Here is a 55,337-nt window from a genome sequence, read left to right on the forward strand (position 1 = left end):
TTGGTCCAGCTTTTGTGATCACATGATCAATTTCTTCATCATCAAGATCATACAGACTTTCTGCATCAATTTCTTTATCTGCAGTTAAAGATAAAGTTGAAGAGATAAAGATTATTCTCAACTTGCTTCAGAAATTCTTGTTAAATGAATGAAAGAGATGAATGCTCTTCAGTTTTAATTTAACTCACTTTTATGTCTAAAAACATTTTGTGCAGTATGGACAAAAATCTCAAGAATCTATGTTATCAGATGTTGTTTCAGAGTCAACAGATCACATCAGTATCAATATCTGTACTCATTAGGGATTCACGTTAATACTTTACCTTTAAATTTCTCCACCCACTCACTTAGCCCCCATTCAAGCAGTTTGTTTCTTACAAAATCATCCATGACGAAGAAATGAAACTGAAATATACAATTTAATATTTAACCAGACAGCACTGCTTTACAGATTAGATCTTTGTGATCAACTTCTCCTTTAATGCACATATAATCAGTGACACTGATATTAAATTAAAATTAAAAGTTCAAACTGCTCACCTTTTGTCGAAAGTAATGCTGGAAAAGGCTGCTGAGGGAGATGTGAGGGAAGCAATGAGACACAAACAGGGAACAGGCGGGAAAAATAAAAATCAAGCAAAAAGCAAAGTCCACAAACAGATACGATTAAAAACAAACTGGAACTGTGTGGCTCAGACTGCACAATTGCAACTGCTTCTATTCATATAATAGAAAGGCAAATCCAACATGAGTAAAGTGCCTGCAGGGAAAAGCAGAACTGATAACAGAGAAAAGCAGGAAGAGGTGGTGTTTTTTTTTTTTTTTTTTTTTTTTTTTTTTTTCTAAATGACATCAGAAACAGCAGTATGCGACATTACGTGATGGCAGAGCTTCAGTTCATCCTTTGTCATTTTTTTTTTTTTTTTTTTTTTTTTTTTTTAATAAATAGGACAGGGGGAATGAATGAGAGAGAGAGGGGGAGAGAAAGAAAGAAAACCCAAAGGGGAGAAGAGACGGTGAGAAGGGGGGGGGAAGAGAGAGAGAAAAAAAAAAAACTCCTGGGTCACCTGTATGGAGAAAAAAAAAAAAAAAACAAACAAACAAAAACAAACAGAGGAGACAGCAAACAACAAAGAGCAACATAATAATAGAGAAAACAAAGCACCATCACAATAAACTAGCTAGTCATAGATATCAGTATTTACTAAGTAATAAACGATATTGTGCAGCACGCAAGATAGACAGCGCACAGTGTGCTTTGAGGCAGCAGCCAAGAAAGCTTTAGTCCGCGTCTGTGAATACCCATGTGTGCATACCTGTGTGGATCAGCATGCTTGCATTCCAAAGGTTTCTCCATGTAATGATCTGCTAGGGAGTGTGGGGGGGGGGCCACAGCCCCGTCCTCCAGGGTGTGAAGCGGGTATGGAGGAGATCAAAACTCCAGACATCCAGAGGCCCCCAGAACACAAGGGACCATGGAAGACCAACAGAGGGGCAGCCGCGCCACTGTCCCAGTAAGAGCTGAGGAGAGTCCCAGATGAGGGTTCGCCCAGCAGCCGCGGAGCAGAAGTCAGGGGGAGTTGCAGTGACGCGCCCGTGAGCTCCGCCGGCCCCCAGCTGCGCCTGAGTGACCGAGCCCTAGGCCGAGAGGCCGGGGGCACCCCACCTCCAAAGGGGCCCGAGCGAGCCCCAGGCCCCAGGCCCCGACAAGCAGCCGCCAAGGAGTGAGCCGGTGTGCACCCGGACACCCACCCCCAGACACAAAGAACCACCAACACACCGACACCTGAGGGAGTCCGCCACCGGCAGGGGAAGTGGTGGTGGGTGGAGATAGGCCTCCAAACCTTGGAGGGCCTGAGGTGTCCCCAGAGAGGTGGCGTCTGATACCCAGCCTGACATATAGACACAGACATACAGGCACACACAGACACAAACATCCATTCCCACCCTCATGCTCTCATATGCACTCACTCCACACTCAACCAACGTGGAGACAGACATAAAGAGACGCTGTACACACAATCACACTCCCCAAGCGTACTCTACAAACCGGGTCTAGGTACCCTTGCCCCTGGAGGGGGGAATTGCACCCAGACCCAGGTGGTGTTACCCTTTTCCCTGCGGTGGGGAGAGGCAGACCACCCCGACTCCGCAGCAGCAGGGAGGCCCCACACCCCAGACCGCAGTCGGACGGCCAACTCCTCCTACTAGCCCTCCCGCTCCAGCAGGCCGCAGAGAATGGGGGTGGGAGAAGACTCCAAACCTCCCTCCACCCGCTCATTGTAGTGTTGATGCATATGTGTTCTAAGGTGCAATTAAAACCCAGGAGGGCATGGAGCTACCTGCCAAGGAGCAGCAGGTAAGCGCATAGTCCCTCCTGCTAACCCTCAATGACTAAGTGTATTTAAAATTGAGAGGTGGGCAACGACGTCAGGGGTGAGGTATACACCCTGATGGTGATTTGGACTCCGTGATTGTGCCCACCCCCAAGATCCTATATGTATGTGTAATGAGAGTGTGAATAATGTGAATGTCTAAGTTGTGGGATAAAATTGAGGCAGAGGCAGCCAGAAGGGGACAGGGAGGGGGGGGTAGCCTCCTCTGCACCCTGGTGATATACCCCCACTCCAAGGCCCTGCATGTGTGGGTGGTTGTGGAGGAGCGGGAAGAGGGAGGCAGCTGGAGATGGGGAGGGAAGGAAGGGAGGGGCAGGTAACCCCTCCCTGGGGCCAGCTCCCCCGCTGACCCCAGTAGGCACTCCCACCCTCCGCGACCCGCCAGGGAAGGGGGGCCCAGGCCCATCAGACCGGGGCCCAGTGCAGTAGCGCCCCCCGGCTCCACAGAGCCCTGGACAGTCCACCCAACCCCACCACAGAGAAAACTGCACCCACCCCACCAACCACACATCTTCCAGACTACATAAGACGGTAAACGCCCAGGCTGAGATCTTCCTCCACCTCTCCTGTATCTCCCCCTCCTGCAGAGAGTTCCTGAGAGAAGAAAGCTCCTGCAAGATGTGACCATCCCCCCCACCAGTTGAAGAGCCCCCCAGGCGGCTCGATGCACCGGCGGCACCCTGCTCCAGGGCCGGGCCCCCATGCACCCACCCGCCCACAACCCCGGCAACACACCAACCAGGACCCGAGCCCCCGAGGCCCGGCCCGGGCCCCAGCCCAGAGACGGAGCGCCCCCAAAACCTCACGCCCATCCCGGACCCACCCAGGGGCAGCCAGGTTGCCAGGTCAGTAACCCACGTCCGTCAGCACAGACCCTCCCCTAGCCCCGCTGCACGCAGCCGCGAGGAAACAGTCACCTGAGAGCCAACAGAGCCCTCAACCGGACGTGACCGCTACCCCGGGTTGAGCCCCCCAAGGAAGATGCCTCCGGGGAACCCCCCGACGCCCTAAGCCTGTCCCTACCCCCTCACCAATCACAACAATGAAGGCGGGACCAAACTATGACCCCCCACCCCCACTAGGTGATGGAGCTGATAAAAGGGGCCCAGAGCAATTGATCTAATGTGGTGGCAGAGGCTGTGTCAAGACTAATGTAATCTAATAGATAATTTCTATATTGGTTAGAATTAAGATTATTTTTATTTTTCCAGTTCATGAGGACTGTTTTCTTGGCTATGCATAGGGCAGTGAAGATCATATGGGCTATATTCTTTTCTGAAGTGACATTATCTAAGCTGCCCAACAAACACACTAAGGGGGAGGTTGGAATGTTACATTTCAGACATTTTGATAAGTCTTCACATATCTCGCGCCAAAACTTTTGCACTGGTGGACAGAACCAAAGAGCGTGGATGTAATTGTCTGGTGTATTGCCTTGACAGTGTGAGCAGTTGTTGGAAGATGTAAAGCCCATCTTGAACATCCGATGACCTGTATAGTGCACTCTATGAAGTATTTTGTATTGTATTAATTGCAGACTGGGATTTTTAATTAATTTAAAAGTTTTTAAGCAAATCTGAGACCAGAAGTTTTGGTCTAGGTTGACTGATAAATCTGCTTCCCACTTTGCAGTAGGAAGGGATATTGATTCATCTAATTTAGAAAGTGTTCTGTATATTTTAGATAATAATTTGGGGGATTTAAGAGTAAGAAAATGTGCCGCACTTAGTGGTGTTTGTAATTCAACTTGACTGAGGTTAAATTTCTTTTTTACTATGGATTTAATTTGTTGATATTCTAAAAACCTTGTCTTGTTGATCCCATATTGTTCAACTAGTCTGTCAAATGGAATAAATTCTGTTCCCTCTAATATATGTTCTAAGTATTTAATTCCTTTATAACTCCATTCTGGGAAATTAATCATATTATTGTTTTGTAATATGTCAGGGTTATTCCAGATAGGTGTACGTTTGCATGGGATTAATGAAGACTCCGTTATTTTTAGAAACTCCCACCATGCTGTTAGAGAAAAGCTGATGTTGATACTTTTAAAGCATTCATGTCTTTTGATGTTTGAGCTAATAAATGGTAGGTCTGAAATCTCTAGATCCTTGCATAGTGCCTGTTCAACATCTAGCCAGGGCTCAACTAAGAAGGTATGTTTTAACCATTCTGAGATGAACTGAAGCCTGTTGGCTAAGAAGTATTGGTGAAAATTAGGCAGATCTAATCCTCCTCTATCCTTGGTTCTTTGTAGTGTTTTTAAGCTAATACACGGGGGTTTATCTTTCCAAAGGAATTTTGAAATATATGAATCCAGAGATCTGAACCAATCTTGTGATGGTTTGTTAGGGATCATCAAAAATAAGTAATTTATTTTTGGCAAGATCATCATTTTTATAGTGGCGACCCTTCCCATGAGTGATATGGGTAAAGATTTCCATCTAGTCAGATCGCCTTCTACTTTCTTTAGAAGTGGGATGTGGTTTAGTTTAGTTAAGTCTGAAAGCTTAGGAGAGATATTAATACCTAAATATTTAATATTTCCGGATTGCAGTGGGGCAGAGGAAGAATTATGGAAGGAGCAGTTAATGGGGAGAACTGTAGATTTTGGCCAGTTAATTGAATAATCTGAAACTCTTGAAAACCAGTTTATTAAAGTAATTACCTCAGAGAGGTTGGTTTGTGTGTTTTGCAGAAAAAGCAACACATCATCCGCATAGAGACTGATTTTATGTTCTATGTTCTTACATTTTATGCCCTTAATTGTTGTAGCCTGTCTAAATGCTGCTGCTAGAGGTTCGATAAAAATTGCAAAAAGTGAGGGGGAGAGTGGGCATCCCTGTCTGGTGCCCCTCAGGAGACAGAAGCTGGGGGATGTCTGGTCATTTGTTCTGATACGAGCCGTTGGGGAATTGTATAATATTCTTATCCAGTTTATGAAAGAGTTTCCAAAACCAAATTTGTGTAAAGTTGCGAATAAAAATTTCCAATTAACTCTGTCAAATGCTTTTTCTGCATCTAGAGATAATATTATGGCTTCGATGTTTTTATCGTATGAGTAGTCTATTAAATTAAGTAATCTACGAGTGTTTGTTGAGGAGTGCCGACCTTTTATGAAACCAGTTTGGTCAGGATGAATTAAGAGGGGGGTCATTTTCTCTAATCTCTTTGAGAGAGCTTTGCAGATTATTTTAAGGTCTACATTTAAAAGAGAAATTGGACGATAGCTTGAGGGAAATAAAGGGTCTTTGAGGTGGTGTTTGTGCAGAAGGGTGTGGCTGAAAGACAGGTAGCAACCTGCCAGACAGTGTTTTTTTTTTTTTTTTGTCTTACACAACCCAAAGGGATAAAAGTTTACAAATGTTATGGGTTAAAAACAAGACAAAAACACTGTTTTATGTATACTTACAGTAAACTGGAAAACAAAACATTAAAAAAGAAGAAAAAAAAGTGGTCAACACAACAGACAGCTCAACATGTTAGGAATCTGCTCACTTGGATTTATATAGCGCTTTTCAAGGCACCCAAAGCACTTTACAATACCACTATTCATTCACTCTCACATTCATACACTGGTGGAGGCAAGCTACAGTTGTAGCCACAGCTGCCCTGGGGCAGACTGACAGAAGCGAGGCTGCCATATCGCGCCATCGACCCCTCTGGCCAACACCAGTAGGCAAGTAGGGTAAAGTGTCTTGCCCAGGGACACAACGACCAGGACAGAGAGCCCAGGGATCGAACCGGCGACCATCCGGTTACAGATGTGATCCCCAACCCCCTGAGCCACGGTCATTATTTTATAATGATAAAAATAATAACTCGTCTAGTTGCAAAGAGAAAAATGTTGTACTTTTTAGTCTTTCCAGAAGCTGATGCTGTATGTCTAAGACCATGTCTGTAATATGGTGGCTCAGAGTTTCGTTTGAGAGTGGGATGGTCAGTAGCTTGTTTGCAGCAGCCTCTCCCATCAGCTTATGACACATATACAGTATACAGCAACGGGTAAAATCAGTTCAGTGCTTCGTTGCGTAGCATTAGTCCACACTTTGCACACTGGGCTCTCAGGTCCGCCTCGTTTCCTCCGTTCACAAACACATACTTCAGGAAGTCAGGGTTAAACTTGCACAAAAATGTTGCCTTGTGGACGGGGGGTTGTCACTTTTATGTTCATTTTTGCATTTTAAGAACTTCTCCATATATTTTGCTATTTATAAACAGCGGGCAGACTGTCTTCTTCTGGTTGCTTATTGAGGCTGATTAAACAACCCCCAACAAGTGGTGGGAAGCTGCATTGGAAGTGAAATTATTTTTAATGGACAGGGACACAGGTGTAAAATACCTTTTTTTTCCAGCCCTCAAAGTGTGGCTCATGGCCCAGTGGTTAAGAATCACAGACTTATGTGATGCAGTATCAGTTTATACTGTAAATAACTACAAGAGGGTGGACAGGGTATGCTTTGACACATTTGTGAATCATTCAGAAAAACTGAGAAAAAGGTTGATGAAAGATTGATATTTATTCTGGTTCTTTTTTCCCCCCTCAAAAAACAAAAAGAAAGCAAACAAACGAAAACAACAAAAAACAATTCAAATTCAGAAGGATTTCCATAAGAGTAATGGGAGTAAAGACTATTCAGAGACTTATTTCAATGACTTTAAGCATTGAAAAATGCCTTAGTGGAATAAAATAAACTTCTGGCTATAATATTATGAATACGGCTGAAAAACTGTAATGAAGAAGGTCAAATGTTTTTGTCAAATTTTTATAACTTATATTAACAACTGAACCTAAACAAAAATGATGGCATTTTAGGATACTCATACTGATAGGTTTGTAGCTTGAACCTATTCGCTGGAACGTTGAAGACAATATAATTACACAGCAAGCAAGACACGAAGTAGGCAAAGTTCATATTCCTCGTGCACGGGAGAGAACCGGACAAACGCCGTTCCTTCGCTTGACCCCAGTTGCTCTCTCCGCTCCCCCGTAACACTGCTCTTTTATTGAGGTTACATGAATATGCATAGGTTCATTAACATATGACGTCTATATACAAACAAAGAGTACCTTTCCTGTGCGTTGTGTAAGTGTGTGTGTGTGAGTGTGTGGGGTCAGAGTGTGACCCCATAAATGACTTCCCTTAACCTGCTGGTCTGGAAAATCCAACAATCCATCTATATGTAAAAAGCACTTAGACTAAAACTGACATAGCTACATTAATCCTACCGTAAAACATTAAAACAAGGTACGACCTCTTCCCATGCTCCCAGGATGTAGGTGTGCATTCCTGGAATGCATTCCAAGCCTTTGCAGCCTGCTAAAGATCACACATCCTATCACTACACAATTGATTATACACCTCTAAGCATATATGGTTAAATCTTTCTAAGCATAAATGACAATCAACAATACAAAACCTAACACATGCTAAAAAAAAAAAGAAAAGAAAATAATATTTCCTGAAATGTAGAATTTATTACAAAGGTAAATTGGGTGTAACATTTTAAGACAAGCTTTTAGAAATAATGTGATAATATATTTTTAATACAAAATATACTCAGTTCTTTTGTGGGGAAGGAGTTAGTGCCTCAAATGGCACCGAGTACTTGGAAAGACCTGCATAACAACAAAAATGGCTGTTAGGTGTGACAGAGGTCAAATTCTGTTAACAACACACAATGTTGTCAAAATATCACAACAGATTCTGCTAATACTACTGCCAAAACAATGTTTATGTAATATTTTTTGTGAAGAATAAACATAGATGACAAGTCAGAAATGTTGTTGGGAGCAAGAAACGTACAATTAAAGAGCATGACAAGAAGTATGAATGTGTCCTTGAAAAAAAACTTTTACAAATAAATCTATGACTATTGGTGTTTCTTATACACAAATCCATCTAATCCTAATTCAGATATTGTTTTCAAGAAAAACACCCTCTGCTGTGGCTCTAATGTATGAAAACCTGTCAAAAACACATATTTGAGTGTGAAAAGTTGAGATGAAAAACTACTTTTAATCTCATAATCAGACAATTAATTCCACAGTGAAAAGAACTCCTGAAATTGAGGGAAAAGATGGACACAATGTAGAGGGATAAAACTAGTCATGTAGCTACAGGACGGAGATGGAGCTACTTACCCTAACTGACCAATCCTGTCTCAAAGTTTACAAGATCAATTTTAGGATTCATTAGATTATAGTACTAAACATTTTAGAAGTATTTGTAGGTAAATACAATTACAATTTTAATTGTAATTTTAGATAAAATACATTGATATTCCATTTAATTACAGGGGAATTACGCATTAGTCGTGGGCTGTATTATAAAGTGTTGCCATGTTTTTATCTTCTGTGTTAAGTAGACTGATTTTACATGTACTGAAATGTGTTATATAAATGTCATTGGCATCTGAATGAGCCATAACTAAATTCATAAAATAAAAACATTAAAATAGATTTGAAATATATGTAGAGTGATGTAATGTAAATCTCTTTCAGTTTTTCCTCAAACTGCTCTGTCAGCCTCAAGATTTGAATCATTAAAGATACAGACATTCTCAAAATCAAAGTCAAATGTCACCAAACAACTTTTAAATAGACCAAACAAAAACAACTGAAAATGATTGAGACATTGATTGGTATTGACATTGGTGTTTTGGTTTCTGTTCTATATTTCTTAGCTTGTGTATTCCTTTGCCCCTGATATCACTCTGACCCTTGTACTGTGTTCCTCCTGTTCTTGGTCAGAGTTATCCGTGTTCAGTCTGTGGATTTCCTGTTTTACTTTGAAGGTTCATATCTTATGTCAGTGTTTCTAGTTTCGCTTCCTCTGTCTCGTTTAGTCTAATTTCTCCCGGCTGTGTTCCCACCTGTTCCTCGTTTCCTCATTTGCCTACCAGTGTATTTTAGTCCCTGTCAGTTAGTTCTTGTTGTCGCATTGTTAACGTCAGTTCACCCTCGTGCTGTGTCGATCTCCTTGTGTTTCCCGTGAGTTTATGTTTTTTCCCAGTTCAGTTTAGTTTCCTTTGTAAGCTTGTTTTCCTGTGCCAGCAAATAAAGCTGAGATAAAAGCTTTTGAGTTCATCCCTTGAGTCTGAGTCCTGCATTTTAGGTCCACCACTCCTGCTTGCCTGCCTGCCACACAGCCAAACATGACAAAAACAGAAAAAGAGGTTTAACAAAGAGCGATAACAAATGGAAACTTTGGTTTCCATTGGTTCCATTAAGGACAATTGTTTTAATTTAAAACATTTAATGTAATACTGATGATGACATTTAAGGACTTACCAAGTGATGTTTCATCATCTGGAGTGGCTGCAAGTTGATCATAATATTTCTTCACCATCTCAAGCTCTGTTGAAACATCTGAAAAACAAAACATTTTTTAATTGTTTCCCACCACAGTAACAGTGTCACTCAGTAATTTTTAAGTTAATTAAAAAATAGATAGACAAATAGGTAAACAGACTGTGCTATCAGGTGCAAGGCTGTAAAGATAAAGAGAAAAGGAAGAAAGCATTATCAAATGTAATTACAGCAAACTGTCCTGTTTACCTGGGAGTGAGCTCCCATCAGTTTTAAATGAACTTTCAATGGATTCCGTCATAATTTTCTCCAGAATCTCCAGGATGTTTACCTATTTTAGAAATTGTAATTACTTATCACAGATCAAAATGTGTTAAAGTCAAATACAATTACATTTAGAAGTTTCTCAAACTGGATTAAAAATATAAATTGAACATACATTTTTGTCTAAGTCTATTCCAGCTAAACATAGAAAAAGCCTTTGGGTGAATTATAACAAAATATGGTAATCATATGACAAACCTTCAAACTGTGCAACTTCTCCAACATGGTATTTTTTGCCTGCTCAAACATGTCCTTATTTGAGTGCACGTGGTCCTTAATAGTCTCTCTCATGTTGTACAGCGTGCCTTCTCCTTCAAATTCTGCAGCCTCTACAATAAGACAGAAAGCTCCAATTAGATTTCTCTTTCTGAATAATGATAAATATGTGTTTTAGTGCCAAGTTGTGAATCTCTGATTTTATCTCTTACTGCAGTAGCCTTCTTCCATAATGTCTTCAATTGTCTCTGTCAGACTGCTGTAGACTTTTTTCTTCTGTTTCCGCATCGTTCTGTTCAGTTTTGCCTCAATTTTTTCTTCCTTAGACACAAAACATGAAATAGGATGAAAATCACTTTAAATCATATAAAGTCATAAAACATTTTTTTTTTTTACTGTCCATTAGTTTAGACAGGAAAGTTTCATCTCTTACCTCTGTCCTGAGAAACCTGAACTGCAGTTCAGCATTTTTGTACTTTTCAATCAGAGAATCAGTGTTAAGAGAAAATTCATTGATGACTCCATTGAATGCTCCACGTTCTGAGTCATTTCTAAAACATGTAAACATTGTGGTTATTAATGGCAGAATTGGCAAGTTTATATGTTATAAATTATCTTGAATAATATTATGTGACTGTTTAGAACTTGTCTTTTCTTACGGGAAGGTCTTTCTGAATTCTTCATCAATGCTGTCAGTCAGACATGAAGCTAACTTCATGTTAAGGTTAATTAGGGTCCCATTCTTTAGTTTGTGGACGCCCCCATTCTCAACGACACACTTCAGTACCTTGTAAAAAGCACCACCCTTCTTTCCCTAAAACAAAAAAGAAAACAGAATTATTTAAATACACTCAACAAAAATATAAACGCAACACCTTTGTTACTGCTCCCATTCCCCATGGGATGGACGTAGAGACCTAAAATTCATTCCAGATACACAATATAACCATCCCTCCCAAACAGTGGTCACAAATCAGTCCAAATGTGTGGTAGTGGGCACATCTGCTATATTGAGATAATCCATCCCACCTCACAGGTGTGCCACATCAGGATGCTGATCTGACATCATGAGTAGTGCACAGGTGTACCTCAGACTGCCCACAACAAAAGGCCACCCTGGAATGTGCAGTTTTGTCTCACAGCAAAATGCCACAGATGCCACAAGCAATGAGGGAGCGTGCAATTGGCATGCTGACAGCAGGAATGTCAACCAGATCTGTTGCCCGTGCATTGAATGTTCATTTCTCAACCATAAGCCGTCTCCACAGGCGTTTCAGGGAATATGGCAGCACATCCAACCGGCCTCACAACCGCAGACCTCGTGTAACCACACCAGCCCAGGACCTCCACATCCAGCAGGTTCACCTCCAAGATCGTCTGAGACCAGCCACCCAGACAGCTGCTGGAACAATTGGTTTGCACAACCAAACAATTTCTGCACAAACTGTCAGAAACCGTCTCAGGGACGCTCAACTGCATGCCCGTCGTCCTCATCGGGGTCTTGACCTGACTCCAGCTCGTCGCCGTAACAGACTTGCTCACATTCGATGGCGTCTGGCACGTTGGAGAGGTGTGCGCTTCACGGATGAATCATGGTTCATATTGTTCAGGGCAGATGGCAGCTGAGAATGTCCCAGTTCTTGCATGGCCAGCATACTCACCGGACATGTCACCCATTGAGCATGTTCGGGATGTGCTTGACCGGCGTATACGACAGCGTGTACCAGTTCCCACGAATATCCAACAACCTCGCACAGCCATTGAAGTGGAGTGGACCAACATTCCACAATTGACAATCTGATAGACTCCATGCGACGATGTGTTGCACTGCATGAGGCAAATGGTGGTCACACCAGATACTGACCGGTTCTGGGTCCCCAGACCCCCAATAGCGCAAAAAGCTGCACATTCCAGGGTGGCCTTTTGTTGTGGGCAGTCTGAGGTACACCTGTGCACTACTCATGATGTCAGATCAGCATCCTGATGTGGCACACCTGTGAGGTGGGATGGATTATCTCAATATAGCAGATGTGCCCACTACCACACATTTGGACTGATTTGTGACCACTGTTTGGGAGGGATGGTAATATTGTGTATCTGGACGAGCCATCAGGCAGCCTTCACACCTCCAACGACCCCAACAATAGAGGCACCTTGGACACTCATTCCCCCACCTCTCCCCCCTCCATAGAGCCATCACCACCTTCAAACTGTTCACCTGCAACACCCGCCCCCTCACCCCACACAAAAGAGGATTTCACACCACCTCCTCCGACCACAACTCTTCATATTCATGAAGCAGATGTGAGGAAGCAGTTTAAGAGTCTGAATGCTCGGAAAGCTCCCGGCCCAGACGGTGTGTCTCCTGCCACCCTCAGACACTGTGCAAACGAGCTGGCCCCAGTGTTTTCTGGCATCTTCAACTCCTCACTGCAGGCATGTCATGTGCCTGCCTGCTTCAAGTCCTCTACCATAATCCCTGTCCTCAAGAAACCCAGGATCACTGGACTAAATGACTACAGACCCGTGGCTCTGACATCTGTGGTCATGAAGTCTTTTGAGCGCCTAGTTCTCTCCCATCTCAAGACCCTCACGGCCCCCCTCCTGGACCCCCTGCAGTTTGCATATAGAGCCAACAGGTCTGTAGACGACGCCATCAACATGGCCCTACACTTCATCCTGCAGCATCTGGACTCCCCAGGAACCTACGCCAGGATCCTGTTTGTGGACTTCAGCTCTGCCTTCAACACCATCCTTCCAGACCATCTCCGAGGCAAGCTTTCCCAGATGAATGTGCCTGATCCCATCTGCCGGTGGATCACTGACTTCCTGACGGACAGGAAGCAGCACGTGAGGCTGGGAAAGAATGTCTCGGACTCCCGGACCATCAGCACCGGCTCCCCTCAGGGCTGTGTTCTTTCTCCTCTGCTCTTCTCCCTGTACACCAACTGCTGCACCTCCACCCACCAGTCTGTCAAGCTAATCAAGTTCGCAGATGACACCACCGTCATTGGGCTCATCTCTGACGGGGATGAGTCTGCCTACAGGAGGGAGGTTGAACGTCTGGTGTCTTGGTGCAGCCACAACAACCTGGTGCTGAATGCCCAGAAGACAGTGGAGATTATTGTGGACTTCAGGAAGCACACAGCCCCACTCCCCCCCATCATCCTGACTGACACCCCCATCACCTCTGTGGACTCATTCCGCTTCCTGGGTACCACCATCACCCAGGACCTGAAGTGGGAGCCCACCATCACCTCCGTCATCAAGAAAGCCCAGCAGAGGATGTACTTCCTGAGGCAGCTGAAGAAATTCAACCTGCCAACACGGACGATGATGCAATTCTACACTGCAATCATCGAGTCCATCCTCACCTCCTCCATCACCGTGTGGTACGCTGGAGCCACTATCAGGGACAAACAGAGACTGCAGCGTGTTGTGCGCTCTGCTGAGAAGGTGATTGGCTGCAGACTCCCATCTCTGCAGGACCTGTACACCTCCAGGACACTGCGGCGTGCAGCCCGGATCTCAGCTGACCCTTCTCACCCTGGACACAGTCTGTTTGACCTGCTCCCCTCAGGCAGGAGGCTCCGGTCCATTCGCACCAGAACCTCTCGCCACAAGAACAGTTTCTTCCCCTCTGCTGTTGGACACATGAACAATAACCATATGACTGTTCCCACCACTAACACATGACCCTACGCTGTGTCACTGCATCATTTCATGTCTGGCACTGATCACCACCTGCACTCGTGTATATATCTTTCTACGTAGCACTCATAATTCCTATTCTCATGTATATATCTCATGTATATCTCATGCATATATCTTTCTTTCTACATAGCACTTTAATTCTTATTGTTTGCACTGAAGCACCGCAGCAATTTCCTAATGTTGTAAACCTCAACATCTGGCAATAAACCCATTCTGATTCTGATTCTGAATGAATTTTAGGTCTCTACGTCCATCCCATGGGGAATGGGAGCAGTAACAAAGGTGTTGCGTTTATATTTTTGTTGAGTGTACATATTACTGTTAAATCTGTAACTTTTTTGTAACTATATTTAAAATACATACACGATACAAGAAGTTCTTGAGTTTTTCTCCATATGAACCTTTGGATTTCTCAACGCCATCATTAAGACATTTTTCAAAAGCCATTATGGTCTCTTCCATTTCTTTTCGGACCTTTTCAAGTTGGAAGTTCATGATTCTCTCAAGTTCTGCAAACACCTCGCCTTTTTTACTATCCTGAAAAATATTTGAAGTAATAAAACCATAAAAACTACTTGTCGTTTCTTATAGGTTCTTGAATTCAGTTGGTTTTAAAAATCACTTTTCTGTAATAAGAACCTGAGAAGCTAAATATAACAGCAAAAATGCATGAGATAAGTAATAACCCATAAATTATTTTTTTTAAAAACTAAATAAGAAACACAAAGACAATTGAGAAATCCCAAAATATAAGAGAATGTTGTTGTATATGTTTTACTTGACCTTACCACTCCTCTGGAGTTGGCTCCTTGAATCAAAGCAAGAATCCCATAAGCTCCACTCACATAGTTTACTGTCTCTGAGTGACAGTCATTGAGCTCTTGCAAAAATCTCTGAAGTTTGGTTATTTCTGTTAAGAAGAAATTTCAGTGCCACAGTTTGACATTACATATTTTAATTCAAACTAAACGTTTTTTTCTTTCAGTCAGAGCAAACTAAAACAACATGTGCATCAAGACTTCACCTACCAGTTTCTTCTGGACTTAGATGCTTCCCTTTTAGGAACTCTCTGGAGCTCACTGTGAACACTTTGAAACTGTCATCAGTGAAGTGTTTCTGGGGGGAAAATGATTTAATTTTAAAGCATCCTTACAACTGTGGAGAGTCTGTATTATTTTCTGTAAGCCTATAAAACTCACCTTAATCTTGGTTCGCTTGTTGAATGCTTTCTTTACTCCATCCTTGGCTTGAATGTTTCTTTTAACTATTCGATCATGGATATCAGCTGATGAACTACATGAAATTTGCATATATGTACTGTTATCATCATCACTATTATTATCACCATCATTAATTTGGGGCAGGCTGGGTGGTTTTGATTTACTCTTGAGTTATGTCCACATGTCCACGGGTATTTTTGAAAACTGAGATTTTTTGTCTTCGTTTAAAAAAACCCCAATCCACATGTGCAGTTTAAAAAATATATCTCTGTTCACATGTAAACGCAAACACAAAGTAAAACGCTGTCAAGAACATGCCAAATCCTAACCTTCTTGGGAGGGAACAGGTAAACACAAAACCTTAAGTACTTCTGAAAAGTTTTGGTTTTTCTGAAAAGGCAACTACTTTTGTGTTACTTTTCAAGTGCCATTTTCAAACGCTTTCATTATTTGAATAATGTTAATAACTAAAGACAGTATTTTGGATTTTGCCTCACTGGTTTATTCAAATAAGAACGAAACTGACAATCAGTGTTGGTCAAGTTACTTGAAAAAAGTAATCAGTAACTAATTACTGATTACTTCCCCCAAAAAGTAATCCCATTACTTTACTGATTACTTATTTTCTAAAGTAATTAATTACTTAGTTACTTTTTATAAACACAATTTACAACCTGAAGAGGTGATAAAGCGATAGATCTCTCAGCCCAATTCTACTTTTTCTGCATAATCCATCATACAAAATGTAATCAAATGGAAAAGTCCTTTTTTAAAACTTGTTTTATTCGTTTTAACTATTTAACTTTATGCATCAAGCAAAAATTTAATTAAATTTTATATGCAACATTCTCTGACTGGAAGAAAACACAGCAGAAAATAAATAAAGTCAAAGACTAGCGCTCCTGTTGCTCTATTTTCACCTGTAAAGCAGGACTACGGTAGGCGGAGGTTTCCCCTGGTGCAGGTGTGCCGCAGCGGTCAGTGGAAGAATCCACGAGTTTCTCTGTGAATTTCCCATTATGTCGTAGCGGACTTGGTGCTTGCTTGGAAGTTTAGGGGGTTTTTTCGCTGTAAAAAGAAGTTTTCTTCCCACGCACAACGGACACTAATGTTTTTGTCACTTTTTATGGAATCAAACTCAAAGGTCAGTACTTCCACGCTTTAAACGCTGCACGCTCATACTCTCTCCCACACTCGATATATTATCCATTGTTGATCTGCACACAGAACGTCGTCGATCTGTCACGAACGTCGCACTCGCTTATGTCACTGTCATGAGACATTCTCGCAAAAAAAAAAATCACGGTTTTAGTAACGCAGTAATGCAGCGTTCCTACGGGAAAGTAACAGTAATCTAATTACTGTTTTTGCAACAGTAATCCCTTACTTTACTCGTTACTTGAAAAAAGTAATCGGATTACAGTAACGCGTTACAAGTAACGCGTTACTACATTAGTCTGAGTGATTCAAAATCATAAGTCACAGCGCTGTGAAATATGGCTGGTGTAGACTCACAATTTAGGAATAGACAAGATGCATACAGCATACAAATATTTAATTTAAAAAAATTAAATTTATTCAAAAACAACGACGTGTTGGCATCGGGATTTGGCTTCTGTTTAATGTAGAAGCCACGTCCGAAGTTCACTCTAGGGGTGTCCAAATTCATAGACTGCATCCTCCTGAGGACCCGGCCTTCGCGGTCTACATGGGCCGGGTCCTCAGGAGGCCGGGTAGGCCAGAAGTGAGCAACTGTGAAATTGGACGATCTAGCCTTCAATTTTGCGTCACCAGCTGTCTCGGAGTTTAATAAACTCAGTCGTCTGCTCCTTGCTATCTAAAATATAACAGGACACTGGCATAAATTCTCGATCATCTCACACTTCTGTTTAATCAGTTTTCTGTTTGACGTTTATTCAGCTGTGTAAAAACCCTGGAAGAACCCACCCAAGGGATTAATAAAGTTTTATTTAATCTACTATAATCTAATAATTTTAATCTCAGCCAAAATGATTTACACAAACAAATAAAACACTGAAAAAAGCCAAACAATAACATTTTCAGTTATCTAAGAGACTTTATTTGATGAGATCATGTTTAACCTGATTAGCGAAAGACCGCGGGAGGTTTGAAAACAATGTGCCAGGAGTTTGCTGTTCTCGAGCTATCGAGCTCCTGGGTAACAGACGTATCCGAAAAAGTCGGAGCACTTTTGCAAATATGTGATGTTTTGATAAACTGCCGCCATTGTTGGAAACTGGAATTGTCTTGGCCGCGCTATGAATTCTGGGATATGGTGGGCCACGAAGGATACACCCAACCCATCCTTCAAATCTGGGGAAATGAGGGACGCATTCGTTGGCCGCATTCGTAGGAGTCTACGAATTTGGACAGCCCTCATTGCGTTGCTGTGATGTAATCGGCCAAGAAATGCGGCCTCAGCAGGATGCAGCCCATGAATTTGGACACCTCTTCTGACTCCTGTCTTTCAAAATGGAGGGACAGTAACTGCGGGTGTATATGTAAGCGTCTAAAAACTGCAGATAGTAAGATTAACAGCAACAGTATACTGTGTAAATCCACCATTGTAGAAATTCATTTCATCTAAACAATATTTTGGTGTACAGCATGATGTCAAAACGTTGCGTGACGAAATCTCTGTATTCGAGTTAAACACAGAAACGGAGTTTTCAAAAATATCCACGCTGGCACGAGTTAAAAAAAAAAAATCTCAGTTATTAGTGATACAAAACACAGTTTACGTGCGGACAAAAAGCCCAAACGCATTGGAAAAGCTGCGTTTTCAAAAATACCCATGTAGGTGTGGACGTAGCTTTGGTCTTCAGGTGGAAATGTGGGAGGCTCCCTTTCTGACAAAGCTGAGCTTTCCCTGGCTGTTGCACACCTGTAACTCATGGTCATCGCCTAAATTGTGTTTAAAGACTGGCTGTGGCACTGCTTCTCTGCCACCTTAGGGTGTTGCTCTCCACTAATTCACCAGTTCATTTTATATATTTCTTTCATTGTAAATAAACCTATTAAATGTCATATTAGTTGTGCAAGTCTGCCTTGCGGATCCAGTTTATAATGATATGACTTTATTTATTTAATGTATTTATTTTGACTGTTAAAAAAAGCCAAACAAACTCGCAAATATGGGAGACTGGTAGCATTTATTCTAAAGCACTTGGAGATAGGCCAGCATGTTTATTTGGATCGTGATGTCACCACACGCTGACATGCTCACATACAAATGGTTTTTTTTGTCACAGCAACTATTTTAACTTTGTTGCTGAAGGACAGTGTAATGGCACTTTTGCTTTACAATGTAAAATTGTTGAATTACTCGACTGTAAGGACCAGGATATGCACGATTTCCTATAATCTCATAGATTATGTGCAACATACATTAAAGCTGCCACGATGTCAGTTTCATCTCTTTCTCCTCCTGCTCTGCTGTTGTTGATCACCCTCTTCTCTCTTGCTGTCCCTCTACCACTGCCTTTCCCACTCTCCTCTATTCCCCTCCCTCTCTGTGTATTACTCAGTCCACCATCTTCAGTAAACTTTATAAAATTGTATCTGCCTCTCAGACTCCTTTTGACCCAAATGTTCTGTATTAATTACAACAAAGGCTCAACCAAGTGCTTCATTTTTTCTCTAGCCTGCATTGATCTTACATGAAAACACCTTGTAGTTGCTCAGCATTCAAAATGTACTTACAGATCATCAGAATCATCAACAAGATCAGACTTGGTGCAGATAAAGTGAATTTGCTGACATTCGCCACCATTTCCAATCAGACTACTGACACTTTCCAGGATCTCCCAGGCCTCTTTCTCTGATGCTGCTCGATTAATCTCAGTCACAATCCACACAGTAGAACACTCTCCAACTATCTGAAAGGAGAATAACATGTTTCAGTGCTTCATTGAAAGATGACTGTTTACAGACAACACAGTATAAGCAAAGAGCAGTAAATGTGAATTACCCCTTTCCACATCTGATCTCTGCTCTTGTTACAGTCACCATTTCCAGGAAGGTCCACAAGTGTGACATGCTGGAGGAAAGGATTGTTTGGCACCCTGACAGTCACACACTTCACTAGTGGCCAAAACCATGTTTTTCCTTCATTATCTTCTCCTTGTTTTGACTCACTTCTTGTGTACTTGACAAATTGTGCAGAAAGTTCATTAGCCTGCAATAAATAGTAAAAGCAGTGCAGTTTAATTTCAGTCCTCACAGAATGTGCTTTATAGAAATCATTAAAAAGTCAGTGACATAAAAAAGGTTAAGTAATTAGTGTTAAGTTTTAGATTTAAATGATCAGATTGTGTCATGTACAAGCTTCCCCTTGTGTTATATTGGACCAAAAAAAACATCAATCAAATCCAAAATGAAAATAGATTTTTAGGATTTATTTAATTTTTATTCTCTATTTAAATCATGCTATGAACACTCTTGTTCTCAACAGCCAGTATTACTATTAGCAGAAACTACTTCATGTCGGCATTTTGCACAGTTGTCCACTTTAACTGACTGTCAGACACTGATTTACTTTGTGGCCACTTTGATTCAGTCTTTGCTGAATTTGCTCAGCAGTGAATTTCTACGGTGCAATTTAAAGTGTAAGAGTAGGTTAAAATAGGGAACTGATCACTGTTGTGTAAAGACGTAAAGGTTCTGACTGCGATTTAAGAAGAAGAAGAAGAAGAAAATCATGCTCTACAAAACCAGACCTGGACCAGTCTTGGGTCTTGTTAACCACAGTTATTACAAGAAGAGATTTTTTTCTGGAAATGTGATCATCTAAAGATCATTGTGGGAACTCAGTAAGATCTGTTTCGATCAGTGGATCTGTTTTCAGTGTTTTGTTTTTTGGACTTTTGACTCTATGCTGCATTCTGTTTTCAGAAGTGAACTTTGTTTCTAGCTCTTAGTCTTTTGTTAATTTTTTCAGTTCCCTTTTGTGTTTAGGTTGTGCTAGTTTCACCTGTGTGCCCTTCCCAGCATTGCCACTGGGTAATCTATCATGGCTGTCTGTTATAGTAGTAATATGATGTTATTACGTGCTACGTCGTCTCACTCACAGCATGACTATTATGTAATTTCTTCTGCTCCTTCTGTATTACTAGCAGTTGGTAACCCATTTAATTAGAGCAGGTAGTTATGGGATCTCAGCATAATCTGATAATTTGGTCAGTTTCCTTTTGTGTCCAGGTTGTCCTAGTTTCACCTGTGTGCATTTCCCAGCATCCCCAGTGTGTAGTCTATCATGGCTGTCTGTTATAGTAGTAATATGAGTTTGTCTTACTGATTCACATGTCAAAATCTTTCGCCTGGATTGGAGAAATTCTGGAATTTCTCTGAAATATTTGTTCTCCATGAGGTTTTCAAAGGACCTTTTCCAGTCTTCTCCATACAGTGCTGTCAGCTTTTCAACAGCATCATAATAATCATCGTCTTCCTTTTCCTGATTTTTATTATTGCCAAGAAGCTGACGCTGAAATGACCACAACTCATCGTTCCACTCCTACAAAAATAGATGACAAGCAATTTATTGAGGTATGTACCCAACCTTAAACCGCAAGAACTGGACTCTAACACATGTTATAGGTTTAAGTAAAAATCAGACTTTCAGAACTCATTTTACCTCCTTTGTGATGAACTCAATTTCTACTTCATACTTTGTGCTACGTGTGTTGGCTTCCACTTTGATCATGACTGAGGTGCAGGCATTGATGCTTCCTGAGGGTAAAAGATTCTTCTCTTTGATGATGGCATTTATCAAAGAGCTCTTTCCAGCCCCAGTTTTACCAAAGACGCCAACCAGCTCCCTCTTGTCTGTCTCCAAATCACTGATCTTTTTCCTGTTGAACAAGATTTTAAATATGGGTTAAACGATTCAGTCATGAAAACATTTTTAAACATGCTTTAAAAGTGAGAGTTTAAAAGAGAGTTATAATCATGGTAGTGATTTTTCAATGAATCATTACTAGTTTTATACACTGGTTCCACAAATTGTTTATTATATGTTGTTTTATTTTACTACTGAATTATTTCAGCATCTATAATTGTACTGCTGTATGTCAGCAGTTTGTGTCATACAATCTGACACAAGAAAGGAAAGAACCAAAAGGATTCATGTTCAGGCAGCACGGTGGCATGATGTTTAGCACTGTTGTCTCACACCAACATCTGGCTTGGGAACTTTTTATTTTGAGTTTATCTCCATGTTTGCCTCGGTTCTCTCCCGGTACTCTGTCTTTCTCCAACAGTCCAAAGACGTGCAATTAGTACTGATTCTAAATCCTCATCAGTGTAGTTACTCATTCCTGTGACTGTTTCTTGGTGTAACCAGTGTGACTTCCATAAAGTGTGTTTGGACTGAATTATTTTAATTGTTGCGTTCATGTGAATATACTGCTCATTTTTGTGTGAGTCAAGACTCTTGAAAAGGGACCATCTTCTCCGTGTGACTCAATTACACATAACTAGCAGCTTCTGAGGATGTTTTACAGCCATTTTCTGCATTTTTGCTTTCTTTAAAAACAAACTCTCTGTGATTTGTTTGTGAAACTGTCACGTGATCAGGAGTGGAACCAGGCCCATACATTACAAAATATAAAAAAAACATAATACTCACTTCAAGAAAGCACTGAGTTTGTCTTGGTCATTTAGTCTGGCATGTACAAATGTCATGATGCTTTTCACATCAGACAGTATGATTGATTCTGTGGACAAAAAAGTAAAAAACTATTTAGAAGGAATTATAGACTAGAATAACCAGAAAATGTAAAATCTCATGTTAAAAAAACAAACAAAACAAACCTGTGTGAATTAGAGTATATCAGGACCATAATGTGACCACTTACCAATCAAACTTACAATACCATGCATCGTGTGACTGTTAAATTTTGACAACAAGCCAAAGGAAAAGTAATTTCTAGCATCAAAGATGAAACTGGCATGTTGGGCAAATTGTGCTGCACAGAAATTTAACCCTATAGTGGCTTAAACTGTGACACTGTTTAGTAAGAGACGTAAATACCTGCAAATCCTGGCATAGACAGACGCTGTCGCTTAGCTGGTGACTGCAACCTGCTGGCATCAGTTTGAAGGTCTGATTTTCTCTTTCCTGATTGGATAAAAACAACAAAAAATAATAAAAGAAAAAAACGTGTTTCTCTCAGTAAATTTATTCTTAGTAAAGTTATGTAGATTGCAAAAAATATTGGTGCCACAGACTAATATGAGATGCAATAAATACGATGCATGTGTCTCACCTGTATCACTCGTGGATGGCAAGACCTGAGGATGAATATGAGTTATACAGGAAATTATTACTATTTGCATTGGCATTGCTCTTTAACAGTATTTAAAGGACACTAACGTACAAGTTTTACAATCAACAAACTTAAATGCAGTTATGTATTCAACCAGCAGGCTGATACATCATAAATTACCTTCTTCTTAGTAAACATCTGTGAGACGATTCTTTTGCATAATTAAGTCGCAGTCCCAAAGACCTACAGAGACTGTTGGCAAACCCCCTAGCTAGGGCAAAATGTATATTCTCCAACCCCCTATGAATAAATTTTTTAGATTCAGTCATTTATTGGTTTCTGTAGAGAGTGGTCAGTCTCTATAGACCAGAGGATGGAGCTTTACTTTGTATCAGGCAGTTGGCCCAAATGTCTGAAGTTCAGTATAATCCTTACCTGAACCACATCAGCTGCTTCTTCATGCTCCTGTTCAAGCTGCAGATAAAAAGTGCAAAGCAGTGTTTAATATTAAGCTCTTAAACATGTATTTGTCATGTGGACATTAAATCTGAAGGGGAAAAAAACAGTTTTTAACTTACTTGGAAAAAAACAATTGGTTCCTGATTTGAGTTTTGTTCTTCCTATCACAATCAAAACAATTAAAATCTACATTAGTTAAGAATTAATACAATTAAATATAATTACTGCCAGTGAAACATTGTCACCAGTGGGTCACTTGGTGTTTGCTTTCTGCATTAGAGTATGACTTCTTGTTCCAACACACAGTGGTGTTTTTGTGTAGTTTATCTGGATAGCCAATTTAATTCAGTTCAGTTCAGTTCTTTTTTATTTCAAACATATACATTCACCAACGTTTCACTAATTAATTAAAAACTTATAACGTATTTCAAGGTGTAATCTTCAACCATTCACTCAGAAACACAGAATTGGAGACTCGACTTCACACCCTTAAACATCCCGTAGCTAGCCAGGCCCCTTTAGCCAGCACAGCCGAAGGTAGTGTAGGCCCCATTGGCTTCCGCTGGCAGATTGTCCCGAGCAGTCGGGGAAACAAGATGACTGGGTGACAATAGGGCTGCCACGATTAGTCGACTAGTCACGATTACGTCGACTATCAAAATTGTTGACGACTGATTTAATAGTCGACACGACGTTTGAAGCTTTGTAAGATCCCAAAAGACGCAGGAATGAGTAGTAGGATTTAAGAGTGTAATAACAGACTGAAACAGAAGATGGCAGCACTGCATGTACAAGGATGCCAGCTGCCGTTAAACCCCGAAGAAGAAGAAGTAGCTGTGTCCCAGAATTCATAGCGCGGCCCAGCTCAGTTTCCAACAATGGCGGCAATTACAATCTATTAGCCAAAGGTTAGCTCCTTCTGGCAGATTGTCCCGAGCAGCCGGGGAAACAGGATGACTGGGTGACGATGAGGAGGAAGCAGAGTCTTAAACAGAAGCTCCTGGTACACCACCAATCTGTTCATGTGTCTAACTGTTTTTCCCCACTTATTGAATCACCTGCCAGGCAACAAACTCTGGTAAGTAACTAGGAAAGTAACTATTTCGTTACTTAAAAAAAAATCCAGATCTTTTTTTTTTTTCACACACACACACACACACACACACACACACACACACACACACACACACACACACACACACACACACACACAAATAGATGCACAAACCTAAAAATTTCAGATATTCTGGTTTACAAGGTTAAAAAACTGAGTTTACAACCACACATTTGATTTACAAGTACAAAATATTTATGACCACAATTTAAGCCCATAGAAAGGGTGGAGTTTTTTGTTTTTGCTCCTTAGAAAATGCAGCTTTTACAGTTTCTTCCTGCAGCAAACATAGCAATACTATTCAGGAGAAAATCTATCTAATTTAGAATAGAATAGAATAGAATTCAACTTTATTGTCATTGCACATGCACAGGTACAGGGCAACGAAATGCAGTTTGCATCCATCCAGAAGTGCTTTAAGTGATATAGATATATTACAAGTCTCCCCTTTAAATTAGCTGAAGACAGCTTCAACCATCTGTGTGTTGAAAAACTGTAATGTGTCCACACCACATGTTTTTGTTAGTAACAGTAACAATATTGTAAAGATAGAAATAGCAATTAGTTAGATTACTAGTTACTGAAAAAAAAGTAACAGCGTTACTTTTATTGCTGTTGTTCCCATCACTGATTATTACTGCCAGTGTATTTTTAAATATACAGATAATTCTAACAAAACTTCACCTCTGTATATAGCAATATTTTTTTGAAACTTAATTACCTTTAACAGCTTGAGTCTCTTCTTGAATTTCACTCTTGGTCCAGCTTTTGTGATCAAATTATCAATTTCTCGATCATCAAGCTCATACAGACTTTCAGCATCGATTTGTTCATCTGTAATTAAAAATAAAGTTGCAGAGATAAAGTTTATTCTCAACTTGCTTCAGAAATTCTTGTTAATGACTGAAAAAGCAATCGGCCCAAATCTATGAGCTGTTTTACAGTTAACAGATCACATCAGTATCAATATCTGTACCCATCACATATTTACATTAATACTTTACCTTTAAATTTCTCCACCAACTCACTTAGCCCCCATTCAACCAGTTTGGTTCTTACGAAATAATCCATGACCAAGAAATGAAACTGTAAGATAAAATGCAATATTTAACCAGACAATACTGCTTTACAGATTAGAGATTTGTGATCGACTTCTCCGTTAATGCATATATAATCAGAGACACTGATATTAAATTCAGATTAAAAGTTCAAACTGCTCACCTTTTGTCGAAAGTAATGCAGGAAAAGGCTGCTGAGGGAGATGTGAGGGAAGCAGTGAGACACAAACACGAAACAGGCGGGAAAAATAAAAATCAAGCAAAAAGCAAAGTCCACAAACAGATACGGTTAAAAACAAACTGGAACTGTGTGGCTCAGACTGCACAGGTGCAACTGCATCTATACATATAATAGAAAGGCTAATCCAACACGAGTAAAGCGGGTGCAGGGAAAAGCAGAACGGAAAACTGAGAGAAGCAGGAAGAGGTGGTGTTTGTGCAGAAGGGTGTGGCTGGCAGACAGGTAACAACCTGCCTCGGAGCAAATGTTTTGTTTTTCTTTTTTGTTTTACTTTTTTAACAGAGGAGTGAAACGATGTTGGGTGATGAACACTTTTAAAACAATACTTATTAATACTATCTTTAATCCTCAAAAGTATTAATAAAAATAGAAATTGCCACTCTTTTCTGTCACAGTCATCAGCCACAACCATCCCACAATAGATAAATGCAACTGTTATGTTTGACTTGCTGAATTATGGTGTATAGGTAGTAGATTCACTGACAGTTAGAAGGAAAAAGAATTTATAAATCTTGGCTGAAAGTTGTTGCTTAATCAGTGTTTGTGCTTTTAGAATGGCGTATTTAACATGCTCAAATGTTGTATCGCTACATAAAATAATTGTGGTTCACACAAACATGCCTTCTTATCCTCCCTGCGCTATTCGTTTTATGTTAATGTATTTAGATTGTAAAACACAAAAAGGGACAGCATATGAAAACATACATACATCTGTAGGGCCACATTAAATATCTGCAGTTTGTGATGTGATTATAGAACTAAAACAAATGATTTTCCTTCCATATTCAAAGTGCCAAAGAGAATGAGATCCCTCGGTTCATCTCTGTCTAAAAGTGGAGTAAAAGGACTTAGCATCCAGCCTTTTAATGGGAATCGTGATGCAGAGTGATAAAACTGAGATTACTTAGATGTTATTTTGCTAACGGTTAATCGTGTTTAAATTTAATCAACATGATGAAATAGAAAGTGTAGTTTGGGTAATGAAATTATTTTCATACCTGACTTTTTCACCCAGATTCCACGAGTGTTTTTGACTACGCTGCTCATCCTTGTGTTTCTGCGTGAGATTGTGGAAGTCTGAGAGATGTGAGAATCTCTGAGTTTACCGTGTAGGATTAAGAAAGAAGTTATATTAAGTGTGTTGTGATTAGTAAATGCAGAAGATTCATGTGTAATGAATAGAATATATGTGATTATACATGAAGTGTATGAAGGAAAGTATATTCACATGCGAGAGAAACAACAGGATGGGATGCCCATCTTCCCCCCTTCTTCCTCTTACCACACTTGGTAAGATGCGATGAAAGCAGTGCGTTTATTTACAGTGAAGAGATGTTACATAACAATACATTCCAGTGCGTTCCGTCGACTCCCGTGCAGTGTCTTCTCCCAAAATGTCCGTGTTCGCGCTCTCCGCTCCCGTGTCTCTGCAGTCTCCGTGCTTGCTGCTCTCTACCATTCCACGCTCCTCCTGGGGGGGGAAATAATAGCGGCAGCCGTCAGGACACTTTATCGGCGGGCATATACACACTGAACTTGTAACTCTAGGAAACTGACATGGAGTCTCACACAACGATCCCACGTCAAGGAGCGCTCAGCCACACTGTTAAGTAGCTGCCCAACGAGGCTTGATCAGCTCCAGGTGTGTGATGATCTTCAGGTGTGGCCAGCAACCTGGCAGGGCCACACCCACCAAGCCTGAAGGTGCCTGTCACAACTGCACACGCACACACAGACACACCTCCCTATACACACACAAGCATGAACATGCTTGGGAAAGGCAGCACAGTGCAGAAAAATATATAAAATGAGACCCCAACTGCTCGTGGACCCTGGGTCGCTCAGACCCAGGTCGATGACACCTGTAATATTTTAATATCACACAAAAGGTTATAAAAGGTTACTTTGGCTATAAAAGTTAGCAGATCCTTGGGCCCTATTTTACAGGCCACTAAACTTTAACCCAGTTAGTTACCAGGTACACAGCTGCTGATAAGACATGTGACTGGAGGTTTGTAGATGACCTATAAGGCCACCCAGACAAGAACACCTTCCACAATCCACAATCATTTAACTTGGTTTGTGGTTCAGTCTTTACAATCCATAGATAATTTTGTTGTATGTTACAAACTACTGTGGTGCTACAAAAATACTTTTTGGCAGGTAGCTTATTTTTAGGTTCAGAAAAAACAAGATCAGGATTTGAAAAATCATGTTTCCATCTTACAGCTATAGAAACAATACAGAATAGAAACAACAGAAAACAATATGATATAATAGCTAAAGCAGAAGCAGAGACGTATTTTTTTGCTGCTGCTTTATTACTCATGTGACAACCAAATTAAACCATTGTATTACACTAAATAATATTTATGTTAGAAATGTAAGAACATGGTATACATAAGTCATGTGCTATAAAGGTCTCAAGAATAAAACTGACAAATGCATCATGAATATAAATGAATCATGACTAAAGACATTAAATTGTAATATTCAAATTTCCTACAAGGGAAAGAAAATCTGCTATTGAAAGAAAAACATAAATTGAATCCTTAAACCTGAAAAGAGTCTGAATATCACAGTATTCCTGTGGTTTAAGGCACTAAAATTAAAATCTGTAATATTGTAGTTCTACCGCTGTATCTAATTTTCTGTATAATTCGGGTCTACAAATAATGAACAAATATGACAAAAGGGAGAAAAAAGAGACCAAAACATTTTTGGACAGAGTGCTGGCCATTTGGTTTAGACCCTCACAATTAAAACTGTAATACCCCTGGGAGGAATTAATACTTAAAATTCTCAATCCATCCATTTTCTTCTGCTTATCCAATCCAGGGTTGCTGGAGCCTTTCCCAGTTGTCAGGCGAGAGGCAGAGTACACCCTGAACAGGTTCCTAAGGTTATTCCACTCAAATAAAACTGAAATAAAAACTAAGACTAGATATGAATATTTTAGTTAAACAAAATAAAAACAATAATCAACAGAAATGATTAAATGACCTCATTTGAAATACAAATCAGTTTATAGAGGAAATAGCCTTAGTTTCAGTATTTGTTAGTTTGGTAAAAATGTTATTACAATGTGCCTGACATGTTATTGATGGACATGTCTGAGACACTGAACATCTACAAGACATCTACAAGGCAAGAAGTGTTATTTCTACTGGTTTTCCTAAATTTTACCTCTGACGTTTGCACTAAATACAACAATAATTACAAATACAACAATAATTAAAAAAACAAAAACATAACAGTAATAAAACCCAACTAAAACTAAACTTTTTCAAACAATAAATTGAAACAAGAACAGTCTTGAAACTTGAATTAAAACAAAAAGTCAAAATGAAATAAAAATTAATGACAAAAATACAAAACTATAATAACTGTGTCACACAGCTAACTGTCATTCTTGCTCACATGCACATCTATATCCAAGATCACCAATTAACCTAACCCCCACGCATGTTTTTGGCCTGTGGGAAGAAGTTGGAGTATACAGAGAGCACCCACACAGACACAGGAAGAAAAAGCAAAGTCCACACAGAAAGGCCACAAACTGGATTCAAACCCAGGAGCTTCTCTCAGTGAAGACTGAAAAATCTCATTTCACCAAATTCATTAAAAGTCAAACACAGCATTCAAAGACAGCAAGCAACACAACAGAAATGTCTGTGGTGATATCCAGAGACCTCATGCTTTTGGTCAGTGTTCCCTCAGAGATGTTGAGTGGGTCATCAGGTTTCTGCTGTTACTGTGTGGAGCAAATCTGAAACATCCAGTAATAATAAGCACAAAGATTTTTAACACTCAGCTGCTCAGGCAAACAGTAAAATTGCCAGTGCTTACAGCTAGCTTTAAGATGTCTTGAAAGCTCCTCAGCCTAGAATAGAAAATCTTAATATCTGTTGTTTCTGTTACTGTTTGTGTAGAAAATCATTTTTGGAAACTTTATTTTAACATGTTTGAGGTGACTCGGATGTAAAAAGGGTAAAATAACACAAATTATAAGTGGTGATATTATTCAAATACTTCGTCTGTGCACAGAAATAACAAATTCGGCATGTTTACCTCAGCTGTCAGTCTGATATGAGTCAATAAGTCACTTCTGTCCAAAGACAGTATTCAGGGAAGTATGTCCTGAATTTTTATGTTGGTAGTGCTTCTGTTTTCACCACTGTTAGCAGTTGTTTAGCAGCTCTAGCAGCTGCTAAACTTCTTTTAAAGTAGATGTAACATTGTGGTGTCATACTTTAACACTGCATAACATTACTTGGCACAATGCTAGCTAAGAACCAGCTGTTTTTTTTTAGCTGAGATGATGAAAATACAAATGGACAGGTTAAATGGACATATGTAATTTAACCCTGGAGAACCCATGGGGTCAAATTTGACCCCATGGGTTCTCCAGGGTTAAAATGGTTATTTCTGATCTTAAATTATGGCACACTTATTGACACTAAACAGTAAAAATTTAAAAGTTACTGTATACTTAGGTGCTTAGGATTGTCATCAGATTTCACCCTTTTTCCTTTGAGAATTCACAGGAACTTTTAAAGTAACATGAAATAACATTTAAATATTTACCTGGCTACTGTGATGTCATTTCTCCCTCTTGACTGCCCTTACTTTCATTGTAATGTTGCTGGACAGTTTCAAGATGCTCTGAAACATCTGAAAAGCAAACAAATATATAAAAACATGGGCTTAGCATTGTTCAACATTTTACTAACGATTTACTTTCATAGCCTATATTTTCTTTACCTGGGAGACTCTCACTCAAAGCTGATGCCTTGAGTGAGAGTTTAATGGAGTGGTCCATGGTTTCCTTCAGTTCCTTGCAGATGATCATCTAATTAAACATCAGAGCTTTTATTACTTTTCACAGAGTCAAATATTGAGGTTTAAAACAACTGAAACACCTGAATTAATGGGTGGGTGTTTGTTTAGAGTTCTTGTGGCCAGTTCAAACTGTTCAGTTCAGCTCATCATTGCAGACTAAATCTTTGTTATGCTCAAAAATAAAAATGTTAACAGCCACTCGCTAATGTTTAGACAATGTCCAGACTGAGCAAAAACACTCAAATGTAGAAAACCCCCAACATGGTCTCATTATAATTTGTAATGTGACAAACCATCAGTTCATTCATCTTCTTCATCATGGTCTTTTTTGCATCCTCATACATGTTCCTATTTAAGGATACATGTGTCTCAATAGTCTTCCTCATTTTTTTCAGTGCATCATCTCCAGAAATTTTTTGTGCGTCTACAAGAAAAGAATAAACTTTGTCAAAACATTTTTTATGTACAATTGTGATTTATTACAGTGACAAGCTGACAATCTTCTTACCTTCATAGCACTTTTTCATGTTTTTCTCAGTTGTCTCTGTTAGACTGTTGTAGATGATTTTCTTCTCTTTTAGGATCATTTTATTGAGTTTTGCCTTAATTTTATCCTCCTTAAAAGCATCAAACATGGATAAGTTAAAATACAAAATGACAGTTTTTTCATTGTATTGGTAAATTCTGCTATAATAAACTGACAAACTGGATTGTTTCATGTCGTACCTCTGTCTGAAGAAATATCAGCTGCAGTTTGACATCTTGGTATTTTTGAATCAGCGAATTTGTGTCAAGTGAAAATCTACTGATGACTCCATTGAAAGATCCGCCTTTAACATCATTTCTGAAAAAATGTTTCATGATGGCAGTTTTGACAAGTTTGCTTTAATCATTTTAATTGTAGTCTAATATGGTACAGTTTAATATTTGTTTATTCTTACGGGAAGGTCTTTCTGAATTTTTCATCAATGCTGTCAGTCAAGCATGAAGCTAATACTGTGTTGAGATTTATGTGTTCCCCTTTTTTTGTTTTGTGGATGCCGTCTTTTCTAACCACAGCCTGTAGTGTCTTAAAAAAACTAGGCTGTTTCTGTAACAGATCAGGAAAACAATTCTAAACACATGCTCATATAAAGTGCAAAATCTGTTGCTTTGATGTTAATTAAAATTCAGATACATACATCACGGTCCAAAAAGGATTTCAGTTTTTCTTCAGAGGTTTTGGAATTTTTAACCCCTTCTGTAAGACATTGTTCAAAATCCTTGATCGCTTCATCAACTGCTTTTTTCACTTGATCAAGTTGTTCTGTCATGTTTTTCTCGAGAACTTTACATACATCATCTGCTTTTCCAACACCCTGAAATTAAAAGAGTATATTTATTTTTTATTAAAGGAGTAATAACATAAATACAACTCTTTTTTTTATTCATCATTTTGAAATGTTGTCACTCAGTGCCTGTCAAGAAATCTTGATAACTAAAATTTTGTTAGGTGTCAGATTTATGGAAACATTTGAAGTTTTAAATTTCAGTAAAATATTGTTCCACATAGATAACATGACCTCACCTCTTTTCTGCACCTGGCACCTTCAATCAAAGACAGAATCCCATAAGCTCCACTCACGTAGTTTACTGTCTCAGAGTGACAGTCATTGAGATCTTGCAAAAATCCTTTAAGTTTTGGTATTTCTGTTGAGAAGAAATTTCAGTGCCACAGTTTAACATTACACACTTTAATTCAAATTAAATAATTCTTCTTTCAGTCAGAGCAAACTAAAACAACATGTGCATCAAGACTTCACCTACCAGTCTCTTCTGGACTTAGATGCTTCCCTTTTAGGAACTCTTTGGAGCTCACTGTGAACACTTCGAAACTGTCATCAGTGAAGTGTTTCTGGGGAAAGATGATTTAATTTTAAAGCATCCTTACAACTATGGAGAGTCTGTATTATTTTCTGTAAGCCTATAAAACTCACATTAATCTTGCTTCGCTTGTTGAATTCTTTCTTTACTCCATCCTTGGCTTGAATGTTTCTTTTAACTATTCGATCATGGATATCAGCTGATGAACTACAAGAAATGTGCAAATATGTACTGTTACCATCATCACTATTATCATCACCATCACCATCATTAATCTGCGGCAGGCTGGGTGGTTTTGTTTTATTGTTGGCGAAAATATGGGAATCTCCCTTCTGACCAAGCTGAGCTTTCCCTGACTGTTGCACATCTGTAACTCATTGTTAACATGTAGATTGTATTTAAAAACTGGCTGTGAATCCGGCTATAGAGCCACCTGCCATTGCACTCAACCACAGGCTCTTCTGTCCTGATTGGATCTTCACCCCCCCCCCCCTTCCCACAGACAAGACAATCGATAATCCAGTTGTGTGGCACACGGTGAGAGTGTGGGCTCAGATGAGGAGGCATTTTGGATTAACAGGCTTCTCCCTTCTGAGTTCAACTTTCTCTAACCCTTTTTTTCAGCCATCATTATCTGATCCTATATTTCGAGATTGGCATGATAGGGGCATAACATGTTTCAATGATCTGTTTTTTGACAATACCTTTAGATCTTTTGCTCAGCTTTCTGATAAATTTAATCTCCCACGTACACATCTTTTCAGATATCTGCAGATCAGACATTTCTCAGATTCCAAACTTCCCGGTAGCACCAGCTGCAAGCCCAGGGGATATGCTCGTTACCCTAGTTCCAACACGAAAAGGATTTATCTCTCTTATGTATGACAGGCTGGTGAGCATGAATGGTTCTTCGATAGATCGGATTAAAATGGCCTGGGAACGAGATTCAAATCAATCATTGTCTATGGATAGATGGGACTAGGGATGGGTATCGAAACCCGGTTCTTGTTGAGAACCGGTTCCCACTGTTTCAATTCCTTGCAATTGTTTGCCGTTTTTGCAAACGATTCCCTTATCGATTCCAGTCGCCCCGAATGACGTCACCACGTTATGGAGCGTTATTTACCTTACAGGAAATATGGCACCTAACGCTCAAAAGTTTGGTTACACTTTACGAGAATGGATGACAACAGGCCAACTTGCAATACTTGCAAAGTAGATATTTCATTTAAGGGAGGAAACACTACGAATATGCAAAAGCATTTGCTCACAAAACACGCGATGACCTTAAATGAATGTCCTGTTTTAAATTCCGCTCCGGACTCGTGAATCTCAACGCAGCAGCAGCGGTAACGTTTGCATGTCCTCTCCCGTTAATGCGGCAGGTAAATAATCAACTAACAGTGCATATTATGTTAGCACGATCTGCCTTATTACAAAACCTGCCATTACTGTGCATTTAGGTGACCATGATGAGAGAGACAGACAGAGTCTTGCTGGCTCAGATGCTGGCAGTTCTCGCTGCAGTCTACCGGTAGCGTCTCCTTTCAGGCCAGGATAGACGAATGTCACTGAGCAGTGACCAAGTTTGTGGTAAAAGGCTTGCACCCATTTGCCACAGCAGATGCCCCCGATTTTCGGTAAGTGAATGTGTTTAATTGTAGGCAGGGACATTACTGGATATTCTTGTGTAATTGCTACTGAATAATTTATGTTACACTTTGTTATTGCTACAGAAGAATATTTATTTTATTATTTTACATTTACAATGTTTTTTTCCTGGGGACCCTGTGACACTCCATTGAAGAGCCATAGGCTGGATCTCTTAAGATCTCACTGCTGGGTTTGTAAGGCCATGTTACTCCTAAATTTCTATCTTGTTCCTATCTTGTTTCTGGAGAGATATATTTCAAACTTTGTCCCTAATTCTTGGACACCATATGGATCCTAATCCATTAGTTGCGCTTTTTGGCACCACTGGGAAGGCTGATGCACGGTTGACCTCGTCACAGCATTGCATGCTCTCCTTCGCCTCCCTTGTAGCTAGACGTGCAATCCCACTTAGATGGAGGAGTGCCCCTTTGCCCACCCAGGCTCAATGGCTGAGGGACCTCATGTACTATCTGAGCCTTGAAAAGATCCGGTATGCGATTAGCAATAACAGCGGTAAGTTTTACAAGGTGTGGGGGCAATTCCTGAAATACTTTTCCAGCCTCCAGGTTGCGAACCCGACTTCCAGCATTATAGGTATGGGCAGGGGGTAAACTGATAAAACCAATTATAAGACATGTGAGTGTGTCATTAATCTGTATTCTAGTAGTTCAGTTCAAACAGTCACTGTGAAACTTACTTGTTTGCTGTTTAACAATTCTTTAACAATTAACAAATCTGTTTTTCTTTGTTGCTTCAAATGAATAAAAATATCTTTGAGGGAAAAAAAAAAAAAAAAAAAAAAAAAACTGGCTGTGGCAATGTTTCTCTACCTGATGGTGGTGGTTCTCCAGTTTGTTGCATTCTAGTTTTAAATGTCTGGTCTGGGTAATATCCTCTCATACTCCTACTTTCTAACCTGGGTTGTCAGAGCCTCTCACCAAAATATTTACTGCCAGTCATTGCATACTCTCCCCCAGACCACCACCTTAGGGTGGTGCTCTCCACTAATTCACCAGTTCATTGTATATATTTGTTTCATTGGAAATAAACCTATTGAGCTTCAATTGTGCGAGTCTGCCTCGCAGGTCCAGTCATTTATGATGATATGACTTTATTTGTTAAACGTATTTATTTTGATTGTTTAAAAAACAAACAAACTCGCAAATATCAGAGATTGGTACCATTTATTCTTAAAGCACTCAGAGAAAGGCCAGCATATTTTATTTGGAGCGTGACGTCACCACACGCTGACATGCTTACATACAAATGTTTTTTTGTCACAGCAACTACTTTAACTTTGTTGCTGAAGGACAGTGTAAATTCCCCTGCCTTTCCCACTCTCCACTATCCCCCCCACCCCCCCCCCCCCCCCTCTTTGTTACTCTGTCCACCATCTTCAGTAAACTTTATATGATTGTATCTGCCTCTGAGACTCATTTTGACCCAAATGTTCTGCATTCATTACAACAAAGACTCAACTCTGTGTTTCATTCTAGCCTGGATTGATCTTACATGAAAACACTGTGTAGTTGATCAGCATGCAAAATTTACTTACAGATCATCTGAATCATCAAGAAGATCAGACTTGGTGCAGATAAAGTGAATTTGCTGACATTCGCCACCATTTCCAATCAGACTACTGACACTTTCCAGGATCCCCCAGGCTGCTTTCTCTGATGCTGCTCGATTAATTTCAGTCACAATCCACACAGTAGAACAATCTCCAACTATCTGAAAGGAGAATAACATGTCTCAGTGCTTAATAGAAAGATGACTGTTTACAGACAACACAGTATAAGCAAAGAGCAGTAAATGTGAATTACCCCTTTCCACATCTGATCTCTGCTCTTGTTACAGTCACCATTTCCAGGAAGGTCCACAAGTGTGACATGCTGGAGAAAAGGATTGTTTGGCACCCTGACAGTCACACACTTCACCAGTGGCCAAAACCACTTTTTTCCTTCATTGCCTTCTCCTTGTTTTGACTCACTTCTTGTGTACTTGACACATTTTGCAGAAAGTTCATTAGCCTGCAATAAATAAAAAAAAGCAGTGCAGTTTAATTTTAATCCTCAGTGCAAGTGCTTTACAAAAACCATTAAAAAGTCAGTGACATAAAAATTCAGGTCATGTGAAATCCTTTTTAGAACAATCAACCATTTGATAGTTTCAAGAAAGTGCCTAATTATTATTCAAAACCAAAATTTAAATAAATTTTTATGATTTATTTAAAAGTTTTTATTCTGTATTTAAAATCACACTAAGTACACTCTTGGTCTCAAACAGTTAGTATTACTATGGGCAGAAACTACTTGATCTGTGTATTTTGCAGTTGTCCACCAGTTTGGGACATTAATAAGCTACTTTAGGGTGCTCCCTTATTTACAAGGGATCACTACAGCGGATAACTTGGCATGTTTTGACTGTCAGGGTTTTACAGCACTTTATGCCATTACTGACACAACTGACTGTCAGGCACTGATTTACTAAAGTTTGTGGCCACTTTGTTGACTTTGCTCAGCAGTGAATTTCTACAGAGCGATTTAAAAAGGGTAAGTAGGTTAAAACAAGGAACTGATCACTGTCATGTGAAGAGGTAAAGGTTCTTACTGCGATTTAAAAAGATAAATAAATCATGCTCTACATCAGTGTTTCCCAACCTTTTGGAGCCACGGCACATATTTCACATCAGATAAATCACACGACACACCACCAAAGAAAAAAAGACAAAAAAACATATTGATAATTTTTCCGCGTACCAGGTATAGCAGTTTGTCTCCAATATACCTTTTTAGCTTTCTTCTGATCACTACTCATGCTAGGGCCTTCATCTGGGTCACAATTTTCTCCAGGACCCAGGTCAGATTTACTACTTTTTCTTTTCAAATATTTATCTATTGTTATTACGTACTACGTCGTCTCACTCAGAGCATGACTATTGTGTAATTTCTTCTTCTTCATTTTTACTAGCAGTTGGTAACCCGTTTAATTAGAGCAGGTAGTTGTCTTCCACGGCACACCTGATCATTTCTCAGAGTGGTTGGGAAACACTGCTCTACATAATGGACCTGGACCAGTCTTGGGATCTGTTAACCACAGTTATTACAAGAACAGATTTTTTTTCTGGATATGTGATCATCTAAATGTGATTATGGGATCTCAGTAAGATCTGTTTCGTTGGGATCACTGGATCTGTTTTCAGTGTTTTATGTTTTTTAGACTTTTGAATCTATGCTGCATTCTGTTTTCAGAAGTGAGATATGTTTCCATAACTCTTTTGTTAATTTGGTCAGTTCCCTTTTGTGTCCAGGTTGTCCTGGTTTCACCTGTGTGCATTTCCCAGCATCCCCAGTGTGTAGTCTATCATGGCTGTCTGTTATAGTAGTAATATGAGTTTGTCTTACTGATTCACATCTCAAAATCTTCCGCCTGGATTGGAGAAATTCTGGAATTTCTTTGAAATATTTGCGGTCCATGAGGTTTTCAAAGGACTTTTCCCAGTCTTCTCCATACAGTGCCGACAGCTTTTCAACAGCATCATGATAATCATCGTCTTCCTTTTTCTGATTTTTATTATTGTCAAGAAACTGACGAAATGACCACAACTCTTCTTTCCACTCCTACAAAAATAGATGACATACCATTTATTGAGGTATGTACCCAACCTTAAACCCCAAGAACTGCAGTGTAACACATGATTTAGCTTCAAAAACAAATCAAACTTTGAGAACTCATTTTACCTCCTTTGCGATGAACTCAATTTCTGCCTCATACTTTAAGCTACCTCTGTTAGCTTCCACTTTGATCATGACTGAGGTGCAGGCACTGACACTTCCTGAAGGTAAAAGATTCTTCTCTTTGATGATGGCATTTATCAAAGAGCTCTTTCCAGCCCCAGTTTTACCAAAGACACCAACCAGCTCCCTCTTGTCTGTCTCCAAATCACTGATCTTTTTCCTGTTGATCAAGATTTTAAATATAGTTAATTTGTTTTAAAAAAGAGAGTTTAAAAGAGAGTTATAATCATGGTAGTGATTTTCCAATCAATTATCACTATACATTTCAGTTTTATACACTTGTTCCACTAATTGTTTACTGTATGTTGTTTTGATCTAATAAATAATGATATAAAGTGCCTTGAGGCGACTGCTGTTGTGATTTTGCGCTATATAAATAAAATTTAACTGAATTGAATTGATCCACACCTTCCTTTTTGTGTCAGTTAAAGTGAAAATGTTTCCCCCAAGAATGGGTAAATACCAGGAACAGGGAAAAAAATGTAGCTAAGTCACCAAAACTTCCTAAAAATATCCGTCTTTGTTGGTCTTAACTTGGATAGTTTTAGTTTACTACTGAATCATGAATGAATGAATCTTTGTCACTTGCAATTGCCTGTATTGAAAATTGGACCTTGCTGACGGTAAATACAATACACAAACATCACATTGAGGAGACAGGTCAGACTAAGTGGCATAAAGGAAAAACAGTGAAATGTATAACATAAAAAGGGCAGTCGAGGAGAAAAAAACAAACTCTGCTCATACTGGTCCCCAAAAGGGAATCAGTATGAGAAGAAAACAAAAATTCCATAGCACAAAAGAAGCACGGATATTTTCCCACCTTAACACCATGACAAACAAGACAAGCAACAGGCGGGGAATAGGCCAATGTGCACAGCTGCATCTGGGACGCCGCGATCGTGCATCCGAAGCTGAGCCGCTGTCCACATTGGATGGGAGGCACTGGGTTCGGGGAAGGGTGGGGGGTGAGTGCATATCAGTGGCAGTGTACGTGTGTGCATGCGTGTGAGAATATGTGTCCTGTGTTCAGCCTGAGAAAGTGTCCTTTCTCCCAGTTAGGCAAAAATCAACAGTCTGCAGCCTACGCAGGTGGCCTTGCGGAATCGGGCAAGAGAGTCAGTGAGTTATCGTTTCTCAGGGAAAAACTGTTTTGTTCTTGTCGGCATCGGCCTTTAAGCGTCCAGCTGGCACCGTCGTGTGTGTGTGTGTATGTGTGGGGGGGTTAGCCTCATGAAAGATGTTGGTTGTGTTGTTTTAGGACAAACAGACTGCATTTGACTTTTACAGTTGTTACATACATTACAAAATAGGAAAAAAAAACTTAATACTCACTTTAAGAAATCACTGAGTTTGTCTTGCTTATTTAGTCTGGCATGTACAAATGTCATGATGCTTTTCACATCAGACAGTATGACTGGTTCTGTTGGCATAAAAGTAAAGAAGTATTTAGAAGGAATTATAGACTAGAATAAACAGAAAATGTAAAATATCATGTTAAAAAAACAAACAAAGCAAACCTGTGTGAATTAGAGTATATCAGGACCATAATGTGACCACTTACCAATCAACCCTAATATACCATGCATCATGTGACTGTTACATTTTGACAAAAGCCCAAAGAAAAAGTAATTTCTAGCATCAAAGATGAAACTGGCATGTTGGACAAATTGTGCTGCACAGAGGTTTAACCCTTAAACTGTGACACTGTTTAGTAAGAAACGTAAATACCTTCAAATCCTGGCATAGACAGACGTTGTCGCTTAGCTGGTGACTGCAACCTGATGGTGTCACTTTGAAGGTCTGATTTTCTCTTTCCTGATTGGATAAAAACAACAACAAAAAATAAGAAAAGAAAAATGTGTTTCTCTCAGTAAATCTATTCTTAGTAAAGTTATGTAGATTGCAAAAAATATTGGTGCCTTTAAAACACAGAATAATATGAGATGCAATAAATACGATGCATGTGTCTCACCTGTATCACTTGTGGATGGCAAGACCTGAGGATGAATATGAGTTATACAGGAAATTATTACTATTTGTATTGGTATTGTTCTTTAACAAAATTTAAAGGACACTAACATATAAGTTTTACAGTCAACAAACTTAAATGCAGTTATTTTTTATTAACCAGCAGACTGATGAAAAATAAATTACAATAACCTTCTTCTTACTAAATATCAGTGATCCGACGAGACAGTTGTTTTACATAATTAAGTCCCAGTCCCAATAGAGCTTTACTTTGTCTCAGGCAGTTGGCTCATATGTCTGAAATTCAGTATAACCCTTACCTGAACCACATCAGCTGCTTCTTCATGCTCCTGTTCACACTGCAGATAAAAAGTGCAAAGCAGTGTTTAATATTAACCTCTTAAACATGTATTAAAATTGTATTTGTCGTATGGACATTCAATCTGAAGGAAAAAAATGTTTTAAACTGACTTGAAAAGAAATGACTGTTTCCTGATTTGAGTTTTGTTCTTTCTGCCACAATCAAAACAACTCAAATTATATTAGTTAAGAATTAATAAAATTACTCTACAAATAATTACTGCCAGTGAGATGCTGTCAAACACCAGTGGGTCGCTGGTGTTCGCTCTCTGCGGTAAACTATCACTTCTTGTTCCAACACACAGTGATGCTTTTATGTAGCTTATCTGCGTAGCCAATTTAATTAAAAACTTATTTCAAGGTGTAATCTTCACACACTCTGTGTATTCACTCACAGTATTCACTCACTGTGTCTTCAGGGGTTCACTAGCTTAGCTTGGCCATAGCCAACTCATTAGCAGCATGGCCTTTTCACCTGTCCCTCCTGCACGTTCCTGCTCATTGTGTCAGATGTTTAGTTACTCCTCAGCCTCCTTCAGCAATAATGATACTTGCAATAAATGTAGCCTATCGGCAGCTCTGGAGGCCAGGATCACAGAATTGTAGACTCTGCTTCGCACCCTTAAAAATCCCATAGCTATCCAGGCCTCTTTAGCCCGTGCTAAAGGTAGCGTAGGCCCCGTTAGCTCGCTCTGGGAGATTGTCCCGAGCAGTCGGGGAAACAAGATGACTGGGTGATGATGAGGAGGAAGCATAGTATTAAACAGAAGGCCGGGCACACTGCTAACCCGTTCATGTCTCTAACTGTTTTCCCCAATTGGTGACACACTGGTTACCTTAATGGGAGGTCACTAAAATTAATACTGTATGCTTAAAGGCAAAAGAATGGAGTTTTACTTTGTCTCAGGCAGTTGGCTCATATGTCTGAAGTTCAGTATAATCCTTACCTGAATCACATCAGCTGCTTCTTCATGCTCCTTTTCATGCTGCAGATAAAAAGTGCAAAGCCAAATACAATGAGCACTTAAACATGTACTAAATTGTTTTCTTTCTCGTATAGATACAGATAGATATAGATAAAGATAGAAAATCTCAAGGCAACAAAATAGTTTGTAACTTACTTGAAAAGAATTGACTGTTTCTTGATTTGTGTTTTGTTTTTCCTGTACAATCAAAACATTGTAAATCCATATTAGTAAACATTTAACAAAAATTACACTGCATAATATTACTGCCAGCACATTTTTCAATATCCAGATAATTCTAACAAAAATTCACCGCTGTACACTAAAATAACAATGATTGTTTAAAAAAAAATAAATGTAATTACCTTTAACAGCTTGAGGTTCTTCTTGAATCTCATTCTTGGTCCAGCTTTTGTGATCAAATTCTCAATTTCTCGATCATCAAGCTCACAAATAATTCCTGCATCAATTTCTTGATCTTTAATTAAAAATAAAGTTGCAGAGATCAAGATTATTCTTAACTTGTTTCAGGAATACTAAATAAATGAAAAAGCTATGGGCACAGATCTATGAGCTGTTTTACAGTTTACAGATCCCATCAGGATCAATATCTGTACCCATCACAGATTCACGTTAATACTTTACCTTTAAATTTCTCCACCCACTCACTTAGCCCCCATTCAACCAGTTTGGTTCTTACGAAATCATCCATGACCAAGAAATGAAACTGTAAGATAAAATGCAATATTTAACCAGACAGTACTGCTTTAAAGATTAGATATTGTGACAAACGTCTCCATTAATGCAATCAGAGACACTGATATTAAATTCAGATTAAAAGTTCAAACTCACCTTTTGTTGAAAGTAATGCTGGAAAAGGCTGCTGAGGGAGATGTGAAGTAAGCAGTGAGACACAAACAGGAAACAGGCGGGAAGAAAGAAATCGAGCAAAAAGCAAAGTCCACAAACAGATATGGTTAAAAACAAACTGAAACTGTGTGGCTCAGACTGCACAATTGCAACTGCATCTATACATAAAATAGAAATGTAAATCCAACATGAGTAAAGTGAGTGCAGGGAAAAGCAGAACTGAGAAAAGCAGGAAGAGGAGATGTTTGCTCAGCGTAGATGGGAGTGGCTGGCAGACAGGCAGGGCCGTGCAGAGAGGTTTAAAGGGGCGGGTGCTCAAAGTTAAAAAGGGGCACATTGAACCAGGCTGAATAACAACAACACACATTCATCAAGAATCTAATATGGGAAGGGCAGGGCTGTGTTGATCTGAGACTGTAGACATTAAAAAGTCCATAGGAGAGATGGTAGCTGATTAAACAAGTATCATGAGATAATAACAAAATGCAAAGATTGGTGACAGCGCTTGGAACCATAAGGCAACAAAAAACTGTGAGAAATCATTTAGGCTCTGCCTGTGAATCACTCTTTGCTTCTCTTCTTCCTTCCATCCCATCATTTCATATATCACTCTCCACTTGCTATGTGAGAACAAGGCACAATTTGCTATTGCAATAAACTATAATCTAATTATCCACACCTAACAACTCTTGCACTTAATCTATAATAAAATGATGACAGAAAAAGGTTATAGCACTGCCTTTAGTAGCCTCACACAGCTCCTGCTGTTTCCTCCTCATGTCCTTACCAGGCAATGTTATATCATGAGTAATATTTTTTTTTAAAAATCCATCTAAATAAAACACACACATGCACGCACACACAGTGACATTTTAGACCTTCTTCAGAATACTGTATATACTATGGGCATCATGGTGCTGATCCAGAATCCTTACATTATTATTTATTACTAGAGCTACAATAATAAAGCAATGAGGAGGGGGAAGAAATAAATATGAAATAATGTATTTATGATGATTCCATTTGTTTCACTATCCACTCTGTGCAGGGCAAAGCTTATTACATTTTTAAACTGTAGCGATACAATAATTTTACTGCTGTAAAATCCAAATTTTGTCCTATTTAAAATATAAATCTAATATAATCTGCTTCTTAATGTATGTTCTTTAAAATACAGCGTGTGTTTTTAATATATTATAATTATAATAATGCATAATTATGTGGACATGCATATTAGATCGTTTTTTAGTAAAATATAATCCCTCCAGAAAGGCAGGAAAAGCCCGGAAACTTACTTTAAAACTAAATATGTTTCTAAATACTTTAAAACTAAATATGTTCCCTAAAACGGTGACAGAGCTACAGACCCATGACAGCCTTACACAGGTAGCCAGCAGCTATGACCAGCACTACTTGTGCAGTTAATAAAAGGACAGGTAATGTTTGTCGCGCTGTTGCACACACAGCACGCTCGTTCGTTTCAGTTCGTCAGTTGCAACAAGACAGCTTACCAACGTGTACGTAATAAGCTAATACTCCTGGGTGCTGTACACCTACTTACTGGTTTTGTCGCATCAGTCTGTGTCTCTGAGTTAACTTGTGTTTCTCTTACAGCTCCGGACCGCTAAAAATGCGCGTGCTCTTTGTGAACTCGTTCCCGGCTCGTAACCAGCGCGTTCTGCCGTCAAGGGCGATCATTGGTTAAATGTGATCATGTGACTGATGCCAGCCAGATCCTTTTATTTAGCAAAACTGTGATTAATAGTTAAATATTATTGTTGAGGGGCACAGACAGGACTCCGCACGCACACACACATAAAAAAAAATAATAATAATTTTTTTTTAAAAAGTTGCCTCAACAAAAGGGCACTTTGGGCACCCATCAGGAAAGGGGCGGGTGCTCAAGCCCCTCTAGCCCCCCCCTCTGCACGTGCCTGCAGACAGGTAACAACCTGCCTCGGAGAAAGTGGGTTTTTGTTGTTGTTTAAAATAAATCAAAGGGATTAAAGTTTTAAAATATTATAGGTTAAAACAAGACAAAAACACAGTTTTATGTATACTTAAAGTACACAGGAAGTCAAAACATTAAAAAAAGAAGAAAAAACACTTTCAGCTGTTCCCTTTTTCACAAGAGCTCATAACAACAGACAGCTTCATATGTTAGTAATTTGTGCAGCTAATCAGGATCAAACCAGGGATCTTTCACTTCTCAGGCAAACAGAAAAATATCTATATTATGGAGCCACTAACGTTAGGCAAAGTTGCCTTACTAAATTAAGGTACTTAGATTAAAAATATCACCATAGTTTTTATTATATGCTGCCACATGTTGGCTATGTACGAATAATAAAGGTGTGAGACAATGTTGGGTGAACACTTTTTAAAAACTTCTTAATTATTACAATTCCAGTCAGTCCAATTCAGTTCAATTCAATTTCATTTGTAGAGCCCCAAATCACGACAACAGTTGCCTCAGGGCTCTTTGTATTGTAAGGTAGTGTCAGGGCTCTGTGTGCGGGCAGGCAGAGATGAGGATCCAAATGCAGGACTCGGAAAACAGAACGCAACTCAAAACCTCAGCTTTATTGCTGGCACGAAAACAAAACATGACGTGAACACTAAGAACAAAAACACACAGGCATAATCTGAGGGTATGACGTGACACTGAGCAAGGGCAAACACAGGGCTAATATACACAGAGAAGTAATCAGGGAATGGAAAACAGGAGGGAGACACAGCTGGGAGAGATAGGGGCTAACGAGACAGGGGGAGTGAAGCTGGACACACTGACATAAGACACAAACCTTCAAAATAAAACAGGAAACATTACACAAGGACGCAGATTGAGAAACACGGACTTTACACGGGCAGAACTAAACCTAAACCAGAATAAGCTGGAACATACTAAATAATCATCATCATCATTATAATCATCATCATACAATAGATCAAGAAAATAACCAAAAATAGAAAATCAAACCAAAACATTAAATCTCAAAATACTGGGTCAAAACTGACCCAGAACCGTGACAGGTAGACCCTACAATAATACATACAGAGAAAAACCCAACAATCTTATGACCCTCTGTGAGTAAGCACTTTGACGAAAAAAAAAATCTTAAAAGTAGAGATAGTGTCTGTCTCCCGAATCCAAACTGGAAGCTGGTTCCACAGAAGAGGGGCCTGAAAACTGAAGGCTCTCCCTGCCATTCTACTTTTAAATACTCTAGGAACAACAAGTAAGCCTGCAGAGGGAGAACGAAGTGCTCTAATAGTGAAAGCAGTCCTACATATTTGTTTAATATGTGTATTGAAGGACATATCCTGGTCAAAAATCACTCCAAGGTTCCTCACAGTGTTACTGGAGGCCAAGGTAATGCCATCCAGAGTAAAAATCTGGTTAGACACCATATTTCTTAGATATTCAGGGCTGAATCTAACAACCTCAGTTTTATGACAAATCTTTACTACCATCTTTAATCCTCACAAATACTAAGAAAAATATCCAATCCAATCTAATCCAACTTTATTTATACAGCACTTTTAAAAACAACAAAGTTGACCAAAGTGCTTTCCAATAATAAAACAGAGATAGCAGTTAAAAACCATACTTTAAGCATACAATGAAATCAATAAACAAAATAAATATATAATTGAAAAAGAAGATAAAAAATAAATCAACATGAGTAGAATAAACAATAAGATATACAATGAATAAGATTAACAAAGTAAGAAGATTAAGAATGACCAACAGCTGACTAAAAACTGACTACAGACTGACTCTGATAATACTCCTAGAAAGCCTTTGAAAAAAAGTGTGTTTTTAAAAGTGATTTAAACATTTCAAGTGTTGGGGCCAGCCTAATATGGAGGGGCAGTTTGTTCCATAGTTTGGGGGCCACAACAGCGAAAGCTCGGTCCCCTCGGTGTTTCAGTCTCGACATGGGGACAGCAAGGAGTGACTGGTCAGATGATCTGAGAGACCTTTGTGGAGTGTATTGGTGTAAAAGGTCTGACAGGTAAGAAGGAGCCAGGCCATTTAAGACTTTAAAAGCAAGCAATAAAATTTTAAAATGAATTCTAAAATGGACAGGCAACCAGTGTAAGGAGGCAAGAACAGGGGTAATGTGCTCATGTTTGCGTGTCCCTGTCAACAGGCGAGCAGCAGCATTCTGGACCATTTGCAAGCATGATAGTGAAGCCTGATCAATACCAATATAAAGTCCATTACAATATAAATTGTCAATATTATCTGTCAAAGTCGACAGCCCAGCGACACACAACAAATAACATGCAACTGTTAAGTTTGACTTGCTGAATTATGCAGAGTGATAAAACTGAGCTTATGACCACTGTAATGAATGACTGAAGCTTTTCCCAAACTTCTCAATGTGAAATTTTACAGAGAGGGAGAGAAACAACAGAATGGGATTCACAGAGCAAACCACATTTGGTAAGACGAAGGAAGGGGGTGTAACACATGTCCAAATTGTTAAATCATCTTCAGGCCTGGATGAGCCCATCCTCCTTTCTCTCATTCCTCCCAAAATCAGTCTTAGGAATCTACATTAGAGTAGGTTAATTACATAAGTCAAATTCAAGGGCTTTTATTAAGTGATGATTATTATTAGTTGATTTTTTCCTTTGCTCCTGCTAAATTTCTTTAATTTAATATTCTGCATTCAAAAAATCTAAATTGTAGACATTGGTCTTTTAACCCTTTGTGAAACAGTAAATGTAAAGGTTATAAAAGGTAACTTTGGCCATAAAAGTTCATTATTATAGAATCATAGAAGAGAGATGCTGGTAAGAAATGTGACTGGAGGATTGTATTTGACCTGTAAGGCCACTTAGACAAGAACCCTTTTTGATGAAGCAGGATCCACAATCATTTGACTTCTGGGCCCGTATCCCTAAAGATTCTGAGAATCCTCTCAGAGAGCTCCTAACTTAACCTAAAAATTCCTTGCCAGGAGTTTTAGCTTAGAAGTGATTCCAGAACATTTTCAGTGAACTCTGAGCAAGGAATGGATGGGAAATCCTATCTTAGTGAGGAGGTGTGGTTGACCCCGTTGCTAGGTATGAGTCATCATTTCAAAAGCCGTGATTGGTTGATCCTACAAGTTTGATGGAAATGAGCTTTTGGTGATAATGAGCAAAGGATGTACCCTCAAATCAATAAACATAATTATACACTCTAATCTTATGCTGACTGTAACTGTAAATAATATTTCACATTCAAGAAAATATCTGGAAAATGAATAGTAAGCTGTAGGGGTTATAGCCTAACATTAGAATCTAAAATATGTGAAAACTTAAACTCATTACACTCTGTTCAAATAATGATTCGTGTCTTATTTGCTCATATAAATATCCTAGCTGGCATATTTTGTACTTTCACTCCCATATGGACCCCATTGAAAACAAGATGGCCGATCTCAAGGGGCTGTCCTTAATGAAGTAGAAATCACAACGTTACAAGTCCAGTGTGGTCTTAACGAGGGTAACACGGCTCAGCTTTTATCAATGTCTGTGATTGCTGGCTGGTCTATTTATAAAGGCTTGTTAACAAATATCCTACAAACTAGTGATGGCCAAATGAAGCTTTCTGAAGCATTGAAGCTTGTATTGGAAAAACGGTTCATTACTCGAAGCTTTTCAACACACTCCTCTCTGGTGACATCTGGTGGCCAAAAATATGAAGTGCAGCTTGAATCCACAAAATAAAACCAACCGCCTCATTATGATTGCCCAGTCTACAGAGTGGAATTCTGTCTGATATTGGGCCGCTGTTGTGTTGCTTTGAACGTGTATTTTTTGGTGGTTAAAAAAATGTGTTTTATTTGTTTAATAAATAGTTTTGACCAGTAAACTCTCCTTGTTTAAATATGCACCATGGTGTAGTCTTTCTTTGCTTGTGACTTCTTGATGTTGGTAAATACAATAATTGAAAAATACCACGTTACATATAATATATACATATGATAATGTACAACACATTATGCAGTATGCTTCTGCTGTGAGGTCAGGAAAGCGATTCCGCTCCCAGAAGACCAACACAGAGAGACTGAGGAGGAGCTTCTTCCCGCAGGCGATACGGTCTCTCAATCACACCACCACACAGTACTGACCCACACATATAGTTCTTACACACACACTGGACATTCTGGACATTGTTTTCACTTCATCACTTAAATCACTTTAAGCATATGTGCACTGCACAAGACACTAAATAATGTGGATTGCACAACACTGGTCACTATATTCTTCATTTCCAGTTAATACTTGTACAGCTGCTGTTATTGTGTATATATTTATTTATTTATATTCCTTCATACATTCTTATATAGTTCTATACTGTGTATTGTGTATTTTGTTGTACAGTTATTTTATTTTCAACTTTAATTTATATATTTTATCTTATTCTTTCCCAGTTAAATTTACCCTTCATTCTAATTTGTGTTGTACAGTTATTTCATTTTTAACCTTAATTTATATTTTATTCCGTCTTAGTTAAATATACCCTTTTTAATTTTTCATATTTATTTCCTATCTTATTCATAGCCTTTTCTTTTTTTCTTTAGGTCACGAGCAGTTGTCTAAGCATTTCACTGCATATCGTACTGTGTGTGACTGTGTACGTGACAAATAAAATTTGAGTTTGAATTTGAATTTGAGGTCTTGCCTCCATGCACGTATGCATTTAATCGCTAGACGGGTGTATTTATAAATATTATATTAGGGAAATTTTCCCAGACATATTTTTGACCTGGGGGTAGAATTGATTGAGAAATGGAAAAGCAAAATGCTTATGAACTTGCAAATTAAAAACATGATGCATTTAAGGTAACCCTTTTCCATTTTTATTTAAAAAGAGAATTTGTTCTAGTGTGCGATGGCCGAACCTGTTCCTTTTCGTGGAGATAATTTCTCCTGCCTTAAGGAAAATCCCTTCACATGGCCCAGAGGAGGCTGGAGTGCAGAGAAACTGGTAGAAATGCAGTTATACAGTCTACCTGGGCCCCACAAACTATCAGCTAAAGAGAATAAATAAATGAAATTGCTGCACATTTGGCAGACTAACATTTTCAGATTAATTAAACAATAAAATATATATTTTTACAACATTACATGTAAAGAGTCAAGTGGAAGTTTTTCTAAAGTTATTTAATGATATTTATATTATGGAAGCAGATGTTTGACATTTTACCTTTTTCCCGTTTTCAGATAAAATAAACACGCACAAAACAAAAGCAAACGGCCAGAACACAAAGCTGGAAAACCCACCCGATTGACAAAAATCAACTCAAAATACTCCCACACAACAGAACCTCCTCTATTCCTCGCTGGCTCAAAATCTCTCAGTGGAATGATCAGTGGTTCGCTATCTGTCACCATCAAAACACTCCACAAATCCCGCGAATGATTCACTTCCTTTTAAACCATTGAATCAGATACTGAAGCAGTTAGGTTATAAATGAAGCTTCGGACATCACTGATCACGTGACTCTGGCCAAACGAATCAAGCTTCGACACAGTGCTTCTGAAGCAGTGTGTTGATTTTTTTGACACACGCACCGGAGCTTCAGCTTCAAGCGGGCCATCACTACTACAAACACAGAAAATGGAGAAAAAAAAAGGACTTGCAAGCCGAACTGGACTGAGGAGCAAGGTTTGTTGCTGGCCCAGTTGGTGAACGAACATAAAGGTATGTTACGAGGAAAATGTGGCCCAACTGTCACTAGCCAAGGCGCGCCTGGGACACAATATCCCAAACAATCAATGCCTCTTTTCCACTGGTGGTGCGGACAGGCGACGATTGTGAGAAAAGGTGGTATGTGCTGCAAGGCAAAAGATGAGATTGCAGCATACAAGCGGGAATCCTCACTCACAGGTGAGCAAAATATTATAGCCTACCACATAATCTGGCAACTTGCTCCTGCTGGCAAAGTTAATTTACATGCCTAAGTACTGTGTTCATTGACTGTTTCTTTCTAGGGGGTGGACCACCTGCAAAGCGGCTGTCCCAGGTGGCCGACACTGTCTTTCAAGTCCTGGGACACTCTGAGGTCAGTGTCACCGGGCTGCCAACAGGCATTGACACATCAATGATGCAGGCCCTTGAAGTGCAGCAAAGGTAGGACACAGGGTTATTCATATCTACAGTGTTTATTCATTGCAGAAGCTATTTCATGTGTTATCCATGCTCATTGTATTACATTAATTTAATCAAAACAATAATTAAACTAGGCCTATGTATTTCTGTAGCATGGACCCATCACAAGAACCGGGCCCATCAAGTTTGCCGATGAGATTGCCGCCTGAACCATCTGCAGCTGCTACTCAGGATAGCCCGGCGGATCAAACACCATTCCCATCCGCAGCACCTGCTCCGTCAGCATCCCTGCAGGAGAGCAGATTGCAACTCACAATTGATGTGTTTGAACAACAAAAAAAGTCCTTTCCCTTCAGGAGGAGTACTACCGCCTTAAAATTGAACACCTAAAAAATAAACCATTTACAGATTGTGTTCTGTGTCTTGCATTTAACAATTGCAGTAAAACTGTGGTAGTTCTTAATACCATCACAAGTTCTCAAAAGACATGGGGCTACAGCTTGCCTGAAATGTAAATTTGTGAAGTTTGCCCTGTAAGGCAGTCCACTCTGGGCTAGGTTCCCCTGTGGAATGTAAATATCTTCACCACCATCCTCATCGTTGTCTTCATCCTCATCGCCATCCTCCAGAGGTTCTGCAATCTGTCTAACCTTGCAAATATTGTGTAATATTGCACAGGCTATGATGACTTTGCTGACTTTTTCAGGCCTCAGCCGCACCTCTCTGTGGAGAACATGAAAGCGCCTCTTAAGCTGGCCTATGCCACGCTCCACCACCGCTCTTGTTGTCTTGTGGGCCCTACAATAGAATACAGAGACCTTTAATTATTTGATGGAAATATTGCACTACTTGGATGCTCTAACATATTGCTTGGATTTCATTTCCATGATTTTTGTAGCGCCTCTACTCAGGACCAGTACACTCTCACTTCAAATAGAGACTCTAGACATCTTACTAGGTTCAGGAGGAGGTTTTGTTTTGGAGACTCACAAAAGGAGTTGGCTTGGAAGTGAATAACTGGGACCTTTATTGCCTCAGTACCATTTATATACATATACAACACAATAACCCAAATTGCACACTAATAGTGCATTTTAAAAGTGAATACAGGTAAAACAAAACAAAATAAAGACATTTAAATGGAAGATTTATACTGAACAGTATCAGAGCTCTTTGGAATGAATGAAACAGATTAAAGTGTTCCTGTTGTGAAGTTTGAATTGTCCAGTCTGAATTGTCCTTTAAAGTCGTTGAAAACCCAAACAGGTGTACTGTAGGGGAATTGTCAGTGCATATGGCTTATCTGAAATCCAGGGTTGCTTGAATCAGTTTCTCAGGCAAATCCCACAATCCAATCGCATGGCTGGCCACACCATTTCACGATCATCCAGGATCTCATTTGGGCTGTTCTCGCCGTCAGTGGTTCTCCAGAATCCTTCTAGTAGTTCAAAAAAAACCAATCTACACAAACAGTGCAGAACAATCAATTTCTTTTCCCATTTTGTGTTCTTAACATGAGCTCATTAACTTCTTTTCCAAATGCATTAATCACAAATGGCATTCCCTTTAGCTTTACCAAGTTACACGAGTTACAGTAACTTGTTTGTACCAGTATCAACAATTTTATCAAAATTATATCACAACAAAGAACATCAGCAGCTTAAACAGTAATGTAAACAGTCATAGCAATGAAAGTGACATTCATCCTTAAGGCTTACAAGCAAATGTAACTTAATTCAGTGCAAATACTATTAAACTTGAAATATGCTCATATCTATTAAGACATAACCATTCTAATATAAACAGAGCTATTGCTTCTACTTGAATACCTCCCCGATCGGAATATGGCTTCAGTGGGGTGGGGTGGCTAACAGCTATTAGCAGCTAGCATCGCATCTAGCATCGGCATCGTTTAGCTCAAAGCATTCAACACTTATAACACACTGTAAAGAACAACAGGAGAAGTAAAAACAAAACGCCAGATTCTCATAGCTCCCGATTGGTTTTTGTTCAAAGGTTTCTGAGCTGAATCGGCTAGTGAAATACATTATCTAACTTAACAGGTAGCTAACGAAAGCACGTGACTCACCGGGATTTTCAGACACAAATAACTTGACAGACGTTATTCCCTTTGTGGTCAGAGTTCGGGGCCAAGACACTTTTTCCATGCGCTCCGACACGTACTTAACCGCCATCAGAGGGAAGATCTCACAGGAAGAGACAGGTACTACTTCCTGCGTACTAGACGCAAGGTCGTCAGAATACAAAACTGCATCACAGCGCCCCCTTGTGACAATAACAGGCTATAGCCTTAGATTACAAAAAGGGATTTTGCAGCCCTGTATTTCACATGGGTTACATTTGGCTTACCTGTTATAGTTTAGTTGGGGCCCTTGGCGTGGCTGGAGGTAAGGTGTAAGGAGCCATGGTTTGCATGGGTAGCCACTGTCCCCTAACAAGTGGCAATTAGCTGGCACATAGCGTCTCTCAAAAAGCTGTCTGATGCCACTCTCGGAGAGCATTCTCACATCATGTGTGGAGCCTGGCCATTTAGCCACAATGTCCAAAATCTTACAGGCCGCATTGAACACTATTTGCACATTGATGCTGTGGAAATTCCTCCTGTTAACAAAGACAGCCTCGTCCTCTGATGGTGCAATTATTCTCACATGTGTTCCATCAATTACACCCACCCACATACCTCAGGGTTCTGATTACTTTCGTCTCTGGTCTAATAGCGTTGTGGCGTCGAGTTGGTGACGTTGTGGAGGTAAACACAGACGACACGAGAGCTCTCGATAAACACTGCTCGTTTATTACTCATCACCACAGAACTGAACACTTTCCCTCCAAAACACAGCAACAATACTTCCTGAGAACTGGGTGTGAGTGGAGCCCTCCAGTGGTCCACCACACATGCCCCCCCCCCCGAACACCCAGTAGGGTTATCCCCTAGTCCAGAACCCTTGCTTTGATTAAACGTCCAGAACGGCTGAACCGGGGAGGTGGAGAGCTGGCGGAGGGGAAACTAGCCTGAGGGCCAGGCTGGCATGGGCGGTCAGGAAAAACTGAAGACAGCTCGGGCCCCGCCAGGTGGGGGGCGCTCCCAGAGGAAGAAGCAGGGTTGTCCAGTCCAGTGGAAGGCGGGCGGCCACGGCGGGGGGCCTGAGCCGGCACCACCTGGTCATCCAGAAGCACATGTGCTGGTTTAAGTCTGTCAACAGAAACAGCCTCCTGCCGACCCCCAAAATCCAAAAGGAAATGCTTCCGGCCCGGTTGAATAACCCGAAAGGGGCCGTCATACAGTGGACGCAGCGGAGGTCTATGAGCGTCATGCCTGACAAAAACAAACTGCGAAGAGTCCAACGACCTCGGAACAAAGGTGTCGGGCACACAATGGTGCACTGGGCCAGGAAGAGAAAACGAGTCTCTTGGGGGACGGGGAGACAGCACAGAGGGAGCAAAGCACGGGGGTGGGCTCTCAGGCAAGAATTCCCCAGGGACCCGGAGGGGCTGACCAAGGACAAGTTCAGCCGGGGAAACCCCAAGGTCTTCTTTAACCACGCAGCGCAACCCCAGTAAAACCCATGGAAGGCGGTCAACCCAGTTGCCATCTGTGAGAGAAGCACGGAACGCGGCCTTAAGCGACCGGTGGAAACGTTCGCACATCCCGTTGGCCTGCGGGTGGTACGCAGTGGTTCGGTGGACTTTGACCCCCAGGCCGTCAGCCATGGCAGACCAAAGCTCGGAAACGAACTGGGGGCCCCTGTCTGAGGTAATGTCGGCGGGGGGACCGAAATGCGAAACCCACGTTGACAAAAATGCCCTGGCCACTGCTGCTGCTGTAGTGGACACCAGAGGCACTGCCTCAGGACAGCGGGTTGTGCGGTCCACTACAGTCAAAAGGTGCGTGAAACCTTGTGACTGCGGCAGAGGACCAACCAGATCCACATGCACATGATCAAAACGCCTCCCTGGAACGCGGAAGGATTCGAGGGGCGCCTGTGTGTGCCTATGGATCTTAGCGCGTTGGCATGGGATGCACGCGGCTGCCCAGTCTTTCACCGATTTACGAAGGCCCGGCCAAACAAACCTAGAGCTGACCAGCTTGACCGAGGCCCGGACGCCTGGATGAGAGAGGGCGTGTACGGAGTCGAAAACGCGACGACGCCACGAAAGGGGAACTGCAGGGCGTGGACGGCTGGTGGAAACATCGCAAAGCAGGCTAGGCCTGCCGGTCCACACGGGTCTGTCCTCCAATACAAGGCCTGTTTGCGCAGACCGAAGGGCAAGGACGTCCGGGTCGGCCTGTTGGTCCGCGGCCATAGCCTCAAAGTCTATGCCAACATAAACAGGAGAAACCAGCACGCGGGATAGACAGTCAGCCACGCAGTTGGACTTACCAGCCACGTGCTGAATGTCAGTTGTGAACTCGGAAATGGCTGCCAACTGGCGCTGCTGGCGCGCGCTCCAGGGATCAGAGACCTTGGACATCGCGAATGTCAAAGGTTTATGATCGACGTACGTGGTGAAGCTCCGACCCTCGAGAAAAAAACGAAAATGGCGCGTGGCGAGGTGTAGGGCCAGCAACTCCCTGTCAAAAACGCTATATTTGCGCTCACTGTCTCTAAGCGTGCGACTAAAAAAAGCGAGCGGTTGCCAGACACCGGAGACCCGCTGTTCTAACACTGCGCCCACTGCCACGTCTGACGCGTCGGAGGTCAACGCAATCTCCGCCGACGGAAACGGATGGGCCAGCAGGGCGGCATTTGCCAGCGCGGTCTTGGCCCCAGAAAATGCCCGGATGCGTTCAGGGAGCCAATCAATCGGGTTCTTAGCTGTTTTACCCTTCAAGGCAGCATAGAGAGGCTGCAGCAGGTGCGCAGCTCTGGGGAGAAAGCGGTTGTAGAAATTGACCATCCCCAAGAACTCCTGCAGCGCTTTAACGGACGCAGGACGCAGAAAAGCCGAAACGGCCCGGACCTTGTCTGGCAACGGAACCACACCGTCGGCGGAAATGCGGTGGCCCAAGAAATCCAGAACCGGCAAGCCGAACTGGCACTTGGAGGGGTTGACGATCAGGCCGTGTGCTGCCAAGCGCTGGAAAACCTGATGCAGATGGGACGCGTGCTGACTCTCAGAGCAGCTGGCCACCAATATATCGTCAAGGTACACGAAGACGAAAGGCAGCCCGCGCAAAACAGAGTCCATCAACCGCTGAAAAGTCTGGGCGGCGCCTTTCAGGCCGAACGGCATGCGCAAAAATTCAAACAGGCCGAAAGGGGTAATAACGGCAGTTTTGGGGACGTCTTCGGCGCGCACGGGAACCTGGTGATACCCCCGCACCAAGTCAATTTTAGAAAAAATCGAGGTGCCGGCGAGGTGGGCGGAAAAATCCTGGATGTGGGGAATGGGGTAACGGTCATTCTCCGTGACATTATTCAAACGGCGAAAATCCCCACACGGGCGCCACCGACCGTCTGACTTGGGCACCATGTGTAGCGGAGAAGCCCAGGCACTATTCGAGCGCTGCACTATGCCGAGGCGCTCCATTGCGGCA

At 40.4% G+C, this 55,337-nt stretch overlaps 3 protein-coding genes across 3 annotated transcripts in view; all 3 read right to left on the minus strand.

Annotated features, from left to right (window-relative positions):
- LOC146633699 (nuclear GTPase SLIP-GC-like) overlaps positions 1–390 on the minus strand; it is a 9,822-nt gene extending 9,432 nt beyond the window's left edge. The window contains exons 1-2 of the mRNA XM_085352435.1: positions 324–390; positions 1–78 (exon numbers count right to left, since the gene is read on the minus strand). The exon at positions 1–78 is cut by the window's left edge and continues 35 nt beyond it. Of these exons, the coding sequence (XP_085208561.1) occupies positions 1–78; positions 324–390 (145 nt within the window). The remainder of the gene's footprint in view (positions 79–323) is intronic.
- A 9,028-nt stretch (positions 391–9,418) lies between these two features.
- On the minus strand, positions 9,419–25,112 carry LOC146633700 (nuclear GTPase SLIP-GC-like). The gene is made up of 24 exons (XM_085351613.1): positions 25,046–25,112; positions 24,763–24,875; positions 24,480–24,488; positions 23,926–23,955; positions 23,047–23,088; positions 22,904–22,942; positions 22,469–22,493; positions 22,234–22,320; positions 21,829–21,916; positions 20,836–21,052; positions 20,497–20,715; positions 19,174–19,380; positions 18,906–19,081; positions 15,162–15,255; positions 14,991–15,078; positions 14,751–14,872; positions 14,326–14,499; positions 10,908–11,062; positions 10,682–10,799; positions 10,461–10,569; positions 10,231–10,361; positions 9,958–10,039; positions 9,691–9,768; positions 9,419–9,537 (listed from the first exon to the last, which is right to left on the minus strand). The coding sequence occupies exons 1-24, from the start codon at positions 25,110–25,112 to the stop codon at positions 9,419–9,421; spliced, it is 2,589 nt and encodes an 862-aa protein (XP_085207739.1).
- A 3,648-nt stretch (positions 25,113–28,760) lies between these two features.
- LOC146633701 (nuclear GTPase SLIP-GC-like) lies at positions 28,761–41,730 on the minus strand. Its single transcript, XM_085351611.1, has 23 exons — positions 41,644–41,730; positions 41,437–41,518; positions 41,157–41,269; positions 40,774–40,812; positions 39,787–39,825; positions 39,471–39,495; positions 39,227–39,313; positions 38,831–38,918; positions 37,439–37,655; positions 37,103–37,318; positions 35,522–35,728; positions 35,254–35,429; positions 32,159–32,252; positions 31,989–32,076; positions 31,750–31,871; positions 31,364–31,540; positions 31,124–31,272; positions 30,909–31,026; positions 30,691–30,799; positions 30,476–30,606; positions 30,105–30,192; positions 29,928–30,014; positions 28,761–29,109 (listed from the first exon to the last, which is right to left on the minus strand). Exons 2-22 carry the CDS (start codon positions 41,501–41,503, stop codon positions 29,932–29,934), a joined length of 2,433 nt encoding a protein of 810 aa, XP_085207737.1. The 5' UTR covers positions 41,504–41,518; positions 41,644–41,730; the 3' UTR covers positions 28,761–29,109; positions 29,928–29,931.
- Positions 41,731–55,337: the final 13,607 nt, after the last annotated feature.

This window comes from Diplotaxodon limnothrissa, linkage group LG4 (assembly GCF_057381915.1).
Source record: "Diplotaxodon limnothrissa isolate DT_005_m linkage group LG4, D_limnothrissa_male_GT1.1, whole genome shotgun sequence".
Taxonomy (NCBI): domain Eukaryota; kingdom Metazoa; phylum Chordata; class Actinopteri; order Cichliformes; family Cichlidae; genus Diplotaxodon; species Diplotaxodon limnothrissa.

Coding starts and splice junctions, on each gene's coding strand:
- LOC146633701 (XM_085351611.1), bottom strand. CDS start 41,503: ATGGATGATTTCGTAAGAACCAAACTGGTTGAATGGGGGCTAAGTGAG. Junction 37,656..38,830: donor AAACTCAGTGATTTCTTAAA/GTGAGTATTAAG, acceptor CTTGATCAACAG/GAAAAAGATCAGTGATTTGG. Junction 37,319..37,438: donor TTGAGTTCATCGCAAAGGAG/GTAAAATGAGTT, acceptor CTATTTTTGTAG/GAGTGGAAAGAAGAGTTGTG.
- LOC146633700 (XM_085351613.1), bottom strand. CDS start 25,112: ATGGATTATTTCGTAAGAACCAAACTGGTTGAATGGGGGCTAAGTGAG. Junction 19,082..19,173: donor GAGATCAGATGTGGAAAGGG/GTAATTCACATT, acceptor TTCTCCTTTCAG/ATAGTTGGAGAGTGTTCTAC. Junction 10,800..10,907: donor GAATTCAGAAAGACCTTCCC/GTAAGAAAAGAC, acceptor TACATGTTTTAG/AAATGACTCAGAACGTGGAG.